Below are 72,089 nucleotides of genomic sequence, written 5' to 3' on the forward strand. Positions count from 1 at the left end.
CAGCAGCGATCTCGTCGGAAGGTGGTCCTAGACTGCCTTCTATAAAAACAAAGCCAGTCTCGGGTGTAGCCCTAGCTGCTAGACCCAAGCACAATCAGGCCCCGCCTTGTGATCCTATTGTAGGACCCGTGCAACGTCCCCCACCCTAACTCTGGTCCTGCAGGATGAACGCCAAACCTGGACATCCAGTCCCCTGCACCCTGGCACGAGGAGGAACCGCACGCGCTCGGCGAGGGGGTCCCCGAATACCTGCTGCAGCCTGTCCTCATCCCACTCCCCTTGTCCCGGGATGAGAAGGTCACTTACCTGCAGTCCCGAGACTCTGTGCTCACCAAAGTCGGCCATAAGCACAATGGTAGAGCATCCGCCCACGGGTGTCCTGCCACATCGATACTCCTCCCATCCCCAATCAACCATTTGGTATTTGCCCAAGTAGTTGGCAAATACCTCCCTATCTCACGCCACATAAAGGAGACAGACCGTCTGCGTCGGGTCACCTCCGCCAGCCCCATGCGGCCATATTTCGTTGCCGTGACCTGACTCCACAGCCCCTGAGGTTCCAGGATGAACCACATTAGGTGTCGGGCAATGATCGCCTCTCGCCTCACCCAGAGAGATTGCACCCCAAGGCCACTCTCTTGGAGAGGCCGACACACACTCTCCTAGGCCACCAAATGCACGCCACGCCCCCTCCATATGAACCACATAGAAAGCTCCGGAGAAGCCTCTCGATCCTAGACAATACTGTCTGCGGCACCACCGTGTTGGCCATAAGGTATACGGGCATTGAGCTCAGCACTGACCTGACAAACGTCAATCTGCCCATCATGGACAGAGACGACGCCTGCCAGCCCTCCAACTTACCCTAAACCCGCTGTGCCAAGCCAGAGCACTCCGAGACCCGTAACCTCCTATCAATAATAGATACCCCAGATAGCCCCAGGCCCCCTCCTGCTCCGGCATCTCAAGAGTCTCTCGGATCTCTCGTCTGGCACCGCACGACGTGCTTGGATTAAATGTGATAGATGACTTTTGGGAGTTCATCTCTTGACCCAAAACTGTGCAGTACTCTGCTAGTACATCTTTGAGGATCTGTGCATCCCTCGCTCGTGCCCAAGCCACAAGAAGACAATCATCAACAAAAAGTAAGTATGAAATGGGTTGGGCTCCCGAGGCGGGAACATAAGCCACCAGAGTTTGGGTGGCCTTTTTTGCAGCACATCACTCTGGAGGTTTTCTTTGGGTAAATCAAGCGGATGTTCCTGCTCACTATGCCAGCTTCTTTTTTCTGATTTTATTGGATGTACTCATATGCGTATTGTGTAATAGGCCGGTGTACTTAAAAAAATAAAAAAGCTTCCAATTTAGTTTGTACCAACATCATGTTTAGCAAGATGAGATATATGTATACTTAATATCACATGTATTACTACTTAAAAACATAAAAAAGATTTATAATTAATTTATCTTTTTTTTTCATGGAAGAGTGTCAGCTAAAACCGCCATTTTATTCAACCTATGTGAGATGGATGACACATGCTCATTTGCAAAAGCTGGCGGATAGTTGATGCACACACGTGTCATGTATCACATACGTAACTGATAAAAAAAGGACGTTACGAATACTATACCTTCTTGTCCTCAACTACTCCCATTCTTGGTCAGCCATCTCCGGTCCAAACCCACCTCCTCAGTCCTCAGTCCTCACTGGTTTTTAAAAAAAAAGGAAAGAGAAAAAAACTAGGGGCAATCATGTCCTTTTGGCGTGCCCCCTCACCGTAACCGCGAGCCGTATCGGCTCGGAGCGCAGTGCTCACGAGCTCACATGGACACGCGTCGGCATCCCATTGGTTCTCCCCCCGTCGTCGGGATCCATAGCCGCAAAGCCAAACAAGAAGAAAAGAGAGGGGATAGAAGAGAGAGAAAGCAAGCAAGAAAGCATAGTCACTCTCAACCCCCCTCGGTCTCTCTCTCTCTCTCTCTCTCTTTCTCTCTCTCAATAATTCCCCCCAATTCCCTAAATTCACCCATATCTTTGTTCAAATTCCGCAAAATTTTCCTAAATTCTCTTCTACAATGCTTGATCTCGAGTTCTTGAGTGACCGGTAGGTTTGATTTGCTCAAAATTTTAATCTTTTTGGTTGGAGTTGGTTCAGGGAAGTGGTGGAACTGGGGGGGGGGGGGGAGGGAGTGGTGGGAATGCTGGAGGTTGTTGAGGGGGAGATGAACGGAGGCTACGGGCAAACGCAGCAGAGCTGCGGGGAGAGCAGCGAGGAGGAGCTATCAGTGCTCCCGCGGCACACCAAGGTGGTGGTGACCGGCAACAACCGGACCAAATCCGTGCTCGTCGGGCTCCAGGGGGTCGTCAAGAAGGCCGTCGGCCTCGGCGGATGGCATTGGCTGGTAATTGTTCGACATTGCTGCTGCCCGAAATGGGGCTTCTTTGAAAAATCTTGCGGGCCGCTGGCTCTGGGGTGTGAATTGGATACCGTGTTCCTTTTCTATTCTTTTCTTGAACAAGATTTTCAGAAAAAGAAATTTGGCGTTTTGATGTTTTAGTTCGTTGTCTAGGTTTAATTGGACAATGTGGTTCAATTGGATGGGTTTAGGGTTTGCATTTGAGGCTTTGCAAATTGGGGTTTGTGAAGCTAAAAAGTACTTATTTAAAGCTCGGATCTTGATAAAGATGGTTTGTTCTTTCTTTATATGTTTTCTTGTTTCGATTTTGATATTGCATTGATGATGTATTGATTTTTTTTTTTGATAAGCAATGATGCATTGATTAGTTGCATGCCCTGGATTTCTTGCTAATTTTGGTATTCTGCATCAACTGGTTTGGGTTTTACGGTTCTTTCCTGCATCGATGAATTGAGTAGTAGATCAATTTTTCTTTTAGGGGTTCTGCATGCAAGATTTCTCTTTGCAAGTCTAGATTTTTAGGTTTCTTGATTATAGTATACACCGCCTGAGTTGATTTTTAGGGTTATCTGATCGGGGTAATTTCTTGTCAAAAAGATCTAATCCTGGATTTTAGTTATCAGCTGATAATAAATTAGGCTTCTTTGTGCATGAATTCCTGGCATTATTTGTATGACTGCAGTTGAATTATTTTATGTAATGGTTCGTCTGGATGATCTCTGCTAGATTATTATATTTACATATAATGCATGGCTACTGTTTATGGACTCATAGCTCGTGGGAGAAATTGTTTTCTTCTGGGTTCTTGTTTGTGTTTTCTGGTTGCATGTCCAGTTTTCAGTTAATAGATCTTGGGTTTGAGAGTAATGTATTTGAATTATAAGCTATTCAGTCCATTTGGGGTCTTGATTCATGAATTGTTGCTAAAATAGGATAGTTTGACTGATTTTGTATCTCAAAATTTAAGAAATGACAACTTTATTTGTTTGCATTCGAATCATTCATTACAGCATCAAAATATATTTATGTAAGTTTTAGGATCACTTTGTAGTTATTAGCCGTCATATCAGTTGGAGTTGTGGTGCACTGGAAACTTTCTAGTTATTGTCTTGTATGGTAATTGCTATTTGTTAATTTTTTCCCTTTATGGATTTTAGATCTTGATGAGATCAATTTAGTCTGCATGGATCATTTATATGTCTGTTGTGAATCTTTCTTTCCTTTTGTTTCTCAGACCACTTCTATATGTTTTAGTTGCAAAGTTGGAGGACGCGAAGCTTTAAAATTGATAGCAGCTATTCCTTTTGAATTCTAGCTATTAAAATATTACTTTTAAATTTTAACATGCCTGAAGTTGTATTTTGTTGCATTTGGATGATGTATACATTGTAATTCTCTGGAAGAAATCAAAATTTTCTTGGTCATTAGAGTTTTTGTGTGTAAAAATTTGATTTGACTTGTAGTTGTATTTTGTTGCATATAGATGATGTGCATGTAGAAATTTTCTGTGGGCAAATTGGCCCATCCTTGTTGATGGTTATACTTCTATCTATGGAGCAAAAACCATGTTTGATTTTAACTTGTTTGAAGTTGTATTTTATTGCATGAGGATGGCATAAACGTAGGATTGGCCATTGGGCAATGGTACTTTTCCTTATCAGTGACTATGTTTTTGCAATTATCCAGTAAGGAATCAATTTATCCAACAGTGACATTTGAACTTTCTTGGAGCCACTTCTGTAAGATGATATTTTGATAGTGGTTTTTCCTTTTTAAAATTTGCTGCCACTAAAAGCAGTCCATTGTGAGATGATGTGCAACCTTAAAATTCTACATATATCAGAGGCTTGTGATGGTTTTGTGATTATCATGCTCCACCCCCCCCCCCCCCCCCCCCCCCCCCAAAAAAAAAAAAAAAAAAAAAAACCTTCTCCTGCTGATGCAACAGGAGATTATAATTTGATCCTATGAGTCAATTTTTGACACCTTTTTCTCTTAAAGCCCTATAATTATAACTGTCTACACTTTTAATAACCCCCTGCACTTGATATGAATACTTGGTGAATGAAGATCCATGAACCCAACCTCAAATAATTGGGAATAAAGGCTGGATGGTTATGGTTATGGTTATGGTGCGCGTTTGCTTGGAAATCTTGCTAGAGTTTGGTGGCTGTTTTATTGTGTTCTCTGGCCAGATTGCTAGTTGTAGTTGTTTGCCTATTGGGATTGTCTATGTTATTTCTTTAGTTACGTCATTTTTGTTGGTTCTCTGTTTATTCTTGTGCTGATATGTGATAATTTCTTCTATAAACCCATTTGTTTATCTGATGGATTTGAAATCATTAATTTATCTATGCTGATTCATGAAATTTCAGGTGCTGACTAATGGCATAGAGGTGAAGCTGCAAAGAAATGCACTTAGTGTGATTGAAGCCCCAACTGGTCACGAGGATGATGATGAGACTGAGTGTGAAAATATGCAGTGGAATGTTTCTGATATGGGTGAGCCCTCACTTGTGTACCTTGTTGTCAACTTGTTTATCTTTTTTTTTTCTTTTTCAGAATATAATTTATCAACCATTTTTTTAAAGAGTTGAGCTTGATTATGAATTGTGAACTATTGTTAAAATTGTTTAGTTGGCAAGAACTCATGCTGTTATGTTTCTACTGCTCCAGGAATACTATTTTTGATCCTCTCACTCACCCTTCTTTTAGTTGTCAAGGGTCTTTGGATTTTTGTGTTACATTGGTTTTCCTTTTGTGCCTACTTTCAGCCTTCCGTTTGTCATCAAAATGCTTTCAACGTAATGTAGTGTGTCAATTCTCAAATAAATAAATGCAGCAACATTATGTCTATTGACTCTTTAAGGATCTTTATACATGTCAATTACATGTTGTTATAATACTGTCGCTTATAGGTTAAGTTAGAAAGAAATTTTGCTATAGCTGTTTTATCTAGCATCTTTCGACTTGATTGTAGAAATAGAGGCATGATGTATTCTGGGCTTCTCAAATAATTAAATACAACAATATTATGTCTATTGACTGTGTAAGGTAAGGATCTTTATATCTGTCAATTGCATGTTGTTATAATACTGCTGCGTATAAGTTAGAGGGAGGTTTTGCTATGGTTGTTTTATCTAGCATTTTCTCGACTTGATTTTGGAGATAGATACAAGTGATGTAGGTTCATACGTGAAAAATTAAGTGTTTATAGTAGTTTGGAAACTTGACTGAATTGATGGTAATACTTATATTCCATTATCGACATATTTGTTTAGTTTTTATTTTATTACCTAAATCAGGTATAATTTAGTGGATAAAAGAATGAAGTATAAATGGATTCACACCATTCATCGTAGTCAAGCATGCCTAGTGTGGATATTTCGAAAATTGAATTGCTTTTGCTAGAACACTGGGCTATTCGCTACCAGTAATGGGTGCTAAAGCAAAACCATTTTCGGTGAGGGATATCATGTGGTGCATGGATTTTTTTTTAAAAAAATAGGACATCGTTCTTACCTAGTTTTAATGTGCTTGTTCTTGATCTGTAACCTTCAATTTTTCCTAAAGCATCTTTTCACTGTTTAATTGGCTCACCTGTCAGGCTTCCTCATTTTCATGTCCTTGTGACATCTTTCTTACTATAACTAATTCTTGCAGCCTCCGATGACACACAATCGCAGAAGCCACACAGATCCAGAAGCAGACAGCATAAAGGGTCTTGCAACAAATCCTCGAGCCGCACTCATTCGTGTGATTCACAATCTAAGGGATCTGTTTCATCCTCTAGGGGCACAATGGTATGACTTGTGTTAATGACCATTCAGTGAGCAATGCTAAGGTCTTAAATCCTGCAGGATAGGGTTGTCCCGATATTTGCATGGAATGGGATGCACTGCTGTTCTGCCTCGTTCCCAATACTTGGGTTAGGAAATGTCCCAAGACATGCATGCCGGTCGGGATGGTGGGATAATGGCAGGACAGTCCTATCCCGGCACTCGGGATGTCCTATGAGATGTCCTGCTAGGACAGTCTTTGAACAATGCTATAGAAGTGTGATATGGTGATTCCCTGCACCAGGTGCTGGGAGGTGCCATGGTAGATGGTGTCCTAGATGTCTTTCTGCTGGACACCATTTAGCTTTTTATTTTTTTCTGAGGCATTTATGTGTAGAGCAACATTCACAACTCATTTCAATAAATTATTTGTAGCTTTGTCATGATTTAAATTTTTAAGTGGTTGGTGCAGAAAGTTGACCTGAGCAAGCTAGAAACGACAGCGTTATGGAGATATTGGCGTCACTTCAATCTTGTAAGTACCTCAATTATAATAATTCATTAAATACTTTCCTGCCGTACCAGTACCGGTCGGCGTATCGGTACAGGCTTGGGCCGATACGTACCAATTCCATATCGGTCTTATACCGATCTTGTACTGGTCCGTACCAGTTTTCTAACTATAAACTACTGGTACCGGATTTCATGCCGATCCGGTATCGGTCACAAGCTGGACCGGTACGGCAGATGATGGTTTATAGTAAAATGTACAAGTGACCAATGTCTTTCACACAAGTAGGTATTTTCCCCTTCCCTTGTTTCATGTCTTCTTTTTTACGCTTCTATGCGGACCTCATGCATTATGGCCTGGAACAGGTGGATGCCAGTCCTAACCCCTCCAAGGAGCAGCTAATTGATGCAGTTCAGAGGCATTTCACGTCACAGGTAAGTCTGCAAAATTTCCCCAGTATAGTTCATTTGCCTTTTAGATTTCAAACAGGTATCATGTAAAGCCCACCATGGAGTTTGACTTGGCATTGTGTAAACCCAATTGCTTTTCATCTATCCTGAAGCAATTGGATGAGTTGCAGGTTATCGTCGGGTTTGTGCAGGCTGCAAAGAGGCTCAAAACTGTCTGCAATTGAGCTCGGGAGAAGCCTGCCATGCTAACTGATTGGAAGCAGGCCTATTATTGTCTGTAGCTATATTGTGTAACATATGTATCCTGGGTGTGGTTAGTGGAACAGCTTGGGTAACTGGGTTTTCCATAGCTAGAGGTTACTGTAAGTCCTGTAATGTAGATATATACACTGGCCAAGACCTTGCAGCCATTGTGGCTTTTGACATTGCCAATGATGCATTGCTGACTGACTATTTGGGAAGAAACTGTGTTTCTGTTTTCTTGGTGACATGGGCTTAAAAGCATTGTCAGAGTTGTTTCATTGATTGGATTATGCTGTATCTTATGATGGGTGCTGATCAAGCTAGACTCTGCAAGCCATCTGTGTATGGTCTGGAAAGAGAGTTTAAAAACGATCAGAACTTGTTTAGTCTTACGGGGAGGGCTCTGGTTCATGAATGTTGTGGACTAAGGGCAACAAGTTTTACTCTTCAGATCTAGTGTTACTTGTTTGCCTCGAGTCTCTCTGATGGTGCTGGCTGATGGTATCCCAGGTGAAATTTAGAGATGACTTAGCGAGCAACTTTATGCTTTTTAACTGCAGCACTGCTCTATATCATTAGTTGGCCTTCGGATGTTTCTAGTTCCACCAATCGTTGGCCATGTCTTATATATAACTAAACATTTTTAATAGATCGCTTTAAGCTTCTAAAACTAAGAACTGTGTAAGGTTAAGATGATGAATATTTAATAAAAAAACATTTGGTGTTTGCATGTACTCTTTTGCTTGTTAGACAGCAGGTTCTCCACAGGGGATTGATATGGGTTGTGGTCTTCTGAATATGATGTGTTAATGCATGGTTTGTGAGTTCTTTAGTACAGTGATCTTGGTCATTGCGGTTAATGTATGTTATACTTGTTATTGTCATGCAATTTGCTGGCATTTGTGACTGTATCAAGAGTCAAGAGACGGTCCCAAGTGATGTGTCCTATCGATAGAGCAATTGGCGCAAAAGTGGAAAATTGAATGGAAGATAAGAAAACTGCAGCAGAATTTAAAGATGTTTTCCTGCGGTAGCTCTAAATTTATATCTAGAAAGAAAAAATAAAAAATGTCTGAGTTGCAAGAAATATTCATATGATAACTCGCTTGCATAAAGTTTTTTTGAAGATGAGGATTTTTCTTATGATAAGTCACTCTAAACTCGAAATCAAGGAGACTTTTTTTCTCTCTTTTTGCATTCCATGGGGATTGCGCTCAGTTTTCCTTTGTCTAGTATAGTGCCAAATCACAATATTGGGTTCAAGGGATATATTATGATTTAACCCCTCATTATAGATGATAAGCATCTCATGTAAGCTTACAAAGTTGTTGCCTTATCTAGCACCAGAACTGAGTAATTTTCTAAAGGTAGGGGTCACTAATTAGTACTGAAATTGGCGATCCTGAGAGAAAATGATTCCAATACCATTATGTAGGAATAAATTTATCTCTAAAAGGAAATGACAAAACATGCATAGGAAGAAAATATCACAAAATTGTTGATGCTGCAAGAGACATCCACATGTAAACTCAATGTATAAAATTTTCAGGACATTCAGTTTTGGTTTTGCCTTTCAGTATAGTGCCAAAATACCCAATTTGGGGGTCAAGGGGGATGTTATGGTTTAGAACTTCATCATGGTTGAGATGCATTCTATATGATCCTGTAAAAGAAGTTGCCATATATCAGGAGCATAGTGTAATTTTCCAAAGATAAGGGCTACTAATTACTACTTAAATTGGCTAAGCCGGGACAAAATGATCTTAATTCTATTGCAAGGAAAGTTAAAAGGTGGTGCATAAGGGGCTTTAAATTGCTATTCAGAAAAAGCAATAGAACATGCCCAAGAAGAACATGTTGCAACTAGTTGATTCTGCTAGAAAAATCCACCTAATAACTCAATAATGTGAAGTTTTTTTAAGATGAGGAATGCTACTATGATCCAACTTGTCCAACCCAGAAATCAAGGAGCCATAGTGTCAATATTTATCCCTTTCCACCAGATATGGTCTGAGCTCAGTTTCTCTGCTGGTATAGTGCCAAAACACCCAATACTGGGACTTGTAGTTAGCACTTCATTACAGTAAAGATTTATCTGATGTTAACTTTATGGAAGGTCATTTTTCAGATACAGGGGATATTTACTAGTGTTAAGATAAAATGATCTCAGTGCCCTTGGACTTTGAATAAATAAACAAATAAGTGCATGAGAGGCTCTAAATTTATATGCAGAAGAACAAAACATGCCCCGTTGTCCAACAAGAGCATATTGCAAATAGTTGATGCTAGTAGAAACATTCACATAATAACTCAACTATATGAAGTTGTTTAAGAGGAGGAAAGCTACAATAATCAAATTTTCCTAACCTTGAAATTAAGGAACTGCAGTATCTTGATCAATCCTTTCCTATCCCATGTGGTTTGATTTCAGTTTTCCTTGTTGTCTTTTGTAGTGCAAAAACACCCATTATTAGACTAGGAGATGCATCTCATTGTGATTCCTACAGAAGTTGTCGCTATATCTAGAACCAGAACTTAGGCTAATTTTTCAAAAAATAGAGTTCTTTGATAATTAGTGATCATGAGACAATGTAGTGATGCATTAAACCAAATTAAAAGAAGAAGAAGAAGAAGACTCCATGCATAAGCAATAGTGCACCCAGGAAACGAATTAAATGGATGCCCATAAGTAAAATAGCCCCTGCTCATTAGCAAAGAAAGAGAAGAGGCTCGAAACACTTCATCATGAATACTGAATTACAACTTGCTTTCTGTGGAGCTCCTTCGATAGTCACCATGACAACATTAGCTTCTACGGTAGAAGCCTACATGTCAGGACGTTTAGGTCTTTAAACAAAGGGAAGATTTTTTTTGGTCTCTATGAACCTAGAGTGGACGTGTCCTTGAATCTTGACTATGAGGTAGCTTTATCAAGGTTTAATATAATGGCTGTTATTTTTTTTAAACATATCATGGCTATTGTAATGTTATTAGGGCTAATATATCCGTTTCGGCAATCATGTTGTCATGTGTAATAACAAGAAAAATAATGAGGGTTATAACATGTTGTCTAGTGTTAATTAGTGATATATTATAATGTAAATAATGGTCATTGCTTTATTTATATAATTTCTCTTATAAAATATGATTTCTTTTCAAATTCAAATTCTCTGTATTCATTTTTCTTAAAAAATACAGTATGCTCTCTTCTCCTCCTAATTAAGAAAAACTCCTTTTGGGACATTTGGTATACCGTGATCATCCCAAAATCAAGGGTGATATGGGTGGAAATAATGAGATCGCCGGGTTTAGTTATACCATGATGATGCTACATGGCAGCGATTACAAATCACTGCTCAACCAGTGATAGAAAATCTACTCTTAAGGTCGAGTATCCAAGATCACACTAGGGTAGCAATCTTAGGATGAAATTTAAAGACAAACATGCCCCTCAATCCATAAAAAAAAATAGTATATCAGGATACCTAATATATTATATCAATAATATATATTAATTATATCAATATTACATATATTATTTTTATGATATATATTATATTCTAATATATTATTATTATCATATTATTTTTTATTATAGTTTTAAATTATAATAGAAACATATCATTGTACTTTATATGAAATTATTTAATATATTACTTTTATTTGCCTTATTTTTCTAATCAAAGTAAATATCAGTATTAAAATAATAATATATTAGTATAACTAAAAATATTAATTCTATAATAATAATTAATATATTTATATAGAATTAATGTATTTATAAATATATTAATAATTTATTATAATATATTTTATATGATTAAAATATATTTTATGGAATATATCAAAGGTAGTTTTCGTATTGTATGGTCAGTGATCTTGGATGCCCATGGAATACCAAACAAGTTGCTCATGGATATTCGAAAATTTTAATCATTAGAATATAGTATACCGAATCTGATAATCTTATATCATTCGGGATCAGATTAACTCGGAGTAAGGATCACCATGGTGATCCCATTTGGGTCACCAAATGTCATCTTTAGGGTCTGTTTGGATATTCCTGTAGGAATTGGAATTGTTGGCTTGCCCAGCTTGCATCTTCTAAGAGCTTGTCCAAGTCCTATCTTAAGTCCTAGCTTGCGGTCTTTTTGGTCTATAAGAAGAAAAGAAAGATCCATGAAGATCCCTTTTTTCTTTTCTACAGGATTTGGGTTAGAGGTGGGGTTGACAAGAACCATGCTCAAATTAGTGGTCCAATTCATGAATTTAGCAGAAAATTTAGCTTAATACTGCTGGATTAGCCAAATAGGCCTTTGGAAAGATACTAAGTAGGCGAATATCCTATTATAGTGCATGAATGGGAGGCGTGAATAAAGTACACATATGGAAAGAATAGGAAGATAGAGAGAATAGAGCAAATGAAGATGAGGCGTGCTTAGCTCTTGGGACATACTAGTAGAAATAAGCCCTCCTCTATAGTTCTGCCCTCTTTTTCTTTTATTTTTTTTTGTTAAAGCGGATATATTATACATGGCGGATACGGATACACCCAAAAGAGTCAAAAGATAACAATTTTCGGAGCACTCCAGATAAGTCCTCCTCCACCAGCCATAAGGTTTTTTCAGAATGGTTAGCCACATAGGGCTCGTTTGGTTCACGGGAAGTATTTTTCCTCCTAGGAATATGATTCCTGGAAAGCAGATTCCTAGGAAGAGGATGCATAGGAAAGTACTTTTGGCATGTTTGGTTGACCATAGGAAAGTGACAAATTTTCAAAGTGCTTATGTTTGGTTGACCATCCACTTTCTTGGGAAAGTTATGTATAATTCCTATTATATCCTTAATAAAAATTAGGTTTTTAATGCTTCTTTAATGCTGAAGGGTCTTTTCAGGAAAAAAATAAAAATGGAGTGATTCCCGCCTCATGGAAAAGTAACTTTCCCATGAAATGTGGAAATCATATTTCCATAGAAATACAACTTTTCCGTCTCTCCTTTGAAAACTCTAACCAAATAAGAGGTATCTCATTACTTTTCCGTTGACCACACTTTCCCCCTTCTTTTCCTGCGAACCAAACGAGCCCATAAGAGGTTATTTAATACGCAGCCCTGTTGGCCTCACGATACACATACTTGGCCTAAACGACCATCCCCCGACATACCATAACCTGAATGTCCCTAAGAAGCGGGTGGCTGTCGCCTGCACCACCCACACTCCGTTGGATCCAATCGATGACTGTTGTGGAGTCACCCACTAGTACTATAGCACATGCAGACAAAAACCATCGGGCATAACTCAAACCCGACCAAGTTGTTCTCAGCTCCGCTCTCGGAACCGAAATGTCGAAGATTTGGCGGCCCCCGCCGCAATAACCCTGGAGTCCGGACCTCTGATGATGAAACCCGCCCCTCTACTGCTCTCGCCATCCAGTACACACCCATCAAAATTTACCTCGAGGAAGCTTGAGGGTGGGGGCTCTTAGGTGAAGAACATCGTGCGGAGCGCTTCATGAGCAGAGGAGGAGCTCCAAGTGTCCCGAGCTATCAAGGGTCCATCCAACAAGTATGATTGAATAATCTCAGCTGCCTGACTCCAAGCTCGCTCAACCACAAGTCGAGGAGGAAACCAGCTCTCATCGAACGTCCAGGTATTCCTGGACAGCCAGGTTTGATACGCCACATAAGTCACCACGGTAGCCGTCTGCCTGAAGTGTGGTGATGCCGCCCACTGCCTGATCATTTGCAGAAAGGACGTCAAGTCGCGCCAGCTACCGAGAGGGACTTTAGCAATCTCCCAAATCCTCTTGGCACGGTGGCATTGGAACAGTGCATGGTCCACTGACTCATCCGCCTGACATGCCCTTACTCCACAGAACTAGTCTCATCAGTAGCCTGCCCCAGGCCACCTTTTAAAGAAACAATGCTGCTCTCGGATGCAAACCAAACCGTCGGACCCAGCCGCAGTCGACCCCTGTGTCCGGCACACTTTGGATGAGGTCGAGAATATCGCCAACCTGGACTCTAGATCTGCATGTCGTGCTCCATACATGCGCATCAGGGCCGAAAAATACTAGAACTGGTACTGACTGGATCCTCTCTGCAAGTTGATCACCAAATAACTGGGCTAAGCGGGTAGTATCCCAGCCCGCCCCATCGGGCCTCAGGAGGTCACACACTCTCAGCTCTCTCGGGACGTCGATGCTCACCATAGTCGTCTACCGCCCTACTGAAAGTAAGTCCACCCCAGGAGTCTGCCACCGCATCCACGCTCTATCCGTCGCCTATCGGCCACCTGCAATGAGACAAAATCAAGGGCACATTCCTGTCGATCTCCTGCCATAAGGAGGAGCAGTGCCGACTCTTGGCATGAGTCTCGCCAATCCGAGCCGGACCATATCGCGACGCCATCACCTGACTCCAAAAACACTGGGGCTCCAGGATGAATCTGGCCACGTGCCGGGCGATCAAAGCCTCTCTCCTCGTCAAGAGAGACTACACCTCTAGCCCGCCAGCTCGAGTCGGAAGACAAATCGACTCCCAATCTATGAGGTGCATCCCATGGCCCCCGCCGAGAGACCCCTAGCTGAATCCCCAGAAAAGCCGCTCGATCCTTGCCAGCACCATTTTCGGGATAATAGTGTGAGACATGAGGTAAACCGACATGGAAGATAGGACCGATCTAACCAAGGTGACTCTACCCATCATGAAAAGTGAAGCCGCTTCCAGCCCTCTAGCCTCTCCTTGACATGCTGCACCACCTCCATGCACTCAGATACGCGCAGTCTCCTCTCGGACATAGGAACACCTAGATAGCCCCAGGGCCCCTCCTGCTCTCTCATCGCCTAGAGTGCTTAGATCTCCTGTTGAACCCGCAACTCTGTACTGGGGCTGAAGTAGATGGCGGACTTGTGGACGTTCACCCGCTGCCCAGATGCCTCGCAATAATCCTCCAGGACCTACTTCAACACTCGCGCATCCTTCTTGAAGTTGCAGCGCAACCCTCTCGAAGCGCCCCGTCCCTATTGGATGCATAGGATTGGGAAATTGGAAGTGACTGACCAAGGATGAGAGGGAGAGAGTGGATGACTATTATTATTTATTGAGGCCACATGGTAAGCTTATCTAATTTGAAAAATCAGAGGCAATTGAAACATATGGGATGAGGAGGCTCCAACGCCAAAAAGTTGGCATCTTAGATTCTGAATGCTAAAACCATGACAGTTTGAATATCCAGCTGCTGAACATCTTTGCAATTTGAAACCTACATCAGGTGCTAAACTATCCAAATTGGAAACTTGGGATACCCAACTTTTGGCATCTAAATACTTAAATGTTGTTAGACCATTCCATGAGATCAAGGATGGTCTCAAGGGTGCCAAAATTTGAAATTTGATTTGAATGCTATATCAATGATGTTGGATTGTTTAGATGCTAAGAACTTAGGATTAGAGCTAAATGAGTCGGAGAATTAGGACTCCACATTTTGAGCCTTTGAGTGCCAAAAATATTTGACATCGAAGGGTTCGGATGCCAAGACCCCGGCAACCAAGGATTTGGAAACTAAAAACACTGGAATTCGAACATCTGCAGTGTAAAAAGGAGGCGATATGTAGAGTGCATGACTAGGGTTTTATGGATGTAGAAATCTCGTATTTAGGGGCATATCATTAAATGACATCAAATTGGATCTAACAGTAAGGGAGGTGTCATTAGGGTTTGTAGCCTACTAATCAAGCATTGGATGGTGAGATTACTTGCGATCATTTGATGCTTTGAGATATGTGCTAGACTTGAGTTGCAATAGAAATGTTTGGGAGCAAGCTAGATTATCAACAAAGTTTTACTGTATAACTTTTTGGAGGTATAGTCGTAAACAATGAAAGCAACATTAAGTTCGCCTTCTTCGTTGCACAATATTCGAAAAAGATTCTAGATTTTTTTGGAAGAATTATGAGTCTGTTTCATTTTTTCTTCATCATTTTTTTTCCCGACTTTATTAGCAGTATTTATGGATGATTAGCATAAGTCGCTGTTGTATAAAAAAGAGAAAAAAAAAGGAAGTAGCAAAATTGAAGTATGAGTCTGGTTGTTGGCGTTGGTTATTGGCCGTTCGAGAAGAATTTGAAAAAATAGAAATTCTATTCTCCAGTTATCCCAGCTTGCAATCTTCTCCATTTCGGTCCAATGCCGCCTCCGACCCCTCACGGCCGCGCCTTCGCCACCCTCCTCTCCAACCGTCCCAAGAAGAAGCCCTCCCCTCGTCCAAACCCTTTCAAAGCCCTCAATCCCCGCTCCAAAACCCCACCCAAACCCGACCCCAAACCCCCGGAACCTGTCTACATGCGCTCCACCATCCATAGGATCTCCTCCATCCTACGCTACTCCCCGTGGGAGGACGCCCAGGCCGAGCTCCGGCACCTCGCCGTCCGCTGGGACTCCTTCACCGTCAACCGCGTCCTCAAGACCCACCCCCCATTGGAAAAGGCCTGGCTCTTCTTCAACTGGGCCGCTCGGCTCCCGGGCTTCAAGCACGACCACTTCACATACACCACCATGCTTGACATCTTCGGCGAGGCCGGGCGGATGTCGTCGATGTGGCATGTGTTCGATGAAATGCAGGAGAAGGGAATTGCGATCGATGCGGCTACTTACACCTCTTTGATGCATTGGTTGTCGAAAGATGGCAACTTGGAGGGCGCGGTGCAGGCGTGGGACGAGATGATGCGGCAGGGGTGCCGCCCGACCGTCGTCTCCTACACGGCGCTCATGAAGATCCTGTTTGATCATGACAGGCCCAAGGAGGCTGCTGCAGTCTACAGGGAGATTCTCGAGGTCGGGCTGACGCCGAATTGCCACACGTACACGGTTCTGATGGAGTATCTCGCCGGAGCTGGTGAGTCGTTCAGTTTATTCTTTGAAAGTTGATGATTGTAGTTTTTTGCGAAAGTTTTTTTTCCCCCCGAGTTATGTGTTGTGTTACACTTTTGCTGAATACCTTCTTTTTTTTTTTTTTTGATTTTTCAAGATCTCCAAATATGATAGCCAAATGATCCTATTGGAAGAATATATTCTTGTTTGAGAATTCATTTCATAATTTTGAGCTTCTTTTTTATGACTGACTCTCGTTTGAGAATTCATTTTCATCTGGGCTTTAGATGAGAATTGGCCGTGTATTAAGTGTGAGGGATGACTCTATCGGGGAGGTGTACGAATTGCTCCAGTTTGACTCAGGCAATGATGGAATGGCGGTGGCCATCTCCACTGAAGCACAAAAGATTAACGTTGAGGATAGAGTTTTTCTTTCTTTTTTGGCGTGGTGCGCGGGAGCGGGGTGTGGTGTGGTGGTTTGAAACGTTATCCTCTTATTTTATTAGAAGATATTGGGACAATATTAAATTTGTAATATTTTTAGATTTAGGTTTTAGTGGTGTGAGGTAGTTATCTGTAATTTAACTTGGTTGGATTGGGTACCATGGGTGTATGTTTGTAGGTAGTTACTTGAGGTGTGTTATTTTGTAAGTGTGATTATCAATAGTTATTGCTGGAAACTATATATGTTAATGATAGTGGCTATGCTATGGATAGCAGAGATAAAAAAATTCGAGAGTTTATCAGCTTCTTTTAGAAGATATCTATGAGGTTGCTTCCTCTTCTAGTAGGTTGGATTCTGTTTATGTTTGAAGTCAACTAGATTCCTTCCTTTTATATTGCATGGGAAAGGCATATAATAAAATGTTTCTCTGGACAACTGCAATGAAAATCTTAGGAAGCACGGGTTGTGAAAGGCGCTAGGGTCAATGTCAAGGGCTAGAAAGTGAAGGGGAAGACCTAAGCTAATATGGATGGAAGCTATCAAAAATTTCTTAGAAAGAATGTAACATCTAAGGTTGTGTTATGAATCCACCGTATTTGGGTGGATGACCACTTAACCTTCACCTCTTGAGTTTTCCCACCTCTTGGGTTTTCTATCTTTTGTAACTCCTAGATGTGTCCCTTATCCCTTGGGTATGTCTCTATTCATCCACCTTTTCATCTTTTCTTGTCCTTTAATTGTCTTGTGATTATGACTATTATATCTCCTCATTATCACCATTATATCTCCTCATTATAACCCTAGGCCTATAAAAAGGTACCTTGAGGAGGATGAAAGGAACACAAGTGAAAAAAGAAAGAAAGGCATAAAAAGGAATGAGAAATACTATTAGTTCCTGAAGAACTAATTTTCTACAATTTCTGTATCTTGTTTATTTTCTTGTCTCCAATCTCTTTACCCTTTATTTTACAACACGTTATCAGCACGAAGGCTCTACCAATTGTGGAAGTACGTGGTGTTCCTTTTACAAGAGATTTTTTTTGTGCCATTCTCCAATCTCTATAAGTTTCTTTCTCAAATTAGTATTCTCAATATCTAATTTGTGTTTTGCATGATTGACATGGAATGGTCATATTGTTCTTTTGCAATGTGTATCATGCCTTTATTCTTGAAGAAAGTATAGAACAATATTATTGTTTATATGAATATTACATGATACAAATCCTATGATTCTTGTTTGTAGAGAATGTCGAATCTTACCAAACTTGAATTCGTTGCTCTTGATATTTCTGGCAAGAATTACTTATCTTGGATCCTTGATGCTGAGATCCATCTTGATGCAATAAACCTTGGAAATACTATAAAGGAAGAAAATCAAGCGTCCCTGCGGGATCGTGCTAAAGCAATGATTTTCCTTCGGCACCATCTTCATGAGGAATTGAAAACTGAGTATCTAATGGTAAAAGATCCCCTCATTTTGTAGAATAGTTTAAAGGAGAGATATGAGCACCAGAAGTGCGTAATCCTCCCAAAAGCTCGATATGATTGGATGCACCTGAGGTTGCAAGATTTTAAGAGTGTTAGTGAATATAATTCTGCACTCTTTAAAATCAGCTCACTTTTGAAATTATGTGGTGGGAAAGTCACCGATGAGGATATGTTAGAGAAGATATTTACTACTTTTCATGCCTCAAATGTGCTCCTGCAGCAGCAATATCGAGAGAGAAAGTTCACAAAATATTCTGAACTTATATCTTGTCTTCTAGTGGCTGAGCAAAATAATGAGCTTTTATTAAAAAATCACCAATCTCGTCCCACTAGTTCCATACCATTCCTTGAAGCGAATGGCACATCATTCCCTGAAGCGAATGATAAATCATTCCAAAAGAATCGTGGATATGAGAGAGGACGTGGTAGAAAAAATTATCATGGTGGCACCCGAAGTGAAATCACCAAAAGAAGAATTAACAAGCGGGATGCACCGTACCACCAGAAGTGGAATAACCAGAAGTGGAATAACTCAGATAAAAGAGAAGGCTCCCAGAATAAAAAGAAATATGAAGATGTGTGTTATAGATGTGGTATGAATGGACATTGGTCGCGTACCTGTTGTACGCCTAAGCATTTGGCAGACCTCTACCAAGCTTCTTTGAAAGAAAAAGAAAAAGGAATTGAAACAAATTTTGCTGAACCATCAACACATTTCAAAAACTCTAATGGGGTTGATATTACTCATCTTGATGTTTCTGATTTCTTTGAAGATCCTAGTGGTAGAATTGATCATTTGATTGGTGGTGGAAGTGTTTCCTTTAATTAGTGCATTTTTCTTTATCATGTTGTAAGACTTTATGTTATATTTTGAGTAATAAAGTTTTACATATGTTTTGCATCTTTGTAGAGGCATGGGTCTTACTGATGAATTGAATGGTGATGATGTTTGTCTAGTAGACAGTGCTGCAACTCACACAATTCTTACAAATAAGAAGTATTTTCAATGCTTAAAATTAAGCAATGCCAATGTCAATACCATATCGGGTTCATCGAATTTAATTAAAAGATCCGGAAGAGCATATATCATGTTGCCAAAGGGCACAACATTTTGTATTGACAATGCTCTATTTTCTTCAAAGTCTAGAAGAAATTTATTGAGTTTTAAAGATATACGTCGTAATGCTTATCATATTGAAACCATCGATGAAGGCAACAAAGAGCTTCTTCTTATTACTCAAATGAATTCGGGTCAGAAGCTCGTTTTAGAAAAGTTGCCTGCTTTCTCATCTGGGTTGTCTTATACATTGATGAGAATGATTGAATCAAATGTTGTGATGCACCAAAAGTGCACTAATCCAAAGATATTTACGATTTGGCATGATCGCCTTGGACATCCAGGTTCTATAATGATGAGGAGAATTATTGAGAATTCATTTAGGCATCCATTAAAGAACCAAAAGATTCTTTTACCAAGTGATTATCCATGCTCTGCTTGTTCTCAAGGTAAATTGATTGTTAGGCCATCCCCCTCAAAACTTGTTGTTGAATCTCCTTTATTTTTACAAAGAATTCATGAAGATATTTGTGGGCCTATACATCCATCATGCGGACCATTAGATATTTCATGGTTTTGATCGATGCATCAACTAGATGGTCACATGTTTGTCTTCTTTCTACTAGAAATGTTGCATTTGCTAGACTTCTTGCTCAAATAATCAGATTGAGAGCACAATTCCCTGATTATCCAATTAAGACAATCCAATTAGATAATGTAGGTGAATTTACACCTCAAGCTTTCAATAGCTATTGCATGTCAATTGGAATTGATATTGAACATCCTGTTGCTCATACACATACTCCAAATGGTTTAGCTGAATCATTTATCAAAAGACTTCAGTTGATTGCTAGACCTTTGCTTATGAAATCAAAATTACCTGTTTCTGCTTGGGGATATGCTATATTGCATGCAGCATCATTAGTTCGGGTTAGACCATCTGCTTATCATAAATATTCTCCCTCGCAACTTGCATTTGGTCAACTACCAAATATTGCTCATCTTCGCACTTTTGGTTGTGCTGTGTATGTTCCAATTGCACCCCCACAACGCACTAAGATGGGTCCTCAACGTAGACTTGGTATATATATTGGTTTTGATTCTCCATCTATCATTAGATACCTTGAGCCCCTTACAGGAGATTTGTTTAAGGCACGTTTTGAGTATTGTCATTTTAATGAAACAATCTTCCCATCTTTAGGGGGAGAAAAGTCGGTGCCTAAAGCACGACGTGAAATCACTTGGAATAATTTACCCTTATCTCAATTTGATCCTCATACAAATCAATATGAACTGGAAGTTCAGAGTATTATACACTTGCAAAGTGTTGCAAATCAATTACCGGATGTATTTACTGACACCAGAAGTGTAGTAAAATCTCATATTCCAGCTGTTAATGCTCCAGCAAGGATTGAGATCCCAGAAAGACAACTTGCAAATAAAGCAGCGAATGAGTCTGAGGCACTTCGGAAGCGATGAAGACCTATTGGGTCGAAAGATAAGAATCTCCGAAAGAGAAAAGTACAAAGAAAAGAAACTAGCACTTCTGAAGAGGCCATACCCACAAAACAGACCATAAAAGTTGGTGCTCCTGAAGAGACCATAACTCCCATTCTAAAATCTCCAGAAATATAACCTCCTGAAGAGGAACCTTCTGAAGAGTTATCCCCTGAAGAGGAAGATATACTTGAAAATAATGAGGTCTCAATACATTATGTAAGCACAGGAGAAATATGGGATAGAAATAAAACCGTTGTCGACAACATATTTTCATTTAAAGTGGCTCTTGACATTACCAGAAGTAATGTTAGCATTACCAATGGTAATGAGTAAAGTGAGCCAAAGACCATCGAAGAATGCCGACGTAGAAATGATTGGCCAAAATGGAAAGAAGCTATTGAGGCTGAATTAAACTCATTAGCAAAAAGAAAAGTTTTTGGACCTATAGTCTAAACTCCTAAAGGTGTAATGCCCGTTGGATATAAGTTGGTATTTGTACGGAAGCGCAATGAAAATAATGAAATTGTGCGATATAAAACACGACTTGTTGCACAAGGTTCCTGCAGAAACCTGGGGTTGATTATGAAGAAACTTATTCCCCCGTTATGGATGCAATTACATTCAGATTTTTGATTAGCTTGGTAGTTATAGAAAAATTAGATATGCGGCTGATGGATGTGGTCACTGCATATTTATATGGATCATTGGATCATGATATATACATGAAAATCCCTGAAGGATATAAAATGCCTGAAGCATGTAATTCAAGTACATCCCGAAGCATGTATTCTATCAAGCTTCAAAGATCGTTATATGGGTTGAAGCAATCCGGGCACATGTGGTATAATCGCCTCAACGAATATTTATTGAAGGAGGGATTTGAGAATAATCCTATATGCCCATGTGTTTTCATTAAGAAGTTAGAATCCGGATTTGCTATTGTTGCGGTTTATGTTGATGATCTTAATCTTGTTGGAACTCCTGAAGAGCTCACAAGAACCGCCACTTATTTGAAAAATGAGTTTGAAATGAAAGATCTTGGAAAAATAAAATTTTGTCTCGGTCTACAACTCGAGCATTTTCCAAATGGAATCTTTGTTCATCAGTCAATATATACAGAAAAAGTCCTGAAGCACTTTTATATGGATAAAGCTCATCCTTTGAATACTCCAATGGTTGTTCGATCACTTGATGTGAAGAAAGACCCATTTCGTCCTTCTGAAGAGGATGAAGAAATTCTTGATCCTGAAGTACCATATTTGAGTGCTATTGGTGCACTAATGTATCTTGCAAATTGCACTCGACCTGATATAGCCTTTGCAGTCAACTTATTGGCAAGATTCAGTTCTACTCCAACTCGAAGACATTGGAATGGGATCAAGCATATACTTCGTTACCTCCGTGGAACAACTAATATGGGATTGTTTTATCCTAATGGATCAAACTCACAATTGATTGGATATGCAGATGCTGGCTATCTATCTGATCCACACAGGGGTCGATCTCAAACAGGATATTTGTTTACTTGTGGAGGTACTGCTATATCATGAAAATCTGTGAAGCAAACATTATCTGCTACTTTTTCGAATCACTCGAAAATTATTGCTATCCATGAGACAAGTCGGGGATGTATTTGGCTGAGATCAGTAATTTAGCATATTCGAGAAAAGTGTGGTCTATCCACAATCAATGATAGCCCAACAGTTTTGTATGAAGATAATGCTGCTTGCATCACCCAGATTAGAGGAGGCTATATTAAAAGTGATAGAATGAAGCATATTTCACCTAAGTTCTTTTATACTCATGAACTTCAGGAGAAAGGTGATATTGACTACGGTCAAGTGAACAATTGGCAGATTTATTCACCAAGGCATTGCCAACTGCAACATTTAAGAAGATTGTGCATAACATTGGAATGCGACAACTTAAAGACATTTGATCATGCACTTTTCAGGGGGAGTCAAGGACTTGAAGTTTTGTACTGGTTGTACTCTTTTTCCTTCGCTAAGGTTTTGTCCCACTGGGTTTACTTTTGCAAGGTTTTAATGAGGCAATCCTAAAGCACTTGATGGTACACAAGAATACTGCACTCTTTTTCCTTCGCCATTGGTTTTTTCCCACTGGATTTTTCCTTGGCAAGGTTTTAACGAGGCATGTTCTTTGTGTGTGGTCATCCAAGGGGGAGTGTTATGAATCCACCGTATGTGGGTGGATGACCACTTAAACTTCACCTCTTGAGTTTTCCCACCTCTTGGGTTTTCCATCTTTTGTAACTCCTAGGTGTGCCCCTTATCCCTTGGGTATGTCTACATTCATCCACCTTTTCACCTTCTCTTGTCCTTTAATTGTCTTGTGATTATGACTATTATATCTCCTCATTATCACTATTATATCTCCTCATTATAACCCTAGGCCTATAAAAAGATACCTTGAGGAGGATGAAAGGAACACAAGTGGAAAAAGAAAGAAAGGCATAAAAAGGAATGAGAAATACTATTAGTTCCTGAAGAACTAATTTTCTACAATTTCTGTATCTTGTTTATTTTCTTGTCTCCAATCTCTTTATCCTTTTATTTTACAACAGGCTGCGTATTGAGGAATAATAATCCTATATCAAATGGGTTAAGGACTCTTGTGGTGCTTTATACTCTTAGGCCCATCCATCTAAATATTCGGTTTTTAGATAGGATCTTAACATGGTATTTGAGCCCATTGATCTTTCTTCCTTGCCAAAACTTCCACGCTCCCACTTACTAATCAACACGTCACCCCTTGTTCTAGATTCCAGGTTCTATCCATCGGGCTCTACATGTGAGAGGGGGTGTTAAGGAATAATAGTCCCACTTTGGATAAGTCAAGGACTCTTGTGGTGTTTATATACTTTTGGATCCATCCATCAAAATGCCTGAATTTTTAGATAGGATCTTAACAAGAATGATTAGTGAATTAGTTGACCACAAATAGTTAGGACCAAGATCTATTGTGCCGGAACCGGAGCTCGGACCGGTTGTCCGGCGGCAAGGTCGATACGCCTCCGTACCATTGCCGGGCCCATACTGACAGTAGAGGAGGCGGGGGAGGAAGAATGGGAGAGAGAAAAAGAGAGAGAAGGGGGAGAGAGGGAGTGGAGGCCGACAGAGGGCTGTTAGAGGCTGGCGATTCGTGCGGAGGAGGCGGACGAGGGGCTCTGCCTCCTCTGTGCGGCTCGCTAGCCTCCGCGACCCTCTCTCTCTTCCTTCCTCTACCTCTCCCTCCCTCCCCCGCACACTCTCTCTCTTTTTCTCTCTTTCCTTCTCCTTCTCTCCCTCCGTCGATGGATTTTCATTTCGGTTGTCGGAACCGTCTCAGTCCGTTGTCGGTACAGCTCGGTACTCCTCAAACTGCTCGGTTCGAGACGGTTCTGCCGACTATAGTTAGGTCAAGGCTTGATGGTTATGGTTATGGCATGAGGGATGATGTAGAAAATAATTTTGTGGGATAAATTATGCTGTCTTTTGGATGCAAATGAAGCTATTTTGTTTTATTTTGAGGTCCAAAGAATCTTTGGTGTCCTTTTTTCCTTTTTGTTAGCATGTTATGCTAACAAGCAACACTCCACCATTACCTAAAAATTGAAGGGAATGAGAGTCGTGCCTTAGAATCAAAGGAGAGGAACTCAAGAACCCACTTAATCAAAGGTCTAATCATGAACATTGGCTCTTTTATATTAGACGACTACTGCTTATTGGGATCATTATTCTATAAATATCATAATTATATGTTGTAGTTGGATGGAGAAAAGCTCGGTTTTGAATAGGGAGTTGTATTAGGGTGTAGGATGAAAGATATTATTATCTTTTGTTTATAAAAGTAGGAACATAAAATGAATTTTCAGATTTCTGCTTTTAATGATGATTGAGTGAACTCCTTGTGTTCTTTGCTCACAAATGTTCCGAATCCTCCAATCTATATTTATTCTCCTTTCCCTCCAAATAAGAGGAAGAGAAAAAATAATTAAAAGGAAAACATTTATATGATAACTCCAAATCTAATCTTTCACGTTGATTACATCCTTTATATGGATGGTGTCAAGGCGTGTGATAAAATGAATTTCAATATGATGCTAGGACTTGTTGAATGGTATGAACCTAAAAAAGACTCTGCTTAGGACTTGTTAAGACCATTCTTACTGTAAAGAAGGTGGTTCTTTTTGTTTTTTGTGATTTTAGAGAAGCTCGTGTCGTTTATGTCCCTTATTGAAAGAGTAAAATCTTTCATTTGCCTTCATGGGTACAGGCATCTTGGGGTTGTTGCATATTCCATTTGTCCTAATTGTTTTCTTATTTTCGTTCTTGCTCCAATAGATCTTGCATTGATTCTTGTTTCAATTTCATTTCATCACAACCCAAGTGATCCATGAACTAGTTATGCCTCTGCAATCTTTTTGGATCCCTCCTGTAATCATGTCGAGCTTCATGCTTTATTCTTCTGGTAGTTTACATAATCCAGTTGGAATGAGTGGGAACTACTGTTCTATGATCTGTTTTATGTTTCAAGTAAGTCATGAGAATGGCTTGAACCTCTTGGGACATGGGATGCTCAAGACAACATTTATCCTCATGACATAAAATTCTTATTTTCCCAACTGAGCGTCGGATAAGGAATCTATCTGACTCTGTATTAGTTTATATTGGATACTGATCTTAAACATATCATGTTACTTCCATGGTTATCATCCTTTTAGAATATTCTGTTGGACTCAATTTGCTCCCTGTCTAGCAGTTTTGGTTGATTCAGTTTATTCTGTTGTCATTTTCCAAGGGTAGTTGTGGAAATGTTTCTAGTCTGCTTAAAGGGTCTATATTTTACTACGCAAGATGTTTACAGTTGTTTATATCAATCAACTTCAGGTAAATTTGAAGCTGCTCTTGAAGTCATGAGCAAAATGCAAGAAGCAGGAGTTCAACCAGACAAAGCTGCATGCAATATTCTTGTCCAGAAATGTTCTAAAGCTGGAGAGACATCGGCTATGACTCAAATTCTCAAGTATATGAAGGAGCACTCAATTGTTCTCCGTCGTGCAGTATTTTTGGAAGCACTAGAAGCTTTAAAAATTAACTGTGAGAGTGATCATCTCCTCCAAGAAGTAAACCCTCATCTATCTTTTGAAGGTATTGAAGATGATTTAGACTCTGAACCGAGTGTTACTGATACTGCATCTCTTATAGATAGGGGCATTATTCTTAATCTTTTGGAAAGACAGAATTTGATTGCCATAGAACTTGTACTCAGTGAGATGACTAATAAGGATATCAAAATGGATTCTGAACTGATATCTGCTATTGTGCAATCCAGCTGTGCAAATTGTAGGCCATCATGTGCAGTAATGGCATTTAATTACTGTTTAAAAATGAGGAAAAATCTTGATAGAACTGCATACACCTCCCTGCTTGGTCTCTTCATCAGAATCAATGCATTTGAGAAAGTTTTGGAGATTGTTGAAGAAATGATTAAATCTGATACTAGCTTTGGGACATATCTTGTTTCTCTCTTGATATATAAGCTTGGTTGTGCTGGACTTCCTGCTTCTGCTACAAAGATTTTTTATTTATTACCCATGGACCAGAATGTTGTGACGTTTACAGCTCTAATGGATGCTTATTTTCAAGCTGATGAAGTTGATAAAAGTCTTGAGCTCTTTTCAGAAATGAAAAGGAAAGGTATTCCTATTTCATTTGGCACATACAATGTTCTAATAGTTGGTCTAGAAAGGGCTGGCAGAAGAAGTGATGCAGAAGTTTACAGGAAAGAGAAGAGGAGATTTCAGTGGCATGAATATTCTCGAGAGGGAGTTTCAACAGAAGAGAGCTTGTGTAACTGTCTTTTTGGTGCAGATTGAGGCTAGCAGACTCTGCAGCATAAAATATTGTCGTTCTAAGCTGAAGTTTTCTGATCCCCTTTCTAAAGGTGGTTTCATGGTTGAAATCTTCAAACATTTTGTGCTTTGATTATGGGGTTTGTTAAAAGCAATTTTTGAAATGCCTAAAAAAACTTGAAAAGGTTGGATAGAATGATGTGAGGATTTTCTACATCATTTGTCTTTTATCCAGAATCATAACTGGTCTAGAAATGGCAGAGGGGACTTGTGAACCAAATCAAAGAGGAGAGAAGAAGAGAGGGCAATTGTGATCTGTTGACAAGATAAAGGAGTTCTGTAACCATGTTTTTGGTGGAATTGAGGCTTGCAAACCATTCGTTTTATCAACAGAATAGTGAAGTAAGTTCAATTCTGTTAATCTTGTTGAGGACATGATTACATGAATGGTGTATGCATGCGTGTGGAGGCTGCTTACTTTATTTAATTTAGTCAAAGGATAGTGATTTGAAGGCAAAATATTGAAGAAGCACAGAATATAGAGTTGAATGCTTACTATTGAAGGCTTCTAAAAGCACAATTTGCAACATTATAAATCTCGGCACCGAGTGGATGTCATGTAAAACTGAGAGGAAACTGGAGAATTTGAATTGACATTAAGTTTCTTGGAGGAAAGGGAAGAATGAGCTACTTGCTGAACTTTCTTTGCCAAAATCAGCGAGTGTTTATATTTGGGAGGTGTAGACCGCAATTTAAGAACAATAGACTCTGCCCACTGATAGGTCACCAAAGGTTGTAAATTATTACTGATTGGAGATTTTTGTTGTTGCAGTTTTTATTACAAAAAAACATGCACATGTAGGTATACAATAAAAGTAATGATAGCATTAATTTTAAGAAGATTTTTGCAGTAATATTATTTTTATTGCTTCCTATCACTCTCATATTCTGTTCTCCAGCTTAAATATTAGAAATTAAAAATTGATTTTATTTTCTCATCCAGTCATGATTCAGTTGAAGCTTCTTTGGAAAATCATCGAAGTACAACCTCCTTTTAATTTGTATGGGCGCCTGAATGTGAGCTGCATGTGTTTCCAGATTATTTGATAGAAAGGCAAAAGTTATAAAACTCAGATTGCATGTTACATGTCTATGACTCTGCTTGCCCTGACCAAATAAAAGTTACAATGGTATTGGCATCAGTTTTTGCCTCGATGAAATAGAATATATTCATATGGCTTCATCTTAGAGATCTTACATTGTATAATAGCCTTTTTCATTCATTTACGGAATTTGTAGTTGGCTATCAAAATTTGAGGATGCAACATCAGGTTCTTTGAAAATTATGGGCATCTTTAAATTAAGCAATTGGAAATCCATCAACTCTTAGGGCCTGTTTGGATAATCCTATTGGATCCTCACGATTGTAACAAAGATTTCTAGGATTCCAGAATATAAGGCTTGGCTAGCCTAGCCCATGTTAACTAGACTTTTTCTAGCCCATTCCTATAGGGAGAAACAAAAAAGACCTGCTGAGGTCCTTTTTTTCTTCCTGTAGGATTCGGATTGCCCTCTCCAAAGCTATTCCTGAGTATTTTATAAATGTAGTGCTAGCCCAACCTATAGACTGTAATTCTATTGGTAGCCCAATTCACGAATCCTACAGGATTTTCAGCCCAATCTTGTAGGAAAATCCAGACAAGCCCTTAGAGAAATTGCGTGAGCTAGACTTATTGTTTTTTGTCATCTTGTTGGCTAGATTCCCAGTACTTGATGATGATTCCTTGAGGAGTTAAGTTTGCAACAAATACATCCTGTGGTTGAATAAAAATCCTTCAAGTCAGGGAGCAGATTGGAGGCCATATTTTCTTTAAAGTGTGGATCATAAAATTGATTCTTTTTGGTTTTCTTGCTTTGCTTGTTTGAATACTGCAATTGCGTTTGAAGATATCATGCATTGATTAGTTTCATGCTTACAAATTCTTTCATTTTATGGGTAATTTCTAGCAATTGCACTTTATATTTTCTTTTCCTGCATTGTTTTGCCTTTTTTTCAACTTTTTTTTTTTGAGAGCATTGCTTGGAGTGCCACCATTCCTAGGTGATTTCAGGATCTCTTTTCAGAGCTAGCATCGTGGACTGTGGTGCCAACAAGCTGAGTAAATGCCGGTTGGCATCTGCATCGTGCATGCATGTATGTATATGTATGCAATAGATTAGTTGTCATTTTAAGAGTTCTGCAAGCAAGATTCCACTTAGTCTGTATTTTTAGGTTTTCTTGAGTGTAAATTATATCATTCAAGTCAATTTTAAGGTTTTCCTACCAAGGGTATATTTTGGCACTAAGCTTCCATCTTGACTTTCAATCAGCATTGGCTTAAAGATTAGCTTCCATGTTATGAATTTGTGGCGTGGTTCTTGCTGCCACATTTAACATATGTAATCTAATGGTTCTTTAGGATAATCTGCTAACTTATCAGGTTTAGACATAACTCATGCTACTGTTTATGGAAACAAATTTTGCCTAGTTTACTTGGCCTATTCATTTAATACATCTAATGTTTGAGTCTAATATGCTAAAAATTTCATTTTTCTGGTTTATTTGTGGTTTTGATTCATCAGTTTTTGTTAATGTGAGACGACTTGACAGATTGGCCTCATAATTCAGAGATTTGACAGCTTGGCTCATTTGAGCTCAAATCATTCATTTATTATGGAGATTGCTGCTTTTAGTGTATATTTCAGAATCACTTTAATATTACTACTCATATCAGTTCAAGATGCCGCATTTCAGTGAACCTTTTATCTAGTTCCTTGCGCTGTAATTGTTAATTGCTAATCTTTTCCCTGTTGTGGATGTATGTTATATTGGCTTGTTAATTTTTCTTCTTTGAATCTTTCTTTCCTTTCATATTATTTTTTAAGCCACGATTTATTCTTAAATGTTAGGAGCTTTCTTCTGCATGAGTTACTTATCAGGATCAACAGCTGTCCAAGTATATTTGAAATTTTGAACTTCATCTAATATTATACCAAATCTGGAATTTTTGATCATCCAAATTTTTGAGTATTTGCTTGATCTGCTTCATTTATTTGCTTTCTGTGTTGTTTTACACTTTCCACTTTTTTTGGAAAATTCATCGAATCACAGACTTTCCATTTAAGATTTTTCTTTCTTGTACTTAATAGCTGTAAAAAGATTATTTTTGATTGATAACTCATTTAAAGTTGTATTTTGTCGCACTTGAATGATATATATGCCGAAATTATTTGTAAGCAATGTAACTTTTCTTTCTTCATATTTATAAGTTTAGCTTTAAAGAAACAAAAACATCTTTGATTTCTAACTTGTTTTTTATTGTCTCCTACAGATTACATATATGTAGAAATTATCCTTAAGCAATGTAGAATTTCATTCTCGACAGTTATTACTTTAGCTCATCATCACCCATCCCATCGAGGATGCTGTAGGCATAGCTATAAAGGAAAAGAAAAATGCTGGATCCTTTCTTTCCTGGTGGGTGTAATATTTAGCTACAAAGGAAAGAATGTTTTTGATTTATAACTTGTTTGAATTTTCTGTCACATATGGATGATGTACATGTTGAAATTGTCTATCATCATTGTAAGCTTTTATCGCAGATGATTATAATGTTAGCTATAAATAGACAAAGATTATAATTTTTAACTCTTTTGAAGTTGTTATTTGCTGCATGCGGATGAAGTATGAGTAAAATATTGGCGAATAGTTGGACCATTCTTTTTTGATGATTATAGTTTTTAGCTACAAAAACTATTAGATTTATAGCTTATTTGAAGTTGAAAGTTGTTTTATAAATTGATACATATACATATATGTGTCTATATGTGTGTGTATGTGTGTGTAGATGTGTGGAGATAAAACTGCCAAAATGGGATGGTATGACTAATATTGTTCCGTTGTATTGCGAAATCAGCATTGGTATAGGCGTTGGGATGCCAAATACATGTACTGGTATGTACCGATGCATTCTGGCCATATCGGACTGTACCAGTAAATATTAGGGCTACCATATCGGCCATACCGTTTGGTAACAATGGTTTTTAAGTTTAGTTTCGGTATGGACCATCATGATCAATACTGTGCCATTGGAAGAAAGATATAGGGTTCCGTACTGGTATTTAAAACCTTGATATCTATATCTATATACATACATATATAGATATCCACACACATATATAATTCTCTGTGGGAAGTGGTATAATTTTTCTGGATTGTTATAGTTTTTCCAATGCTGAAATGAGAAATTGGTTTAGCTCTTAGTTCTATTGTTGCAATACTTAGTACTATCAGAGAGCCAATGGTATAGTTTTGATGTTTCAATAGAGAAGTAGTGTCACTGAAAGCACTCGACTGTGCTGAGAAGATTGGAGTACATTTCCTCCTAGATTTCCTATGTATGTTGGAGACCTATGATGATGTTATGATCAGTATGTAGTCTCTCTCCCTCTTTCCTTCTCCTTCTCCCCTTTGTTTATGGCAGCGAGAAATGGTGAGGTAATTCATAGTGTTACTTTTTAGCACCAGATTAGTCTGTCCTAAATTCATATTTGTCTAGCCATGCAATGATATTGATGAACTTCTAACACAAGCTTGATTATATTTTCTTGAGATCTAATTTGGATAATGCATGCCCATTGTATATTGTCCTGCATAAGTTAGAAGCTGAAAAATTGGAGTTCTGGTTTTCGAGCTGATACTCATTTTCTTGGTATATTTTTACAGTAATCATGTTAATTTTTAACATCTCTTCATTGGATATACGATTGTTTGAGGTTACGTATTATGTGCCTGCATTTTTTTCATTGTTTGTGTATGTTCATGTATTATTGAGATTGTTACTAATTAAAAAAAAAATTTACTCTACTTGCTGCTTAGAATGATCCCCCATGCCAAGTACAAAGTAATTTATGTTTCAGATGTTTTTGTTCGTTCCTTATGGCTGACCGTGGTCCTGTCATTTTCTTCTTGTTTTTCCTCTTGCTCTTTTGTGCTGAGCTGTGTTTGTGAACAATACAGGCATATATGCTTGTTATGTTTGTGAGAGGATATGTGCAATTCAAAGATACATGCAATTTCAATTTTTATTTATCTTTATTAATTTAATTGGTGGCGCCTTACTAACACTCTTTTAAAAACAATTGTAAGGCATTAGAGGATCTTAGCATCTGCGGACTTTAGGAGTATGTTTGGTTGGAGGAAGTTAGAATTTGGAATGGAAAAGAGAATTGAGTGATTTCTCTTCTAGCTGCTTGGTCAGAGAGATTTCTACTCCCATTCCGTTTCCACAGAAAAATGGAAACAATTTAATCCCTCAAAATCCAATCTCAATTCTTCCCTAGTATTCAAATTTTATTTCAATTCCGATTTTAATCATGAACCAAACGTATTAGAGAATATAATCAAACATGCCTTAGATGTGAAGATCAGTCATCCCATAATTAATACTCTACTATCATAATCAAAACTCTTGGGCAAAACAGCCTTCTCCTTATAACTGTACTTTTAATATGTTTACAAAAATAACTTTACAATAGAGACTCCAACCGTCGTGCACTCATTTCTCTTGCATGCACGGCAAATACCAGTTTAGTTTTAAAGCCTTACGGGATGCATCTTTATCTTTCCGTCGACATCATCAGCCGCGCACACGACTACCATACCATTAACATGATGTTCAGTTGTTCACCCCATATTGGGGTTACAATTTGGACAGTGCATCTCCATCCTCTGCCCCAATCTCACATTTGATGATGACAATAACAATAATATATTATAATAATAATATATCTTACTATTAACATGATATTCACCCTATGTTGGGGTTACAATTTGGACAGTGCATCTCCACCCTCTGGCTCCACCTCACATTTGATAATGACAACAACAACAATAATATATTATAATAATAATATATCTTAGTATACAATAACAACAACAATAATTATTATAATAGTATATTATATTATTATGATAATAATAATAATATTATTATCTATAATAATGATATGATTATTATATATTATACATTATTATATCTTATTATATATGAAAACAACATTATTATATAATATTTTATTATTATAATAATAATTTTTTAGTGTACAATGAGATATGTTACTATTATAATATAATAAAAATATATTATTATTGTTTTTGTTATAAAATCATATATTATGTAATAATAAAATTACTAGCATTACTATATAATAAACTATTATTTGTTATAGTAATAATTATTATTGTTGTTGTATAATAATATATATTATTATAACAATAATACATTGTTGTTGTTGTGGTTGTTTTTTTGTTTTTCACTCTACACTTATCTTAAGGCACGCGCATAACACGTGCGAGCTCGAATTGGTGTATTCTTGTACTCCATTGGTCTCTTGCCGCCGAGCCCCTACTAAAACCCTCGCCCTCTTCCCGTATCAGCATTCGTTCTTCTCTCCTTTGGTCTTCGCCTCCGCAGCTCGCTCTGTCTTCTCCCTTTCTGCTGCCATGGCGGAGCTCAAGAGGCTCTCGGAGAGCCGGGACCTCACTCGGATCGAGCGTATCGGTGCCCACTCCCACATCCGCGGGCTGGGCCTCGACTCCGCTCTGGAGGCCCGCGCTGTCTCCGAGGGCATGGTCGGCCAGCAGTCCGCCCGCAAGGCCGCTGGCCTCATACTCCAGCTGATCCGCGAGGGAAAGATCGCCGGCCGCGCCATCCTCCTCGCCGGCCAGCCCGGTACTGGCAAGACCGCCATTGCCATGGGCCTCGCCAAGTCCCTCGGCCAGGAGACCCCCTTTGCCACCGTCTCCGGCTCCGAGCTCTTCTCCCTCGAGATGTCCAAGACCGAGGCCCTCACCCAGTCCTTCCGCCGCGCCATCGGCGTCCGCATCAAGGAGGAGGCCGAGATCATCGAGGGCGAGGTCGTCGAGATCACCATCGACCGCCCCGCCGCCGCTGGAGGCAGCGCAAGCGGCTCCGGCCAGTCCTCGTCGGCCTTCAAGACCGGGAAGCTGACGCTCAAGACCACCGACATGGAGACGGTGTACGATTTGGGCAACAAGATGATCGAGTCGTTGACGAAGGAGAAGGTGCAAAGCGGGGATGTGATTGCCTTGGATAAGGTTTCCGGGAAGGTCACTAAGCTGGGGCGGTCCATCGGACGGTCCAGGGACTACGACGCGGTGGGACCCCATACGAAGTTCGTGAGGTGCCCTGAGGGGGAGCTGCAGAAGAGGAAGGAGGTCGTGCACTGCGTCACCCTTCATGAGATCGATGTCATCAACAGCAGGTTTGGCGTTCTCTCTTCCTCTCAAAAATTCTTTTTCTTTTCCATTTTTTTTGACAAACTGCGCTGCTTTGAGATTGTGCGCCATTGGGAGATTCGGTGAAGTTGTTGATACATTTGTTAACTTGTTTGAGAATCTTCACTTTTGGTTTTCTAAACTTGTACTGTGCATGATATGTTTGATTTTATTCCGAACTGAAATCTCAAGTTTTTGACACTTCGCTGCCACTCATTTGTAGGGTTCTAGGACTGCTGAATTAAATTAAGTCTGTTGCAACTCAGATTTAATGGTTCAGCTCATATGTTTCTTAAACTAAAGCATATAGAGGTGGCTCGCTGAGAGAAAGTGAGTGCAAGCGTAGAAATAGGAAACACAAACACAAATGGGGAAGAATCATATGTTTGTGAAAAGAATTAGTAAAAGGATTTTGATGAAGCTGATTAGACAAAGCAGAATTTGAAATATTCTGGTTTTTATTAATGCTCCATTCAGTGCTGTCAGCTTTTCGGGATAAACCTAGTTGTAAGCAATCGAATAGATGAATATTTTGACGATCTTTGCCGGGATGGCATCAAGTAAGACAATTTCATGTACCACATGTTTCTCATTAATTCTTTAAATTTTCTCAGAAGCATTAATGCATAAATGGTAATATTGTATTTACAGTAGGGTATACCTGGATAAAGGGGGATAAATGGGACCGTTGTAAAAGATTTTATGGGGCTTAGGTGCTTTCGCTTTTAGTGGCGATAGATTTTATTGTTGACATAAGAATTAATTGGGGAATGCCAAGTTGCTTGTGGCTAGTCTTGATGTAAAATTGGCACTGATCAGAAAATCTCAATACATATGATTATGTGTCCTTTTGGGTGGTAAAGTAAGGTTTAAAGTAGATTTGATGCAGATACATAGGGATTGACTACTAGGCTTTAAGTATTGTATATCATGCTCGAAACATTTAATGGATAGACACGCATCAAACCCCAAACCTTGAGAAAGTATATGTTAAATACAGAAAAAGATAGATTGAGAAAATTATTCTTTCTTACACGAACTATTTTATGTAGCTCTGATTATGATTAAGCATGCTATAAAGTCATTGAAATACTTCTTTGATTTTCATAAAAATGTAGTCCACTCAATCCGCTTGGATATGAACATCATTGAGATTAATAACTGACCAAACGTTGACATGAAATAAACATCATATATGAATTGAAGTCTAATAATCCATATAATTCAAAAATTTGTGGTTGTATTATATTTGTCTGCATTGATATACACTTATCCATCTTGTTATGTATCATAGCATACTAACGTATGGATCCATGATAAGTATTAATCAATTCATTCCGACAAATATAGCTGGTGTCTATCATGTTGGTAATCATGCAACATCATATTTAAGATAGGGGAATGTACTTCAAACCTTGGTTGAATAGCTATTGATTATTGTATGCTGTATTTGGAGTCAGATCCATGAACTAATTTATTGCAGGATTGAGCCTGGTGGATGAAAGAGTGCTTTTGAAGAAGAAAGGAGCAAGAAGGAAAAGAGTCAGAGAGAGAAAAACATGGAAGAGCCTAATAATCTTTTTTATGTTTAGAAAAATATTCCTTTTCGTTGATTCAGAGATTCATTTTCCATTTGGCCTCTTTGAACTACATATTTGAAGCTGTGGTCGGATCTATTCATTAGAAAAGTATTGATTTGGTACTTTCTTATGTATAACTTTTGTGCTCCCTTAAACAACTGAGCAACATTTGCTTCAGTTCGCAAGGCCCCAACTAGAACTAATACCAAAAGAACAAAGAAGATTAAGGGAAATCTTTAATCCCCTTTAAATTTTACAAATCTTTTAGATACACATAAACATATAGACTTTTAATCCCCTTTGAATTTCATTATATCTTGATATAATACTAAAATGATTAAAATATCTTTTCATTGACTAGTACTTAGTTTTTTCCTACTCATTATAAAAAAATGAAGTCAATATCCCAAGAACAATTTTCACAGCAGCAGCAAACAATGTGCCTTACCTTATAAATTTTCCAAACCCTTTTGAGGTTCACACTAGCCCCAAAGAAGTTTTTTTAGAGCCTTCTATGACTAGTCGTGTTAAGTAGCACTGTTTCACATGACTTGTTTTGAAGTTGTCAATCATGCTTGTAGGTCATCCCACTATTGGCATGAACTCACAAATTTGCCATAGGGAAGTGCTTTTATAGTCTGCTATTTTCGGACACAATTAAGTATTGTTTTGCATAATGTATTATCAAGTTGTCAATCATGCTTATAGGTCATCCTATCATGGGTATGAACTTAAAATAACGCACTGTTTGTGAATACATCTTTGTATAGACGAAAATGAATGAAGAAATGGAAGATTTTGTTTTAAACTTTAAAACTTTTGTGTATTGCTTGATTTTAACATTTCTGATCTTGGGATGCGACATGCAGTTTTTCTTTCATATTAACATTTTAAATTAACTATATTCTAGCAAAACAAGTCTAGAGCTCAATGATAATGGCCTCTGGAGGTTCAAGTGAGGTAGCGTGGGGCATTTAGCTCTGTATTGGAGGTAGTAATAGAAGTGTGATGTTGCTTTTTGGCAAAGTCAGCATGAGGCTAGTGCAAATAATCAGTGGATTGCGGTGCCCGCTCGAGGTCATGTTAGAAGAGGTAAAAGGAATTCCATCAAAAAAAAAAAACAAAAGAAGAGGTAAAAGGAAAAGCAAGAAAATTTGGACAAGCACTCTACTTTTAGAGGATGAAAGGGCAAAATCGGAGGATAGAGAACAAAAATATAGACATAGATATGTCTATGTGCATAAGCAGTTTGATAAAGCAGGTCTACTTGAAGCTGCAAAGAGGTGAGTAATGAACTAGAAGAATTGCCAACACTCTCTATTTTGATACCAAGTAATGTTATATTCAATAGAAGAGGCATAAAAATGTACAGATAGTCTCCATGCTTAGCAGCTACATCGAATAGCTAATAAGTAGGTAAAAGTTCATGATTAGTTGATTTCCCTAGCAAGCAATATGTTACATTTATTTAAGTTGATCCTACCTAGTGTGGTTAGTTTAAACATGTATGTCTTGGACATGGGCCTACATGGCTACTTACAATAGGCTAACAAGCGAAGTATGAAAGCTTGTTGCTTATGTATTGTATGAGAATACTGTGATTGCTATGTTGCACCGACATAGTCTTTGCACTTATCCTTATCAATTTCTTGGTGGCTTTGTTCCATCAAATTTGGACTATGTCTTGACCTAAGGATGCACCATCATTGATGCAAACTAACACTCAGCATCAAACAAGTTGGGTCGGGTTTGGGTTGGGCCATTGCTTAATATCAAGTGGCTACATATTGGCCTGAGTTTGGATCAGCTTGGACTTGGGCCTATTTTTGTTAACTAGGACTTGCTCAGAAGACAAATTCAAGGCCTAGCATGGTTTGGGTTCATTTAGTTCCTATTGAGCCCTAGCTCCACAAGATTAAAGATTTTGTTTTTGAGAACTTACTTTATGGAAGGCAAAGTGAGTGCAAGTAATCTTCAAAGTATTTCATATAAATCATATGGATAAGTGCTTCATATTGTATTGGTAAAAAGTGAAATCTTCATTTCAGCCAAGATAAAAGTAGTGCTAAAAGACCTATTCAAAAGACTTAAAGCAAGCATGAGATGAAAGAATACCCTAGACATTAAGTATGTATTCAGTATAAGCTAACTTCTTAAGAACCCAAGGCATACTACGAAAAAGTAGAGGGGCATATGGGTTTGGGTCAATCTAGGAGCCGAGCCAACCTTGTTGGATTGATTTTCAAAATAATATTAGGTTGGTTTAGGTTCCAATTTTTAGAGGCCCGAATGGATTGCTTTGGGTTTGGTAACCCGGAGACAAACCAACCCGATCCATAAAACTCATTCATGGTAACATATTTCAGAATATAGGTCATATATGGTTAGTTTTGATATATTCTCCACGCATGGTTTTGGTTAATTGCTGTTTTGCGAATAAATTATTGGTTATTATGGTTGTAATTTGTGATATGCTTATTCCATCTATAGATATTTTGGATTTTGTTGTTGTAAATTGCCTTTGAATAATTATTTATTGCTTTTAGTAATTCAAATTCTATTATTAATCTATTTTAAAATCAATAATTTATTTTTTGATTTTTTTCTCCATTCTACTCGATTTAGGGCCATACTTTTTGAAAGATATTGAGATATCAAGTCCTTTACTATATCATCCCATGTGTTTTTGGGTCTATCTCTACTCTTTCTTTCGATATGTATCAAACTACTCCTTCGTACTAGTGTATCTCTTGGGCCTACGTTGTATATATTAAAATCATCCAAATAGTCCTTATCTCAATTTGTTCTCAATTGGTATTACCTCCAGCTTTTTACAAATGATTTTATTTTTTATTCTATCTTTTCGTGTACTACGACACACCTATCTTAACATTCTTATTCTTGCCGCACTCATTTTATGCATACGTTGTCATTTAACTGTCCAACATTCTACACTATAGAGTATAGCCGGTCATATAATTTTTTTTTCAACTTGGTTGGTATCCTAAAGATCATGTAATATCATAGTTGCACTTCTCCATTTTATTCAACATACTTCAATTGTATTGGATAACATCCTCTTCAATCTTCCTTTTTTTTATGAGTAATCGATGCTAAAAACTAAAAATGATCACTCTCAGGAACTTCATAATTCTTAATTTTCATTCCACCTTCAATTTTATTTCTAATTTTACTAAAATTGCATTCAATATATTTCTTCTTAGTCCTACTTAACCTAAAGTCCTTGGATTTTAATGCATTCCATAATTAGGGTGGCAGCCGAGCGGGTTTTGTTGGGTATCCAATTTGTCTCGAACCCTAATAGGATATGTTTAGCAAAACCCTATAGGGTTTGAGATTTAAAATTAAAACATATTAAGGTTTGGGACGGGTTTGAGATTTAACCCTCGGGTACCCACTATCTGAACCCGATTATACATAATATATATTTTTATAAAATTTTACAAAAATATATTTACAGTAGAGGGGGAGGGGATTGTGGACTTAATGTTGGTATTACGAATCTTAGTTATATTCAAGTCATTGTGCAAAGATCTTTTCCTCTATTGCATCCATCTTTTATTATTATTTTTTTTTAATTTTGGGTCGGGTAGGGTACCGGATCCACCTGATTCGAATAAAGATTAATTGGGTGGGTTTGGGTACCCGACGGATTTACCATTTTTTGATGGGGTTTGGAATTTTTGAGCAATTTTTTCATTGGATTTGGGACTGGTTTGGGCAGTAGAATTTTAAATGGGTTTAGATATGGGTAGGGAAAATTTTGCAGGTACTCTACCCATTGCATATCCATAATTTCAACTTTTGATTAACTCTGATTTTAGTTTCATCCGCTAAGATATGTGTCTCCCGTAAATTGGATGTATAAGGAATATTGTCCTGAATACGCTTAGTAAGCTGATCCATAATTAGTGCAAAAATGAAAGAACCATTAGTAGTTCTCACACTAGTAACCGCTCTATTGTGCTTGTCCTTAATTACATTAATATATCTAATCAAAACTACTATCTTTTCTAACACCTACCATATATCTTCTCTAAGGATTATGATATGTTCTTTCTAAATCGATAAACATCACATGAGGTTTTTTATAATTTTTTTAATATGTCTCCATTAGCTTTCATAAGAAAAAAATAGTTTCGATTAGCAACCTTCTTGGCATAAAGCCAAATTGATTCTCTGATATTTTTTTGTCACACCTCAATTTATGCTTAATCGCTACGTTCTAAAGTTTCATGTTATGGCTTATGTTATGTTAGAACAATTTTGAATGTCACTTTTATCCTTATAAATAAATAGTATGGTGCTCTTTCTCCATTCATCAGGCATCTTCTTGGTTTTTAAAATCTTATTAAGCAAATTAGTCAATGAAGTACTCCAATGTCACGTAAATCTTCCAAATCTCCATAGAGATTTCTAGGGGTGCAAATGGGTCGGGTCGGGTCGGGTCCTAGGTGACCCCGATCCGACCCGATTTTTTGTTCGGGTCCCAATTTTGGACCCGGACCCGACCCGGTTGAAGATCGGGTTGGGTCGGGTCGGGTCCGAGTCGGGTTCAGGTCGGGTCCGGGTCTGATTCGGGTCGGGTTCGGGTCCGATCGGGTCCAATCCGGATAGCAGCGATCCAATCACCCACAACCCGAAGCTTAATCTTCCTAATCTCTCATCAAATTTTCTTAGCACTTCCAGTTCCTCAGCAGGGTAGTCCTTCTTCCGTCTTCCTCTGATCAGCAGCATCGAGTCGGCCAAAGAGAGAGGTGGGAGTTGCATGGGCTCGAAGACCATCACCTTCGCGAGCCGGGTCGTCACAATGACATGGGTAGCTTCGGTGTTCCTTGGAATGAAATCATGCAGGTCCTTTCCTTCCCACCATTCCTTCTCCGTCTCAAGATTGTCGATGACCAGCAAGTAAGGCACATCTCTGAACAGCTCCCTCTTCAACCTCTCTGGGGGCGGTTCCAAGGCCCTTGGAGATATATAAGGCGATTGTAATGCCGAAACAAATGCAGAGGAAGGTGGGGAGGGGGAGTTCAAGTGCGGAGAGATTGAAATGGAAGGAGAGATGGGAGCAGACTTCTCGCCATTATCGGCCGAGGATCCTGCTATTTTGATGGTCAATGTCCTTGTGTTTGGTTCTGTGGGATCCTGGAACTCTTCAGCAATGGGAAGGTCCCGAGGAGCTTCAGGTGGAGATGGCTCATCCATGAAGAAAATGAAGCTTCGTGGAGGTTATCAAAATGTTTTGAGTATTCCAACAGGCAACAGAAGAGTATCTAAAGAATGAAGATTGAAGACAAGAAGAAAAATCACAAGCTACATCTGTTACTTGATAAATTTGAAACATTCGGGTCCATTCGGGTCGGGTCGGGTCCGTTCGGTAAACCCAGACCCGACCCAGAAAATGATTCGGGTCCAATTTTAGGACCCGACCCGGACCCGCGGGTCCTAAAATTCGGATCGGGTCGGGTCTACGCGGGTCGGGTCGGGTCGGGTCACGGGTCGACCCGACCCATTTGCAGCCTTAGAGATTTCATGATGTCTAATCACTTTTCGTATTTTTATGTTTTACGTAGCATTTACTTCATACTTTAATTTTATATGTATACCTAATATCTCTCTCATTAATAGAACTAATAAGGTATCCTAAATCATCTACGTAATTCTCATTGAATAGCTTATCAAATGACTTCATTGCTATTTGATCTCATTCTTCTTAACCTAAATTTTTTATTTTCATCTTTGATGTATTTAACTTGAATCAAGTCCTTTTGCTTAGTTTTACAACTTTGTTTGATATCTTTCCCATTTTAGTTTCTAATTTGTAGTATAATTCTTTATACGCCTTAAATTTAGCCTCTTATATCTTCTTTTTAACTTTCTTCTTGGCCATTTTATAGCTTCTATATCGTTTTCCATTTCTACATTTAGGTAGTCTTTTTAGCACACTTTTTTAGTTTTGGCCCTAACTGAACTTTCTCATTTCATTACCAAGTTTTCTTACTAGATAGTGTTTTTTCCTTTGATTATCCTAATACCTCTGTGGCCGCTTTGTTAATACTGTTAGCCATCTCTTCTCAAATGGTATTTATCTTCCCATCTAGACTTCATTTTTGTTCCTTCAACATTTTATCCTTAGAAGTCATATGTTTCTTTCCTCGCAAATTTTACTACTTAGTTCACGAATTTCTATTTTTTCAGTCATTCTCTTCCATTTTCTGATACACATCCAAAACTATCAATTTATGTTAGGTGGTTGAACTCTCACCGGATATAACTTTACAATTTTTACGCAAAACTTGATTAATGTTTCTAGTAAGGAAGAAGTCTATTTGACTAGTATTATGGCCACTTTTAAAAGTTATCAAGTAAGAGTCCTTCTTTTAAAGTAGGTGTTAGTTAATACTAGGTTATATGCTACTGTGAACTCCAAAATGGTATCTCTTTTCTTGTTTCTATCTCTGAAATTATAATCTTCTTGCAACCTTTCAAAACCTACCCCATATTTCTTTACATGCCCAATTAAATCTTCTCTGATAGATATCTTTTCTCTACTAGGAATCTCTTGAATCCTAAAAGCGTTACTTTTTAGCATCATCTAATTCTACTTGATGAACATAAACACTAACTATTAATAGCCTCCTCTCCTAAAACCATTTTTATTACGATTATTCTAACTCCTACTCTTATAATGTTTACAATTTTATCTTTTAAACTTCTATTTGCAATAATTCCTACTTTATTTTTATTCCTATCTTTCCCTATATATCAAAGTTTATAACCTATCCTACCAACCTTTTTTGCTTTTCCTCTTATCCAATTAGTCTCTTGCAAGCATGCTATGTTAACTCTCCTCTTGACCATTATATCTGCTAGTTCCATTAATTTGCTTGTCAACGATCCTATATCCTAAGATGCTAAACATATCCTTTTTTCCTAGACTAAGTTCTTTTCCCACATCCATCCATTAAAGTGGAACTGTTGCTTCTCACCATGCTTAGGCGTCGATGTGGCGTGTTGCTTTCGGGGAACACTCTAGTTAACCTTTGCCCACTTTTCACTGCATTGAGGGTTTGATGCAACACATTGCTAGTAAAGAATGCCTAACATTTTTTTCTTAGAATTCATGCTCATATGATTTGACTATAATTTTATACTAGCCATTGACCTACCGAACCCTCCATTATCTGGGCTTTAGGCCGGTTAGTTACAAAACATAGGTAAAGCCCAAAACACACAGAACCGTACATCAACTTTGCTTTTGCAATTTTTTTTTTATTATCGAAGGAAAAAGGTTATAGCCATAGGAATAGTGTTTTTTTTTTTGGTGAAAACTATAGGAATAGTTTCATAGTAGGTTAGATTACCATCAATAGCAAGCATGAACCTTACTTATTCCTTTCGTTAACAACCCTAAGGTATCTAAAAACCCCTTTCCATATTGGCCTGTCCAACAAGATGTGCAGATGCAAGCTCAATCAATTCAATCAGTAGCTGGTTGTTAATGAATGTGGTCAGTCTAGTAGGCAGGCCATTGACCATGAAGGCTAAAAACAAGCGATATACTATCAAGGAGTGGGAACCCCCAAAAAAATTAGCAGAGTTGAGTTTTCTTAGGACTTTTTCACCACTATAGGTGATTCATCCAAGGATACTCAAGGTGGGCGGCTCCATTGACTGATCTTCTTAAGAAGAAAGGAATGTGGAAATAGGTGGACTGGTGTCAAGAAGCTTACTTTTGAAGCTGCAATTGAGGCAGTAATGAAGGAGTCTGTGTGTTGGTTGCCAGAGTTTAAAAAATCCTTTTTCTAATTTCATTCTCGAGTCCATAAAAGTTTATTGCTGTAATAAGTTCCACCAATGTGTAATTTCTTTGTTTTTGTCAAGTTTGGGCCTCAAAACCCTATTTATACTGTAGATCCCTAATCTTAAGATAGCTAATACCTATAGGATAATTACCTTGCCAATTCAATTTTGTGTCAAATTCTGATTTTATAAAGAAATTCCAGCAAGAGACCAGATGAGCCCCAAGAATCCTCAAATCTGGCATATTCTGTTAGACCATTTGCTCTTTGTTGCTCTAAGTCATCACTTAATCGGTTTGAGTAACTAATGTTGTACCATGCAGTTGTTCTTTTCTGGGCATACAAGGATAATGTTTAGGACAATTATCATGAGGAATAATTCACGTCTGATATTCTAATGAACTTGTGACATGTCTTATGTTCTAATGAACTTGCATAAGAAACTTTGGTACAAAACAAATGAGCTTTATGATGTTATCTAATTTTAATGTTTGAATTTATATGGTGGAAGTTACATTGCAATAATCTCAACCACTTAGCAACATAGAGCCATAATTACTTGTTCTAAAATATGTCATTCTCAATGTATATAATAAACAACAAAGAGTATGCACCTTCGTTATAGTTAGATGAGGCACTTGGTATGATTATTTTGTATCCTTTAATGTTGGAAAATTATATAATAAAGGTGGTGTTTTCCTTTTTTAAAAGAGTTTGCTAATCCATAAATGCGAGGAATTTTTGAAAAAATTTATAAAAACTTTCTCCTTGATAGCACATTTTAAAATGAGAAGTAGTGTGATAGTTGACCATCATTTTCTTTTCCAAGTTGTTTCTTCTTAGTGCTCATGTTAATGTGTCAGTCTATATGGTATCTTGAAGTTGAGAAACTTGTATAGTATATACTATATAGGGATGTATTGGGTATTTGTTTGTAATACAAATATACAATATGATATGATTTCCATTGATTAATATTGTTTAGGCTAACTTTTAACATAGTTGACTCTACCCAAGTTAAAGTATTTCTTCGAGTAGATATGATATAGCTTGCTTATTTCCTTTAGATTCTCCTAAAAACACTATGAGCAGATAAGAGTTAATTGGCAAAGCTAGAAGCGGGTAAACTTTGAATTGAGGATCATTTAAAGTTTTGAAGTGGTGAGAGCATGGGTTTAGGAAACATTAATCTTCAATAAAATGAATAAAATGTGAATGCCCTTCTATGAAGTCTGCAACTATATTGATGGTTACTTTAGATTGCAGATGTCATGTCCACAAACGATAAGATTAACACTTACTATTTTACAGCAGGATACTTGCTTAAGGAAGGATGATTCAACAGTCTGGTTACTCATCTGACATAGAACAAATGTAACAATTCATGTTTTGTGCTCTTTAATTAAGAAAATTAAGAAGGTATGCATATAGATGTACTGGGATAGTTTTGAACATAGATGCTTTCAGGTATTAATACAACCTTGCTTAGCAAATATCTGCTAAGAACTTGGAAATATGTCCATGTGCTTGCGTACAAAATTACATGTGTCTGTGTGTATAGAGAAATAGGAAGAATGGTCTCTTCTGGTGCAAAATCAATGATAAACACTTTGAATTGAGAATCATTTGTTGATCTACAACATCAAAAAGAAAATCTAGAAACAAAAATTCATATGTTTTTTTTAAATTTTGGCTCAGTTATGTCTTAATATGTTCTTAATCAACAGTGTGGAACCAAGATTTGTGTACCATATGTTTTTTGACTGGTGATGCATGGGTAAATGTCCTTAAAAACATGTATTTTGGTTCTTAGGTATTCTTGATGTTGTAGGTCATGATCAACATTGTGGATACTCAAATTCATCGGCCTATAATCTATTTTGCTTAAATGTTTATATGTGTACATAGGTTGCATTCATAAATCGGGCACCATATATTATGCATTTACATTCGTGTTTATACAAGCAATTTGGTAAAAAAAATTCCGATTCAAGTATTCCTAAACTGAGAAGATTTTCTTGGAATTCTTTCGTAAGAATATGATGAGCTGTGTACCATTCTCACATATCATAGAATAAAAAAATTTCACTCAAGTTTCAGAAAGGAGCAAGTTTAAATGGAAATCCACCTTATCTTCGTACAAGCTAAAAGGGGTCACTTTAATACTTCTTTTAATAGAAAGGTTCATTTTTTGAGTTTGCTGGACCATCATATGCCTATAATTGGGGCATTACTATTTCTACATGTGCATTAGCTTGTATTAATGTGTGCACCAGTTATTAGTATGAGTGCAACACAGAGCTAAATGTGTGCATTCATTTGAGTGTAAGGGCATTATGGTCTAGCAAAGTTTAAAATGGACCAATTGTACAAAAATAAAAACAAAATGATTTTGACAATATGCAAATAAATTAAGTTTTTTCTGAAAACCCGCTTATTCGAATTGGTAAATACAAATATAATGTGGGTATTGGTGAAGTAACTATGGTCTATGAATGGTGATGAGGCTGCTGGAGGTGGTCGTGGTGTTATGAGCACAATACTATCGAACTTCACAAAGGAGTTGAGCTTTGAATGTTGCATTTAACATATGCTTTTCCTAATGTATGAGCCAGTAATGCTGCTGCTTACAATATTAAATAGTGATCAAGTCAGAAAAAAAAATCTAACACTTTGATCACAATGGCTGTGTTACCTGGGCACTTGCTTTCAACTCCTAGAATCTGTGTTGGATATGTATTTGAACCAGATGCATGTCAAATACCTGGATATTTAGCAAATATTTTCAACTGCAGCTTTTGTAAATTGGTGTAGAGTTGGACTCCCATGATGAATTCAACCCACCATAATGTTGTCAAAATTGAGCTTTTGTTCTTTTAGGGGTTGGTCAATATCAAGGTCTCAAAATAGCTTTGCAAAAATTGAAATTTGTAAAATTCCTAAGCTAATTGGGATGTTAAATGAGAAACGTGCATATTGGGAGACCCTGGAAACAATGTTTTTTAATGTTTTCTTCTATACATTATTAAATATTTATATTTCTTAGCTAAAATCAGTTCTTTCTATGAATCTTGTAATATCCTTATTTTCCTCTTGCTAAGTCGACACTGATACATGCTTGAACCTAATTTTTGTGTCTGTGCCCATGCAACATTGCATGATACAAGATTTAAGTCCAGAGGACACCTTCTTGATTAGTGTTCTATGGTTATGATTGTACAGACGTCTTTCCTCATTTTGTTGAAAATATTTCTTTGTGGTATAGGTGCTTATGACCCTCCAGCCCCTTGTTTTTCTCTATGCCTATTGGTGATGATTTCTTTGGCATTATGACCTTTACCACTATATTGCTGTCCATAGATTAAATTTTTTAATGGATTTGGTTTTTGCTTGACTGTCTATAGCTCCATTGCATGAGCTCAGGGTAAAAGTTCTATTTAAATGATTGACATTGTTAGTTTTTTTGCATTAACTATTTTTTTGTGTAAGAGGTGAAATTGAATCACGTGGTTGAAGCATTATATGCTCTGAAATAGGTCCCATTCTTCTACCTTTTATTGGGAGTATATGGCTTTTCTAGCAATCTTCTTGACACAAAAGAAGAGTTCAACCAATGCTTTATGGCTGGAGATTTCTTATTAAAATAATCAATTGGTAATGAGAATAGTTAAATTAGATTCCATAAGACTGTTCCCCTCAGTACTATGCATAAAAGGGGAAGCTGGATGAGTTTGAAATTTCACATTCAGTAGCATGAGTCAATTCCTTTGATTTTTTACCTGTGGAAAGAGTGGTATGTCATTGCCTTGCGATCATATCAAATGTAATTTGCCCTTATGGTTTCTTCCGTATAAATGATGATTAGTGCATGCATAGGTAACTTTTTCCTAATAGAATATATAGTGCCAGTCGTTACTTGTGTAAACTTGCAATATTGGAATCTCCTGGACTTGTTTTTACTACATCAGGACTGGTGTGATCAGTAAATGGATTGGGTTTCTTAATGCTTGTACAATATTGGGAAATACCTACACAAATTAATAGTGGTTTCTCCAGATTTGTTTGATCTGTTTTGTTGTTGCTGGATAATTTGGATATACTATTAGCTTTGTATGCTATTATCTTAAACACACTATTATATAATAGTTTCACATTTCTTTTTGTTTTTTTTTGTTGCCCTTGTTTTTTAATCTAGTATCTTGTGTAACTGTGTTGCTTTGTGGTTACATTTGTTTGTATGGTATGTTATGTATGTTTAGGTAGTATTCACTAGCAATGTCAAATCTGTTTAGTATGATAAAGGTGATAAATTGTGTAGCTGCATCAAACTTTCTCTTAGATCTTCATATTGTCCTTTATCAAGAAAGCAAGTAACCTAGAATGCATTTCAATTGTATAACTTCTGTTTACATGTTACTCGTGTCGCCTACTATGGGGGTCATGGGCAAGACACATTGATGTCATAAATCTTAGTTGTTGAGATGGACATCAAGGTCATTGCTAAGTTGGTTTTATGAATGTTGGTTCGAACAAAATTTATTGAAATAGGCAATGAATTTCAAATGAAGAAGTCACAAGCTAGCAAGGCAAGGGTAACTAAGGGCTGAAGCTTTGGAGGGGTGGCTACCAAGGCTTACACCCTATTGACATCAGAGGGAGGTGTTAACTCCATGGTAGTGAATGATTGTTTTGCTAGTAATTCTGTTGGTATCATCATAACGTCATATTTGACATTCACATGTAGGAATTGTTTGAATATAATGAGGTACTGGTTAGGGTTAAGGGAGTTTAGAAGGCCCGGAATGGAGCAAAAGAGGCAATAAAAAATTCTGAAGTAGAAGGGTTTGTTGTCTTAACGTTTCTTTATTTTGGAGATAAATTGATTGGAAACTGGGGAGAAGTGGAAATATATTGTAAGTGTTTGTGATGTCTTAGCTCAAACCATTCAATGGGGAATGTGAAGAGGAGGTTTATTTGAAAGTGGATTTAAGAGTCTTAGCTCTGACTAGTTAAGAGTGGCGATAATAGAGTTGCTGGTACTAGAATCCTTAAAAGAGATATTCAGGGATGATTAAGAAGAAAAGAGTTATATGTAATTGCAAACTTTTGTGAGCAAGCTTATGAAATAAGAAAAATTATACAGCCTAACTTAAAAATCTTGGAGGGAATTACAATTCTTAAGATCTTATGCTTGGGGATCATTAGAAAAATTGTAGTGGGTATAGGAAATTAACCTAAAGCCTAGAGCTAGTGGATAAAAAGTAAAGTAATTTCATTGGTAACTTAAGAGTGGTGCACAAAATTATTGTTGATAGAGGTTTAATCTCTTAATGTTTTGGTTTTTTGATGAGAGCAAAGCCCTTGGAGAGACACAAGCGTCATCTGCGAAGTAAATTATATCTTTTCATGAGATTTTGGGTGGGGCTAGAATTCTTCTGTTCAGTCTTCTCAGATGTTTTAGTTACTTTATAGGCTTTGCAAGCAAGATCTTTGTACTGGAGGAGGGTAAGATGGTTGGATGCTATGTAGATTCGTTTTTCACTTGGGACAGGTGAGCTGGTTTCATGCTGTGGCGTCGACACAATACAGTGACAGATGTGTTTTCCAGGCTGTAGCAAGGACTGTAGAAGATTGTTGGGATGAGAGTGCTTAACCTTTGAGATTTGTTTTCTTTCAATGGCGTTCGGAGAACTTTGCTAGTTTTGTATATATGGAACCCAATGATGGGTGCAAAATGCTTGTGAGCTGAACATTGAGTCAGATTTTTATGTCTTGATGGGAGAGGCAAGACAAAATCCAATTATACAAGGATAAAGGTATGTTTCTATGGAATTGGTAGTTTTTCTTGAATTAAGAAGGGTAGGTGGAACTGAGTGTGCATATCTCCCTTGTATGCTATTGGATTGCTTCAATTGATCTTCCACCATTTGGTTTTGTAACGTCATATTCCTGTTGATGAGTTGAGATGGTTGGCTGGCATTTAACCATACTACCCTATGCATTTTAATTCACATTTTCTTTTTTTTAAACAGTGTAAACCTTTTCCTTTCTTTGTGTACATGCATGTGGTTGGTTGATCTCATGTCAGGGAAGAGCTCAAAGGAAAACAGGATCAAGATTTTGTACTAGCTTATTAGAGAGTGAATGGGATCTTGGAATGGGTGGGTTGATTAATCAGATTGCTAGTCATGGAAGTGGGTGTATGATTGGTTTGCCTCTCAGTTGTTTTAAAAAATAAACTTTTTAGGAATTGAAAAGCGAGGCTTTTCAAAAGTAGAAGAAAATAAATAAACATTGTGTGAAGAGCAAATTAAGAAGCAAGCTTTTACTCTACTTCTTGGTAAGACTTGGGTGTGTTGGATCCTCATGATGAAGGGGAAAAATGCCATTTGATAAATAATAGGTGGTTTTGTAAAGATTATCATTTGCATGAAGGAAGAAACATGGATTATATGAGTAGTCGGATTTGAGAATGGAAGGATAATGCCCATGCAGGTTCTTTTAATGAGCATCATTTCCCCAACTTTTGTATGATTCTTGCAGTCTAAACTTTTTCTTTGGTCTATTGGTCAAGTTGCAAATTATTTAAAGGAAACTTTTGCTGCATCACGTTTTCAGTATGTACTGAGCTTATTCTCTGTCCATGACCTGCTGGAAGGGTTGGATGTTGAGATGATGGACTTTCTGTTTGTACAGTGTGTGCAAATTGTCTTTCATGTTTATTATGTTATATATGGCATGTGCATTCACAGATGAATTATTGAGGCCATTGGATCCAGTCTAACGTTTACTCAAAATTTACATGAACATGTTTTAAGCCTGTCTCCTAAGAACCCAGTTACTCTTTCTTGATTGTATGTGCTTTATGCCTTGAAAGATATTACCTTCCAAATTAATAGTCACAGATTTATTGAGTGAATAATTTTTATTGCTTGTACCCAGATTTATTGATTAATGAATATTGCTTGGACCAATAAATGTATTGGCAATTTTTTCCCTCTTTTACCCGCACGGGATGTGAGGAAGTCTGTTGTTTTTCTTCTACCACATTATTTTTTCATTTTCTTGTGTACCATCCTTTACGAATAAACATCCAGAAATTTCATCATAAGCACACCAAAATTATGGTGTAGCTATTTTTACATCTCTTAAAATTTCAATTTTGGATTCATTATTTAGTTTGGTTCTTGATTTCCAATATCCAGAACTCAAGGCTTTTTAGCACTCTTTACCGGGGACACTGGTGAAATCCGTTCTGAAGTCAGAGAGCAGATAGATACAAAAGTGGCAGAGTGGAGAGAGGAAGGAAAAGCTGAGATTGTCCCTGGTGTCCTGTTCATTGATGAGGTCCACATGCTTGACATTGAGTGCTTCTCATTCCTGAATCGAGCATTGGAGAATGACATGGCCCCCATTCTCGTCATTGCAACAAACCGAGGGATCACAACCATCCGCGGCACAAACTACAGATCTCCCCATGGAATCCCACCTGATTTCCTCGACCGCCTACTTATAATATCTACTCAGCCATACACTGAGGAGGAGATCCGGAAGATTCTTGACATCAGATGTGAAGAGGAAGATGTAGAAATGTCCAAGGATGCAAAGGTTCTTCTAACAAAAATCGGTGCAGAGACCTCTTTGAGGTACGCAATCAACTTGATCACAGCAGCTGCGCTTGCTTGCCAGAAGAGAAGGGGTAAGATTGTGGAGATGGAGGATATAAGTAGGGCGTATCAGCTGTTTCTTGATGTGAAAAGATCGACACAGTATTTAATGGAATACCAGAGCCAGTACATGTTCAATGAAGTTCCAAGAGAGGTCGGTGAAGATGAAACTATGCAATCTTAATTCGGGATGTGGACAGCTTCATCTGAATGTTGTCACGTTACCGTAGGATTATGGTTGATGCTTTCTGCACTTGCTTAATTTGTGTGCTGTGTGGCTGTTTGGATCCTGGAATCAACTCAACATGAAGATTTTCTATGTAGAGAACCTTTAATACTCTGTAAACTTGGGCAGATCAGTTATTTCTCTTCTATATTGGTTCACCCATTATTCTTATCCGATTGGAGTTATTTTAATGTAAGGTCTCACTTGACAGGATGATTCTGTATCTTTCGAGGCCGGGTTCTCTGTGTGGACCTTGCATTAATGAAGACCTGAATGCTAGAGGAGCCGAAGAGCAAGTACTTGCAGGTGTCACGGTAAGAAACCATGATGTGGAATTTTAGGAATCAACATTCTAAGAACCTGTGTGGATATTCTTGCAGGACCGCGCAGCTTGCATCTCTTAAAGGCTCGTCGAGGTCTTAGCTTGAATTCCAGCTGAGTTTGTTGGTCCACAAAAATAAAAAAAAATGATTTATGAAAGTCTTTTTTTTTTTCGTTCTACAGGATTCGGACTGGACGATTATTGGGTTGATATGAGTCATGCTCAAATGATCTTCCTTGTTCGCAGATCCAGCAAGAAATACAGTCCAAATTTTGCTGGATTATCCAAATAGGTTCTAAGACCTCTCTCAATGCAGGAACGACAGGTCTTTGCTATCACCAGCTTTGTTCCCTAAAACAGAACCTTTCTTTTTGCTGCTACAACTACTAAATGGATGCCCAAATTTACAGAGATCTCAAGCACAGGAAATCTTTCGGTGCCGTGAGGGCAAGAAGTCCTGATTTAGTTATAATTAATGAGAAAAGGGAGTGATGAAAGTGATGAGGCCAGCTTTTCGAGGTTTCGGTCCTGAAGGCTGAGCTAAGGGCGACTTGGACAGGGTTGAGCCATGCCCGATGTGTCCTGGTTGCTAGAGCAGTCTTTCTTGAGGGAGATTTAGCTATAGTGATCAGCTGGATTATAGAGAGCACCGGCGGTGTGCATGGGTGCCACTCCTGTTGCGCGATATCTGGGACATGGCCGAGGGCATGGAGTTCCAGGCTAGGCATGTCTTTAGAGAGACGAATGAGATTGAGGAGTGGGTGGCCTCATATGTAGCCGACCACTCCAGAAGTATCCTATGGAGTGGGGAGAGAGTTGTTTATGGCACTCTGCGATTAGCTATTTTTTGATTTTGTTGGATGTATTCGTACTAAATTTGTATGAATCATTATCCGGTTAACCAAAAAAAAAAAAGTGATGAGGCTAGCCTAATTTTTTTTCTATGCGCGAGCGAGACATTTGACACCCAAGTTTAAGAGAGAGAGAAAGCACTCAAAGAATATCCACGGCTGCAGTCCATCAGGAATCAATATGAATGAGTAATGACCCAAAGAATGTGATGAAAGGCATGTGCCTCCCAGGGACTGTCAGCGCCAAAGCTCAGACTGGGTCCGACCTGTGGATGATCCATATGGTCATCCTGGTACTGGCTCAGGAGCTGAGCTCATGGTTGTCTCCTGGATTTAAAGAGTTGGGTGTCGATTTAAGTGCCTGTGGGCTTGCGCACTTAAAAGAGGCCAAGCCAGTGTTGAACAGCTCAGCGGCACACGTGAACGTGTGCGCGTCTCATTGCGTGCATGCGTGCACGTGCACGTGCAAGCATGTGGGCTTGCGCTGTTTGGGTGCACGTGCAAAGCAGCAGCAGCAAGTTCCAAAACATCCATGGATCCCAGTCAAAAGAGTGGGAAGGGAAGATGAGGGCCGTGGGGCCCATCTCTAGATATCACTTGGGAGAACAGCGTCCTGGGCGTGGAAGCACACCCTCAATTAAAGGAAACTTGGAAGGAAGAGAAATAAAATAACCTTCCCTAACCAAAGAAACCCCTTTACCTTCCTACGATGACTCAAAAGGGGTTTTAGGTGATAGGAAATAAAATGTTGATTCCATACCTCTCAAATTCTCATTCAACATTACGGCCTGCAGTGAAGGAGGATATATATATATATATATATATATATATATATATATATATATATATTTTAAATTTGTTTAGTGCCATCTTGCCATCTTCTCAAATATACTTATAGACATACATATATGCATGCATGCATGCATGTATGCACATATGTATGTACCATATGAATGGATGGGGAGGAACGAGAGGAGCGATGGGTGAACATTCCAAACTCCCAAATGCTCTTCTATATCTGTTTCTAAGGGCAGACCAACCCAGCAGACAAGTGATTGACTGAAAAATCTTGAATTAAAATGTGCATGAGGCAAGACCCAAGAACAGTTTCAAAGGAGACAGCCTTGGAGGAGCAAAAACAATAGAAAAGGAATTATGAGATTCTGTAAAGGTATGGTATGAAATATGAATGGATGGGAGGAACGAGAGGAGCGATGGGTGAACTTTCCAAACTCCCAAATGCTCTTCTATATCTGTTTCTAAGGGCAGACCAATCCAGAAGACAAGTGATTGACTAAAAAATCTTGAATTAATATGTGCATGACACAAGACCCAAGAACAGTTTCAAAGGAGACAGCCTTGAAGGAGCAAAAACAATAGAAAAGGAAACACGTAAATTATTGGATTCGATTGAGATGAGAGATCATAAAGCATATTTTAATTGGCATCATGTTCTCGGCATGGAATATCTGAGGAGAGGATCTCAGGCTTTGAAGTCCTTGGGATATTCTATATTGCTTCTTTTGCGACCCCTTAGCTTCTTTTCCTTCAAGCAATCAAGCCTGTGTTTTAACCAAACTAATTAAAGTGCAGCCCCCTGGAGCTTTGTCCTCAAACTCATAGACACAGGCCTTTCTAGTACTGTGTCCACTATTTCATAATAGCAGTGCCTCCTCCCTCTATGAAATAAAAGATCAAATGGAAAAATAAAGTGATGCCTTTTCCTTCTCCTTGAAAACCAACAGACAGTGTCATGGTACCCTTTCATCAGCCCTTAGATGTTGCATCATGTTCATGATGGGTGAACTTACCATACATGTAGAAGCTTTCTAGCTTGATCGTTCCTGAGAAATGACTTCAAGTCACTCATTGCCATCCATGAGTTATGGTGTACACCTTGCGCATCACCAGGGGGTCCACCCTGGTATGATGAGTGGCCATCCCTTGAAGCTCTCAGTTTAATTGACATCTTCTGAAAGCTCTTTTCACATCAACCACCATATCCTCTTTTTTTTTTTTTTTTCTTTCCTTCCAAATAATTGTTATATTACAGGACATACTGTAGCTAGTTAGTAACCAATTGAGATTTTTTTTGTTATATCAATGAATGTACACATATGCATACATGCATGTGCACATACATAAATACATACATGCATATATTTCTATGCACTGCATGAAACTAACTGATTTGATCAGAGGGCTGTTTTGCAAGTAGAGTTTGAATTAGAAACAGACAATAATCTTGTCATGTGTGGCGGACTGATATGAGAGTGAGTCATCCATGGGGCCTCTTCCATATGAATGCATTTTTTTTTTCATGTGTGGTGTTTTTATGGGTAGGTAAGTAGGGAGAGAAATATACCTTTCAAGGCCAGAGAGCAAGTATGGACAGAAAAATGAACAGAACCCACAACAGCCATTTTGCTACCCCCATTCATGACAAAGAATTCAATAAAAAACAAAACAAAGACAATTTTTATTTTCTCTTCTCTTTTGCTCAGGTTGTTTCCCACTGCATTGACAGGAAAAAAAGCAAAACAACAGAGAAGAAAATGAAATTAAATAAAAGAAGGCCAAAGAAGGATCTCTTGGAGGTCTACACATATTCTTCCATCTGTTTCCCTTCAGAGCAAGAGAAATGGAACTTGTCACCATAGCTTCCTCTCACTTTCATCCCTGCATACCTATTGACATCAAAAAATAAGAAAATTAAAAAAGAACAAAGTGAGTGAGAATTAAAAAAAAAAAAAAAAATCAAGCCTTGGGGAGGCTTCTATTCCCTGGAACGAAAAGTGAAGGAAGGGAGAGGTGACATTACTGGTCTTGCAGGAGTTGGCTTCGCAGGAGCAGAGGAATGCAGGTAACGCATTTGCTTATGCAATGCAGACTTTCCCTGAATGCATTGTAATATAATCAATCAGTAAAGAAAGAAAAAAGAACTGGCGAAAGCAAGGAGGAAGAAGAAGAGGAGGCGGAGCCTGAACTGTACCTTAAAATGGGTCGCAGAGAAGCCACAAGAGAACTCCAAAACATTCTCCATGGAAGGCCTCACATTGTTGCTGGTAGCATTGAAGCTAGTCTGCAAAGATGTCAACAACACAAATGTGAAAAAAAAAAAAAATTGACCCTCAATATATTAAGGGAAGAGAAAGAAAAAGCAAAGGTCATACATACATCGGGGAAGCTGAAGAGAGGGGAGCTGGCAGTGTCATCCAAGAGAGAGGAAGACTCTCTCTGTTCGTTACCCTCAACTCTCCTCCTCTTGCCACCATTCTTAGCCAATGCAGCAGCTGAGGCAGTTGGAAGAGTGGAGGCGTAGAAGAGGCACCCAGTGCCATTATAGCAAGTGTTGGAGTGAGAATAGTAGCAGTTGTCATCTTCCTCAGGGAAATGGGGTGGTCCAGAGGATGCATCAGAGACCATAGATAAGTCCTCCTCCTCTTCTTCCTCTTGCTCAATGGAGGCTGCTTTTTCGAAGGGAAGAGAGGTTGGGGGCTCATCAGACTGGTCCAAGTACATGGTCCACCCAGACTGGCACCCGCTGCTGCACTCTGAACTCTCCTCGTCCGCCTCCACCCCCAGCATCATTTGATCAATGGCGAGGAATCGGTCTTTGGAGACAATCTTCTCCCTCTCCCTCTCCTTCTCTCTCTCTCCCCGTCCCTCTCTGTGTGCAAGTCTGTGTTAGTGGTGCTCTCTAACACACTACACCAGTACTGGTACAAAAGAGAGAGGCGCGGGGGAGGGGAGTAGAAGAAGAAGTGGGGAGGGGGAGAGAGAGAGAGGTGGGGGCAGGAAAAAAAAAAAAAACAAATGGAATCCCACGCAAATCCCAGAAGCGTTTTGTCCTATGCTCATGCCATCCTCCCCCACCTCGTGGCTTTTCTTGCTGCAGATGAAATTAAAACTGCCAGTTGGGCATTGGGCTCTTTGATGGTGAAGAGAGAAGGCGATAGGGGGGCAAAGGAAGGCCTTCTCTAACACTCTACTCTCTTCTCCTCCTCTGAGAGAGAGAGAGAGAGAGAGTGAGAGGGGGGACAACGGCCTCACATGCAATACAGCGAGGCATTGTGTACCCTCTCTACCCATTTCATTATTTACTTTCAAATCCCGTGAACAGGAGAACTAAGGGGGGGTGCATCACAATAGGTGCGTTGGAGGTTGGCAATTGGACTCATTGTTTTGGGCCATGGATGAGGCCCCACTCTAGATTTTGGATTTTGCTATTTTAGGTCTCTGTCTCTCTAACTATGACTCAGTACAGCACAGGTTTTCTGCCACTGTGCCGTGCTGTCTCACTGTTATCATGTTTTGATGTGATGGTTATGGTGCTATAGAGCTACCCTCTTAAGTTTTGGCCACCATTATGGTGTTAATTGTCATTTATAATTGTTTCCATTAAACAAAAAAAGAGAGTTAGTTTTAGATCACACATTCTGATGTTATTCAATGAATAATGATAAATTTAGATTTGTTTTGGGATGTCTAGACCTCTTAGTTTCTACCAATGCCTTGCTGGGTTTGACCTCCTTTTGCTTCCAAAAACTTGGAACTCTCCAATCTCCATCTGGGGGATTTCTTTCTTTCTTCCTTTTTTTTTTTTTTTTTTTCTCAGAAAACAATGACAAATGGTAGGTCATTTAATATTCCTATTATAAAACAGGTCTTTTTTTTTTTTTCTATGGCAAAAGTGGAAGGGGGGAGGAAGGAACAAGCCCCACCCCCACGTAGTAGCCTCCACTGGGCCCCCATTCCGCCAAAAGAATGTTCGATGCGGGCAGAACTGACTGTATATTGGGCATGCTGGCCGTTTTTACTCATACCCTCTCAACCTGTAGGCCTGATTCTGGGCTCCGGCACGGTTACCAATAAGCCCTCTTACCTCAAGTGTCCAAGCGGAAAGCATTCGGTCTTCACATTTAATCGACGCCCATGCGTTTCAAACTTGAACCACGCGGGTGGAATAAATGCCCAGTTCTACTGAGCTACCACCTCATTGGCATCAATCAGATCTCTTTGTTGAATAAATTTGGAACAATCACTTGTTTTAGTGGATGAAGGAGCTTGATGACCAAGATTCCGCAAATTATCCACAATTATTTTTTCATTACCATGATAAATTAATAGAGAGCTGTCTTGACATGATGATGAGGTTGCAAACGTAGGTTTTGGAACATTTTTGGTAGAACATCATTCAATTCTGATGTTACATCACTCAGAACAAATGTTGACTATGGCCAGCATATAAATCCAAAACTGGTACTAAAGCTATTGTTATTGTACAAGCACTCGCATTGGCAGGATATTAAGTGTGTTCAATAGTTAGGAGGCTTGAGAGGGTTACCAGTGAAGTAGTGATAGCAAGTATCATTAGTCAGAGGACTAGATGATAGCATGAACAAATTAGAATTTGGGTTGGTTTGCAGGATAATTGGCCTGGCGTAGAAGGGACAAAATAAAAGAAAAGAGAAAAAGCCATTGATTTCTAATCATGAGGTGACACGAGGTGCAGAAGAGGAGAGGTGTAATGAGAAGGATGCCAAGACCTGCATGAAAATTTTTAAGTCTTTTACTTCGGTGTCTTTAACGCCGAGTCACATGTCTACAGTGGTTTGGCATCTCACATCATGTACTAAGATGCTACCTTTACTTAGTGGCATGAGAGGTGCAACTAAGATAAAACACCTGAAAGAGTAGGATATCAGAGTGATTGCAACATGAATAAGAGAAAATAGAGTAGCTAGTGGAGCTAGAGCTATGATGAAAGCAATTTGTCCATATGAAGAGGACTGCCTATTAATGCAAGAGTCAAAATGACTGCAGTCCAACTTAGGATATAGGCTATTTGATAGGACTAGAGCAAGCATATATGATATTATATGTCAAATGAAACCTTATTAACAGCCAAATGCTCTCATGCCTTGAAGTAATAGATATAATTAACAATTTAATATTATCTTTAGGGTTTTAGGTTTTTTATATATATATGGTGTCATGGAAGGGTCATTTAGGCTGGTATTAACACGAAATTGATTTTTGCATGCATGCGTGCATGTGCATGTATGCATATGTGAGAGAAAGAGGAGGGAGAACGAAGAGAGGGGTGCATAGGTTTTTTGTTGATGCCAAGATAGACGAGGGCACAAAAACCGCACCCATGCAAAAAAAAAAAAAAAAAAAAAAGATTCAAACATGTGCCTTGGCGCATGCTCCTAAATCCAATTGAACACCAAAGTAGTTGTCGGAGATGAGATAATATAAGAATTCATTCGTTCTAGATTGCACCCCTCATCACAATTTCTTAGTTATATCACCCTATTTTGGTCTCGTAACTCTCATCCTATGTATGGCCACCACCTGATTTAAGATATTTCATTCAAATCCAGTTTTTCGGGACCACTTGATCCTCCCCTCTTCCCTTCCCTCTGATGGGAAATTCTACTATATGCTTATATTATCTGTACCAGATTTTGGGGACCATGATTTCCTCCAGTCCTTTGAGATTGTGATCTTGCAACTTGGGATTTTCTTATGAAAGCCTCGATATCACGATTTATATTCCTTCTGCATCACATGCTAATGGGAAGATAGATTGTAATTACGAACGCAATGTGAGTCCATTTACTCAATTGCAACACCACTAAATCACCTCCAAGAAGGTCGCAATGTGGTGATATTCTAGTGATGGAGAGAAAAAGCCAAGAGTTCTAAGGAAAACAATAAGGCCCCACCTTTTTTTTTTTTGGGGAATAAACAAGATATTTTTTGAAGAGAAGTAAGGGAAGAAGAACCACCCTTCATAACTCCTTTAAAGGGTAGTTGTGCATCCTTTTACCAATAATGTTCTGGGGTAGCTCAAGCCATGTGCCATTTCCTCCAACCCATCATGAGTCCAAGAGAAACCCTAAATTAGTGCCATTCACCACATGTATCTTGGAAAATCAAGGAGCAGGTTATGGTACTCTTTGAATGTCCTATTATTGTTTGCGTTATTAAATTCCTTTTGGTGGCATTTTGGCAGATTTTATTCCCTTTGAACTGTAGAGTGGATCTCATGAAGCCAATGGACATTATCAATGACCAAATGGGTAAGATTGATATAAAAACTCGAATTGGCTATTTGCTGCTGGTATGTTTGTGTATTATGAGTGCAATCATATAAGAATAGTTGCGATATGCAGAAAGAATAATGAATTAAGAAAGAAAAGATAGAAAAAATATCGCCTAATATTTATGTGATTCGGTTTATTGACCTATGTTTGCGGGTGGAGATAATGCAAAAGTTTCATTATAGAAAACTTGAGATTATATAGTATAATTTTTTTTTATAAACCCTAGCTCCCAATATATCACTCTCTAGCTAGAAGACTCAATTGATTTCTTTTTTTAGAGTTATAAGAACTATATATAATAGAGTAAATTAATTTGAACTTGAACTAATGCCGTATAACAATTAGGTTAGTTCGGCCCAAGAGGCTCCTCCCCCATGCCTCCAACTAACTATTCGTGAGGCCCAAACAAAATAAGTATGGAGGCGAGAGGAATCTTTTGAGAAAAAGTTTCTTTTTGCCACTCTAGAGCTCATAAATTTAAGACATTTTTAATAAAAACAAATATTTGCTCGGAGCTATATATGCCTTGTTAGATTAATATTGCTAAATGTTTTTTTAAAAAATTTTTGTGGGGGAGGAGGTGTTAAATAGATTAAAAAGAATCATTTTTAATCTATTGGCATACATCCTCCCTCTTTAGGAGATATATTACTGCAAGATGGGTGGATATATATTTGAGCATGTGACAAATCGGAGAGGCTGATCTCATGAAAAAGAATCCCATTTGGATGACGTGCCCGAATCTTTTTTTTTAACCTACCGGTATACATCCTCCCTCTTCCGGTTGTCATGCTTTTCCTTCACAATATCAAAGGAGCAAAGCCACAGAAACTCCCCTCAAAGACAAGAACACAACTTACTCGTCTAAAACATTTTGACCAACAAGTGGGACCTTGATAAGGGTTATTACTATTAGGGTTTGCTTGGTTTACAGAAAGAATTTTTTTATGTTACAATATTTTTTTTAGAAAGCCAATGTCTCAATATATGATGTCTGAAAAAGTAGTTTTGTATGTTTGGTTAATCATAGAAAAGTGGCATATTTCAGAATGTTTTATATTTAGTTGAACATCTACTTTTCTAGAAAAGTTATATAAAATACCTTCTATTCTGTTAATAGAGGAAAAGACCTTATCCTACTCTATCTAAAAGTTATGTAAAAATATCTCTTATTTCTTTAATAAAAAAAATTTTGGAAAAAAATAACAAGAAATTAGACTTTTCCATATCTCATATGGGTTTTTCTTTTTTATAATTTATAGAAATCTTATTCTCATGGGAAAATTACTTTCTCATTTCTCTTATTTGAAAACTATAACGAAATATGAAGTAGTTCTCTATTTTTCTATTGGCTATACTTTCTCCCTTCTTTTTTCGTAAACTAAATAAATCCTTAAACTAATGTTAAAACCATGGAATGCCGTACCAGCCCGTACCGGCCGGTACGGGCCGGTACGTACCGGTCCGGACCTAGACCGGTACCGGAACGGATAAAAAACCGGTATTTCCCGGTTTTTTATCCGAACCGGCCGGTACGGGTGCGTACCGGCCGGTTCGGGCCCGTACCGGCCGGTTCGGAGCCCGTACCGGCCGGTACGGGCCTCGTACCGGTGCGAACCGGCCGGTTCGCACCGGTACGATTTTTTTTTTTTTTTTTAGAACCACAGCGCCGCGCGCTGTGGTTTTTGAAACCACCGGTACCGGCCGGTACGGACCGGACCGGACCGGTACCGTACCGGTCCGGCCGGCCACCGGTACGCCGACCGGTACCGGTACGGCGGACCTTGGTTAAAACAAACAAATATTTGAAAAGGATCCGTGTCCCAAGCAGCCTACGCATGTGGCCCTTCACCACTTAGAACCAAACCTAGCTTTTTAAAGATTATTTGACTGCTTTCTTATTAGTTTTATCTTTGGGTTACTCAATCTTAGCTTGTTAAAATGAAAGGGGCCTTCAAATTAAACTTAAGCTTAACTACTAATATTCAAGCTTGGTTCATTTTTTAATTAATAAGACAGTTTGAACAAGACTGCTATCGAGCCAAATCTACTTGTTTGCTGCAAGCTTTAAGGTTCTCCTTGAATTAAAAATTTCACATTTCTCCTTAATATTTCAATCATATAAAGTCAAATTATTTGGGTTCATTGGTCTCGTATAAGTACCCAAAATCTATCCAGTACATTACCGATGTGAGACTAGGTACACGTCCGTACGGATACTCACATATTTCATCCGCTTAAGCTCTAGTATCTTCGCCAAGTTAAAAGTCAAATCCATTCAAATCCAACCATAAATACTATGATCAGTCCATGATTAATTTCAATAGACCTATGCTGCAATATTCCCTAGTTCATATGAGTTATGGGCTTGGTCGGCTCTAATACAATCTGTAATAACTCAGGGCCTCACTAAAAAAAAACTAGCTCAAAAATGTTATTTGGGTTCTTTGGTGTTAGTGCATAGCCAATGTGAGGCTAGGTATATGCCCGCATCGGTCCACAAAGAAGTAAACTCAATGATTACCTCCATTCCTTATGACATTTCACAGTTGCATGATTGAATGAGCCTGATCTTTCCACTTTGTTTGAATCCTCCAACAATTTCACAGTTAGCACCTCTTAATAAAGCCTTCGGAAAGCGTTCAACGTCTGCAGAAGACTTATTGGAGCCTTCTTCAACAGCCATCATCACAAAAGATCTGAAAAGGTGGTAGACTAATAATCCGTTCCACATGGGAAAAAGTTAGGTTGGCTATTTCCCAATATGAGGTCCATGACAAGAGGGCCCAAAGAAAAAGTTCTGCAGCAGTTCTGATGCTCAGTTTATAGCAAACGGGATTTGGCAGTATAAAACTCCATTAAGTTCCATGAAGCAAAAGCGAATTGAAGAATGGCATTGAGCTGCTTGAGTACTGGATAAAAGGAGAAGATGGTGTATAGGGAAAAGAAACAAATATTAAACACAAACTTTTTGATATAGGGTTGTAGGGGGTACAAATACAGGCAGCTAGCGCATGGAGGGGCCATAAGCTCTTCTGCGTAACAACTGTTAGAAAACCTTGGTAACTACTAAGCACTTGTTTAAGTCACGAGAATTTTTTTTTTTCAAAAGGCTTTTTTTTTTTTTGAAAAGATGATTTCTAAAAATATGATATCTGAAAAATAGTTTTAGCATATCTGATTGTTCATGAGAAAGTGGCATAGGCTTATATTTAGTTGAGTATCTATTTTTCTAAAAAACTTATATGAAATACCTATTATACCTTTAATAAAGTGAAAGATTTTACTTATGGATTTTGATGATTAAAGAGAATTTTTGGAGAAAAAATCTCAACCTCCAACTGCCTCTATGTTCATGATTTTTTGATTTCTTTTTTTCAAAAATTCCAATCAAATAAGAAGTATTTTTTTATTTTTTCGTTGACGATATTTTTTTCTTTGAACTAAACGAGTCGTAAGATATTTGATGCGATGCTGCTTAACCAAGTCATAAAGATTGATGGATATCTGTAGGTAAAGCATGTTGCGGAAGCCTCCCAGACTCTGGGCTTTATGTTGGCGGGTGAGCCTTCGCCAGTCCATTGCTTTGGGTAGTTAAGAGAGATGTAGCCGTACTCGATTGCTAGAACGGTGCCCTGATTAGAACTCGGGTCCACGGCAACTTCAAGAATGGTGACCAAATGGAAGCGTCGATCGAGGACGGGAAGATGATGGCGGAAGCCTCGCTCGCTGAATTTTTAAATAGTGGGATAGAGGTACGCGACCTTCCCCAATGAAATAATATTAGTCAGCTTGACTATATGACCAAATTAAATATAGCCATGCAAGTAAATTGTATGACATTTGGTGAGATAAATTATCATCCTCCATTCTTCATGTTCATTCTGCAGCAGCCAGATGTGGCCGTAGAAAAGTTAAAAGTTATTGGAGGATGTCCTTCCTTTCATCTTGAGTCAACTATTTTGTGAGGATCCATGCGGGCGTGTGTTTAGTCCCACATTGGTTATCCGCTGTTGCTGGAAATTGGACCCGGGGGCCGCCGCGAAGCCGGAGAAGGAGGAGCTCCGCTGCTACAGGGGGCGGACGGCGGTGCGCCGGCCGGCTGCGTCCTCCGCTGCGGGGGGGTGTGCAAGTCCTGCAAGGAAAACCGGTGGCCGGGCTCCCCGGCGCCGGCCCTCCGATGCCTAAGTCAGAGAGGGCAAGTATGTGGAGAGAGCAGGGAAGAGAGTATATGGAGAAGACAGCAAGAATATTTGGATAGGATAAAGAAGACGAAGAGGATGATGTCCTCAATTGTGTCTATGCTTCCCGGCGGGTTCAGTCCCGGGGATCTGTTTCCGTTTTTTGTTTGTTCACCCCCCCTTGGTTCTCCCAGCTTCCCTTTTATAGGAGGGGATTACGTTACCTGGGAGGTAACCGGGGGATTTGTCCCTGTCTGTGATAATTGGGCACGATTTGGCCCATTTATGGCATAGTGGAGAACAGGGCCGAATCAGACCGGAATCAGGGAGTTGTCACGGTCGATCGGACCTGTTGGAGTGGTTGAACCGCCGGCCGTAGCGGGCCTGGGGTCTGTGGATGGTAAGTGCATTTATTACCGAATGAACCGGCGGTCAGGTAGAGCCATGCGCTCTGATGGTTCAGTGATCCGGAGATCGTTTTGGGCCGTGTTCATTAAATGACTGAGTGCATCGGAGACTTGAGAGAGTCTCGTGCATTAATGGCAGGTCGTGCCGAATACCTGCGAAGATCTTATGCCTTGATGGCTTGGAGATAGTGGCAGGTCGCAAGCCGTAGGAGTTGTCAGTCCCTTGGACTTTAGGCGGAGGTTGAACATTTGGTTAAGGCATCGGCTCGGCAAGAGTGCCGAGCCGAGCTGGTCGCCCAATGGGGCGCCCTGTGGCGGGGTTGCTTCAAGTACTCCTGGTCGGCGCCCTTTAGGCGAGCACCTTCTAGCAGAGCGCCTTGGCGCTGTCTTTGGTCGGCACTTTCTAACCGAGCAGCTTTCCGGTCGGCGCTCTTCGGCCGAGCGGCTTTCCGGTCGGCGCTCTTCGGCCGAGCGCCTCTGTGGATATATGACTTAGGGTTTTTCCTCTAACATCCGCTGATCGATCTTGGGTATCGGTACTTATATAAGAACCAAAAAAATATCTTTCGGCTAGCTATTTTGATGAAGTCGTAGATTATTACAAATGGTATCAGAGCGGACCCAATCCATAACTTATATAGAGTAAGGGACACTGCAGCACGGATCCATGGGGCTGACTGCAGGCCGATCGTGATGCTTGTGATTCGAATGGTACTTAAATAGGGAAGTACGTGAGAACTCGTGCGGGCGTGTCTTTAGTTCCAAATCGGTTATTCACTAGGTAAATCTTGGATACTTATAGAAAATTAAGGAATCCAAATAATATCTTTTGGCTAGCTTTGTTTGTTTTGGTTGAAATATCAGGTTGTGACACATTTACGAGGCAATTGAATCATTGTATTAGCTTATTAAAGTACTTGTTTTTTTATAAAAGGAAAATTAAAACTAAGATCTGATAACGGGAAATTTGCGGACAAGGGTTAAAAAAAAAGGTTGGCTGGGAAGCAGACAGCAGAGCTGCTAAAGCCTGGAGTGGCCCCGCGTCTTTCGTCTCGTCCACGGAGCCCGGACCCTTTACCTCCCTGTTAAGGCTGGAGGGTGACGACAAGGACCGGGTGGGGGGATTCGCCGTCGCCGCCTCCGTCCGGTGAGGCCTCTCCACGGGTCTCCGTCCGTCCGACGCGGGGCGAAAGCGGACGAAAGAGCACAGAGCAGCTGAGTGGGTTCCACTCACCACCACCGACCGTCACGTTCTTAGATGGTGTGTGCGGCAGAGGTGGGGGTGGTGGCGGCGAATGGTGGCGGCAGAGCCGCCGTGGGAGTTGGGGCAACTGCTAGGTTGTTGACTATCCTGGCTGTCTTTGACCAACATTTTTGTTGAATTGAATATGCAAATAGAAAATAAAAAGATAAACTAAAAAATAAACTTAACTAAAAATTCAATTCATAAAATAAGCTAGAATAAGCTAAAAAAAAAGTAATACTATAAAAATAAAATAAAATATAAAAAGAGAAATAAATAATGGATCCCCTGAAAATATAAAAAACGATATAAGAACATCGCAAAGGAATTTGAATAAAAATATTCAAGAAATGTCAAAAATATAATCGAGAAAACAAAAATGTAAATGGCTCAACCATTTATGTAAGAGTGAAACCTTCTTTACCTTTACCTTGGGTCAGTTGTAGGTTAGATTAATATATAGGTTGAATGCAGAGATGGAGGAAAGCAATGTGAGGATGGGATAGGGGAAGAGGATGCTACCGATCAGGGTTAAAGAGGAGAGAGAAAAAGATGGTTTAGGGTGGGGGGGAGGTTAGGGGTGTAATCATGTTGAGCTGATTCAACTTAGGTCTAGTCAGGCTTATGAAATTAATTTTATGCTTAAACTCTTGGATCAAGATTTTGTTTATTTATTATTATTTCAAGATTAATTATAATTTGAGGGGAAAAAGATTCCAATTGATCGGCTTGACAATTCTAAATTGAGACAAAATTATTTCAAGATTGCATCTGGCTCGGTCCAAGCTTGAAGTATAGCTTGATTTAACCTTGCACTACAAAAAAAAAAATCTTTTTCGGCACTTTTTACAGTATGTACCGATACTTATAAGTATCGATAATTTTAGCGCCGAAGCTTTCTAAAGCGTCGCAAAAGCGTCGGATAGGTAGGAATAAATTTTTTTTTAAGGATACTTTTAAGCATTGGGCTAGCTCGAGCCTTTGCCGATGCTTATAAGCGTCGGGCCTTTCCCGACGCTTATTAGCGTCTCTATAATTATTTTTTTTAAAAAATTATTTAAAAATCCTAAACCTAGGATTGAAAGCATCGTTATAATTCATTCGATAATTTTTTTCTCATTAAAATGGGAACTGGAGATCTATACAAGAGCTCGAGGATTGAAAGGGCCACACTGCTCCTCCATCCGCTTGAGAGAACAACTAAAAAGATTACAGAAATAAAAAAAAAGGGAGAAGCCAAAAATTTAAGAAAAAAAATAAGACAGAAACAACAAGATGCCAAGCTTAGGGCATCTTGGAGGAGAACAGCTCAAAACAAAAGCATCACAAACACTCCACCGCCTGATCTTCGCTTTTTCTTTTTTCTCTTATTTTCTCTCTTCAGCTTTGGCTTTGGATTCTTAGTTTTCTTCATCTCCATCACTATTCCGAATCACTGTCCATGCTCTCCATTCCCTTCAACCCTCTCCACTTCTGCAGCCAAAACTAGCAAAAAATTAGAGTTGGGGGAGAAGGGGTTGGGGGACTAACCGGAGATGGCCTTGGGGGAGAAGGGGTTGGAGGGCTCAGTCAACCATTGAAGACTTGGTGTGCATCCAGAGGAGGAGGTTAAGAGGCCTTGTATTGACGGTGTCGGATGCAATGTAGCCATTGATAAGGAGGTCGACGAGGCCATGGAGGAGGCAGAGGTGGAAGGTGCGGTAGGCGACGAAGAAGGCGGCAGGCATGTGGCGGTCCCTGATAGTCCAGAGGCAAGGAAGAAGAAGAGGAAGAGGCGGGGGAGGGGGCCTCGCCATGGGAGCATCTAATTTAACCTACCAAAGATGAATTCTAAAACTTAGGAGGAAAAAGGAAAAAAAAAAGAACAGAGAAAAGAAAGAAGATAAAAGAGAAACCAAAGAAAAACTTGGGTCCTCTCGAAGATAGCGATGGTGGAGCCCCGCGAAGAGCCAGCCGCCAAAGAGTTGCCTCGCCACCAATGACCTACGCCTCCTCGACTTCCCCTCTAATCTCAACCTCAATCCTCCACCCCACCGCCGGAACTGTAACCCCCTGCTCCCCGCTGCCGCCGGAGGGCTCCAGGACCAGTCCGAGCTAGATATCCTCTACTCCATGGTCATCCCTACTGTCGACGATCTTCCGGTTAAACATCTCGTGCTTTCTAAAGGGATTTGTTGGATTTGGGTTAGGGGGGAGGAGGAGGGGGGCAGCTAGAGGGGTTAGGGATCATGAGTTGGGGTTGGGGGGTGGCTGCAGGGGTTAGGGATTGGGGTGGGGGGGTTGGGGGGCTGCTGCAGGGTTTAGGGATTGAGAGAGGGGGATTATAATTTATCTCTTTTCTTGTTATGGCCCTCGATGATGCTTTCTGAAGCATAGCCGAGGGGAACTTGCCTCTGACGATGTTTTTTAAAGCGTCGTAAGAAATGAAGGTGCAATTGGTCTCCGACGATGCTTTCTAAAACGTCGTCTAATCATCTTTCTCTTTTCTATTTGGCCTCTGACGACGCTATTTAGCTTCGTCATAATATCAAAGCATCAGCAAAATTTAGCGCTGGAGCCAAAATTGCCAACGCTTCAATCTAGTGTCGGCATGTAAATATCGGGATAGCTAACTTTTCCTATAGTGTTGGTTTCAAGGATGAATTAACATTTAATTGGCTTCATGAATAAATAAAACACATTGTTTAAAGTCTTAATCTAACAATACTTTATTTTTGTGATATGAAATATATATTATATAGATATAATAAATATATTCAAGTCTTATCAAAATTTGATCGCGTTGGATCAATTTTTGTTGATCATAGGCTAATTGTAGTTGTTATCATTAGAATTGTGATACTATTGATTGATTTTGAATGAATTTAGACCCTTAGCTAGAGAGGATACTAGGACTTAAATGGAGAAAGTTTGTAAGGACCTGTATGGACGTGCGTTTAGTCTAACATCAACCATGCATTAAGTAGATCTTGGACAATTATAAAAGCTAAGAAATTAAATAATACCTTTCGCTTAGTCTTTTTGGGTGATATCCTAGATAGTTATAAAATAAGAATGAGTATCCTAGAAATCCTGGAATAGAGCATGTTTGTTTCATTTTTATTAGTAAGAATATTCAAAAATAGTATAATTAGCTGAGCATAATTGAAATTGAGACTTTTGAAAGAAAAATATGCCAATTTTTTAATCTGTAGATCCATATTTTTTCTTTTGGCAAAATTTTTGGATAGATTCTTGGGATTGAGACGAAAATGCCATTGCCTTTTAACTTAGATTTGATTCAATTACGAACTTACACAAGTTTTAGACAATGGTTACACAAGTATAGACCAAAATTTGCTCAAATTTATGTAAATATTATTCAACACATGAACTTATAGTGTTAAAAACTTATGCAACTTGCTCAACATAGCATATATAACTGAACTCTATCTTGGAGGGAAAACTTCAAGTTGGAAGCTTCAAGGAAATTTTTGTCTTAATATTAAGAAACCATCTTAAATTATAAGAATAGAAAAATATTATTGAATCTGTAAATTAAAAATATGGATGAATTTTCCTTTCAAAATTCTCTTCAAAATTTATAAAAAATACTTCCAGTGAAAACTATGACAGAGAAAATCTACGAAGGAATATTATTAAAATTTAAGACTCTTTCTTCCTAATATAGCATGGATTACGCATTAGGACTGGGCATCGAGCTCTCCTTGTACATAGCTATATATATAAATGAAGGGCCTAAAAAATGCTTATGAAAAACAAATGTTGGAAGACAACAAGAAATAATTAACAAGGCCCCTACATGCTAAATTATAGTTGATCCAAGGGCCACACATCAGTTTCCTTTTGATTCCCTTTCTTTTCCTTCCAATTAATCGTAGTAGAATGCAAAACATGCGATACATATATTGAAGATCCCAAAAGCTTAAGTTAATAGAAAAAAGATCAATAATATATATCACACTTAATAGTATATAAATACCAAAAATAGAGTAAAGAGATAAAATGAATAACCATAGTCCAAACATAACAAGAAAGTTGCAAATGCTTGTGATGTAAGGGCTTATTGCCTTCACAATGGGCTCCATTAGGCAGTTGCATGTTTGGAACATAATTGGAGCAAAGAAAGAAAAAAAAAGAGCAAAGGGTGGAGTTGGTACCCTAGGAATTGCCCAGCGTGCATTTATAAAATAAGAGGTAAATTTTCATAACAATGCATAAGGGTATTAAAACAAACAACAAGATGTGTGTAAAAATCATAAAGCAGGGACTAAATATTAAATGAATTGCACCCACATCTTCATTGATGCATGGCAACGCAACAAGAATATGAATGATAACATATTACTCCTGCAGAGCCCTGCCGAGGGATTTGTTAGAAGATAGAGCATGACTGTAGTCCGTTGTGCACTGGAAGAATGCAATGTACTTATAAACTTCACCATTCTTTTCAGCTAATGATGCATGTAGAACTATTGTTATCTTGTTGATCTAATATATTTCGGCTTTTAATTTCATGAGATCAAACCAAGAGCATTAGCATGTACGGTATCATATTATGCCCCTTAAAATCGATGGGGTTCGATTTCGAGTGACATCAGCTCTCATTTTGGCTCTCATGTAGTTGATTAACTACTGATCCCAAGAGCAGAAAATGGCTGATAACACATATAGCCTTAAAGATACCTGTGATCTTGATTCCAATTCCAATCCTGCCTTTACTTTGTTCAATCAGGCTTCCTTCATCTTAGACCTCAAATGAATAGAAAAATATTATGATGACAAGGGGGTGGCATACCAAAACTTGGCAGTATTTTTCCAGTGTTATCCAAGTACGAGATATAAAGAGATTTATGTGGTACATGAAACGCATGTTAGCATGTTAGCATGCACAAAGCCTTATAATTTAACCTAGGTGAAAGCTTTTCGAGGACGATCCTTTCATATCTTTAGATAAAAGCTATAGCTCTAAAGAAGCATTAAAGATGCATTAAATATCTAATTTTTATTAAGGGTATAATAGAAATTATACATAACTTTTCCAGGAAAGTGGATGGTCAACCAAACATAAGCACTTTAGAAATTTGTCACTTTCCCATGGTCAACCAAACATGCCAAAAGTACTTTCCTAGGCATCCTCTTCCTACAAATTTGCTTCCCAGGAATCATATTCCTAGGGGAGAAATACTTCTCGCGAACCAAACGAGCCCTTAAACTCATGCATACTACCAATGAGAGTATAACGTGTAGTAATGGTTATTAATACGCTTGGGAACCGACCACAACCAACATGGAGAACTAACCAATCAGACTCTTCCACGAAGCTTTTATACAATCAACAAAGGCCCACTATATGGCTAGCATAGAAGCGCATGAAGAAAATTTTGAATTTTAAACTCTCGCCCTAGCTGGCAACACTTCGGCCATAATCACAAGCAGTTTTTCAAACTGCGCTTGTGAGATATACGGGGTGTGATGCACTTGCGAAACGACCACACGTAAATCCTCGAACATGCGATGGCGCGCTTGCTAAAGGCGGCCAACCGATATGCCCAGATCCTCCGGTGACAAGCGTCGGCCTTTGTTTATACAATTCAATCCCAAGGAGACTCTTTCGGTAAGTGCTCTCGAACTATCGCACACTACCGTACTGTCACTTTGCCACTCTCAACCCCCATTGTACCTAGAAGTGGCCCAATGTATTTGGGGGCCTAAGGCCGTTTTATCTTTGAGGCCTTTCCTGCAGTGGATCGGCCTAAGGCAAACTCACAAGTGGGCCTTTTTTCTTTCCATTTTGTCTTTGAAGCCTTTTCTACGATGGGTCTTCTTTGGCTGGGGCCTTAGGTGACTGCCTCAGTCGCCTAAGAGTTAGGCTAGCCTGAATTTGTACCCCGAAAATCTTTTTGACTTAGAGTCTTCCATCGGTCATTCTCCGGCAAGAGGACTTCTTCGTCTTTGTTGTTTCAGGTGGAACTCGACATTAGAGCGAAAACCCAAGCACGACCTCAGCTTTTCAGCACTATCCTAGGCACACTGTCGATCGACACGATCTGAACAGTTGACTATTAAGCCCTCTAGCAACCTCACTAGCTTGGTGCCTTGGTACCGACTCACGGCAGCGACAATCATCACTAACTCATTTATCCATTGGCATATAAAGGTGGAGTATTTTAGGCTTGGCCTGCATTTTAGAAGGCTTTGCCAAAGCTTGGCCCACCCCATTCATCACTTTGCATATCTCAGCGCAGAACAACTAGTTTCGAAGAGGAGGCCAGGTTTAAGTAGTAACACATATCAGTTACTTTAGTTGTTCTTCTTGATTTTTGTTGAGAGTCGTCATGTTTTTTTCTCTTTCTAGCTTCCATTCATCGTGGCTGAACCTTCGTAGCTGACTTCAAATGCAATCAACTGTTAGGAGGGCTGTAAGTGGACGGCCAATAGGCCTGTTATATTGATTCAGGGCAGACTTTTTATTTCAGGCTTAGCCCATCCCCAGTTAGGGGCACCTCGTCGGCTTGGCTCTTTGCAAACAAACAAAGGCATTTTGGAGAATCTTCTACAACCTGAAGGCCCACATGAATTGAAGGCTACAATGCCCAAAAACGCTTCCTTATAACTTGACCTGTTAATAGAATCTTCTGATAAGCCGCCTATTAGAACGAATAAACAGTCATAAGTACATTGAAGAGGCTGTAATCTTGGGGCCAAACATGCCCAAACTCAGGGTTAAATGGTTGTTAGCTCTCTCTCTTTTTATTTA

The 72,089-nt window shown here is 38.8% G+C and overlaps 4 protein-coding genes across 4 annotated transcripts; 3 read left to right on the plus strand and 1 right to left on the minus strand.

Moving 5' to 3' along the window:
* Positions 1 to 1,921: 1,921 nt before the first annotated feature.
* On the plus strand, positions 1,922 to 7,637 carry LOC103718954. The gene is made up of 6 exons (XM_008807977.4): positions 1,922 to 2,403; positions 4,794 to 4,920; positions 6,082 to 6,221; positions 6,670 to 6,732; positions 7,074 to 7,142; positions 7,271 to 7,637. Exons 1-6 carry the CDS (start codon positions 2,200 to 2,202, stop codon positions 7,340 to 7,342), a joined length of 675 nt encoding a protein of 224 aa, XP_008806199.1. The 5' UTR covers positions 1,922 to 2,199; the 3' UTR covers positions 7,343 to 7,637.
* A 7,716-nt stretch (positions 7,638 to 15,353) lies between these two features.
* LOC103718955 (pentatricopeptide repeat-containing protein At2g01390) lies at positions 15,354 to 27,489 on the plus strand. The gene is made up of 2 exons (XM_008807978.4): positions 15,354 to 16,256; positions 25,611 to 27,489. The coding sequence occupies exons 1-2, from the start codon at positions 15,548 to 15,550 to the stop codon at positions 26,597 to 26,599; spliced, it is 1,698 nt and encodes a 565-aa protein (XP_008806200.3). The 5' UTR covers positions 15,354 to 15,547; the 3' UTR covers positions 26,600 to 27,489.
* Positions 27,490 to 33,026: 5,537 nt separating this feature from the next.
* Positions 33,027 to 51,413, plus strand: LOC103718956 (ruvB-like 2). Its single transcript, XM_008807979.4, has 2 exons — positions 33,027 to 33,901; positions 50,523 to 51,413. Exons 1-2 carry the CDS (start codon positions 33,120 to 33,122, stop codon positions 51,166 to 51,168), a joined length of 1,428 nt encoding a protein of 475 aa, XP_008806201.1. The 5' UTR covers positions 33,027 to 33,119; the 3' UTR covers positions 51,169 to 51,413.
* A 3,425-nt stretch (positions 51,414 to 54,838) lies between these two features.
* Positions 54,839 to 56,368, minus strand: LOC120113346 (protein SOB FIVE-LIKE 6-like). Its single transcript, XM_039134503.1, has 4 exons — positions 55,561 to 56,368; positions 55,376 to 55,465; positions 55,205 to 55,279; positions 54,839 to 55,070 (listed from the first exon to the last, which is right to left on the minus strand). Exons 1-4 carry the CDS (start codon positions 55,972 to 55,974, stop codon positions 55,035 to 55,037), a joined length of 615 nt encoding a protein of 204 aa, XP_038990431.1. The 5' UTR covers positions 55,975 to 56,368; the 3' UTR covers positions 54,839 to 55,034.
* Between the last annotated feature and the right edge of the window lie 15,721 nt (positions 56,369 to 72,089).

Source organism: Phoenix dactylifera, chromosome 15 (assembly GCF_009389715.1).
Source record: "Phoenix dactylifera cultivar Barhee BC4 chromosome 15, palm_55x_up_171113_PBpolish2nd_filt_p, whole genome shotgun sequence".
NCBI lineage: Eukaryota > Viridiplantae > Streptophyta > Magnoliopsida > Arecales > Arecaceae > Phoenix > Phoenix dactylifera.

Excerpts from the sequence above, each read along its gene's own strand:
- LOC120113346 (XM_039134503.1), bottom strand. The coding sequence starts at position 55,974 with ATGATGCTGGGGGTGGAGGCGGACGAGGAGAGTTCAGAGTGCAGCAGC. Across the intron at positions 55,466-55,560 it reads CTCTCTTCAGCTTCCCCGAT|ACTAGCTTCAATGCTACCAG; the intron begins GTATGTATGACC and ends ACATCTTTGCAG. Across the intron at positions 55,280-55,375 it reads TCTCTGCGACCCATTTTAAG|GGAAAGTCTGCATTGCATAA; the intron begins GTACAGTTCAGG and ends CAATGCATTCAG.
- LOC103718956 (XM_008807979.4), top strand. The coding sequence starts at position 33,120 with ATGGCGGAGCTCAAGAGGCTCTCGGAGAGCCGGGACCTCACTCGGATC. Across the intron at positions 33,902-50,522 it reads ATCGATGTCATCAACAGCAG|AACTCAAGGCTTTTTAGCAC; the intron begins GTTTGGCGTTCT and ends TCCAATATCCAG.
- LOC103718955 (XM_008807978.4), top strand. The coding sequence starts at position 15,548 with ATGCCGCCTCCGACCCCTCACGGCCGCGCCTTCGCCACCCTCCTCTCC. Across the intron at positions 16,257-25,610 it reads GGAGTATCTCGCCGGAGCTG|GTAAATTTGAAGCTGCTCTT; the intron begins GTGAGTCGTTCA and ends AATCAACTTCAG.
- LOC103718954 (XM_008807977.4), top strand. The coding sequence starts at position 2,200 with ATGCTGGAGGTTGTTGAGGGGGAGATGAACGGAGGCTACGGGCAAACG. Across the intron at positions 2,404-4,793 it reads TCGGCGGATGGCATTGGCTG|GTGCTGACTAATGGCATAGA; the intron begins GTAATTGTTCGA and ends ATGAAATTTCAG. Across the intron at positions 7,143-7,270 it reads AGAGGCATTTCACGTCACAG|CAATTGGATGAGTTGCAGGT; the intron begins GTAAGTCTGCAA and ends TCTATCCTGAAG.